The 72,089-nt window shown below is 34.5% G+C and overlaps 2 protein-coding genes, 1 long non-coding RNA gene and 2 other non-coding genes across 7 annotated transcripts; 4 read left to right on the forward strand and 1 right to left on the reverse strand.

Annotated features, from left to right (window-relative positions):
• The first annotated feature begins 15,883 nt into the window (after window positions 1-15,883).
• LOC107870911 (60S ribosomal protein L34) lies at window positions 15,884-20,607 on the forward strand. The gene is made up of 4 exons (XM_016717603.2): window positions 15,884-16,175; window positions 16,310-16,389; window positions 20,061-20,170; window positions 20,257-20,607. Exons 1-4 carry the CDS (start codon window positions 16,097-16,099, stop codon window positions 20,348-20,350), a joined length of 363 nt encoding a protein of 120 aa, XP_016573089.1. The 5' UTR covers window positions 15,884-16,096; the 3' UTR covers window positions 20,351-20,607.
• Window positions 19,388-19,485, forward strand: LOC124889173. Its single transcript, XR_007047785.1, has one exon. It is a non-coding gene; the product is annotated as a small nucleolar RNA snoR1 (small nucleolar RNA).
• Window positions 19,636-19,771, forward strand: LOC124889175. Its single transcript, XR_007047787.1, has one exon. It is a non-coding gene; the product is annotated as a small nucleolar RNA snoR77 (small nucleolar RNA).
• An 826-nt stretch (window positions 20,608-21,433) lies between the features above and the next one.
• On the reverse strand, window positions 21,434-25,534 carry LOC107870910. Of its 3 annotated transcripts, none has more exons than XR_001674521.2 (6): window positions 24,924-25,262; window positions 24,234-24,371; window positions 23,966-24,106; window positions 23,319-23,646; window positions 23,155-23,239; window positions 21,434-22,051 (listed from the first exon to the last, which is right to left on the reverse strand). It is a non-coding gene; the product is annotated as an uncharacterized LOC107870910 (long non-coding RNA). The 3 variants fall into 3 exon arrangements; XR_007047269.1 differs by having other exon boundaries at window positions 23,319-23,545; window positions 24,924-25,260; XR_007047267.1 differs by having other exon boundaries at window positions 23,319-24,371; window positions 24,924-25,534.
• A 14,775-nt stretch (window positions 25,535-40,309) lies between these two features.
• Window positions 40,310-45,024, forward strand: LOC107871930. Its single transcript, XM_047400094.1, has 2 exons — window positions 40,310-40,700; window positions 44,332-45,024. Exons 1-2 carry the CDS (start codon window positions 40,310-40,312, stop codon window positions 44,871-44,873), a joined length of 933 nt encoding a protein of 310 aa, XP_047256050.1. The 3' UTR covers window positions 44,874-45,024.
• The last annotated feature ends 27,065 nt before the right edge of the window (window positions 45,025-72,089 follow it).

Consider the following 72,089-nt stretch of genomic DNA (forward strand, 5'->3'; position numbering starts at 1 on the left):
TCTTTCAAATTCTCTAAATTTACTCAAGAACAAACCCAAGGGCTTTTAATTTCAAGAGCAAATCCTCAAGAACAAACCATCAGTCTTCACGAATTCAACCATCAATGTATGTGAAGTGTTCATCCAAAGGTTTCCTTCCACCCTTGGAGTTCAAGAAACCCTTTTAAACTACAAGTTAATTGATTTCATGAATTTCATGTGGGATTTGAGTGTACTCATGATTATGATGTTAATTGTGTTCTAATCCATGTTTTATTTCAAGTTTCATGTGAAATTATTTACCATGTGTGTAGTATCATATGAATTCATGTTAAAAGCCCTTCATTTTCGAATTAGGATTTGAAATTATAATGCCTACATGTTGTTAGTATCATGTGCATAGACTATGTTCCTCAAGTTCTTGATAAATTGCTCATGTGAATTAAATGTGAAAATCATGACATGCTAGCATATGTGCAAGCTTTTATCTTACAAGTGTTTGATAAAATGCCTCTATGAACGAGTTGTGAGCAAGTGAACATTGTTATACTTTTCAAGTTTATGCTATGCTTTGCTTTTCATGATATCGAGTCCTGGAGGTATTCAATACCCAAAAATCTAGTTGCTTACTTAGATTTACTAAAGTTACAGAATAGTCTCAGTAGCGCCACGAATAGTAGTACTCAATAATCAGTCATAGTCTCAGTTCAGTATTCAGTTCAGAACTTAGTAGTATTCCATTAGTTAGCGGGATACAATAAACTCAGTTTGGTTTAGATAGACGACACGATTAGTAATAGTTCAGTCTAGCCTAGTAAAGTTTAGAAATCAGTTCAGTGTCTATTCAGCTGAGAGTAGGATTCAGCACCGAGTGAACCCAAAAATGGGGACTCACCTTCTAGTAGAGGGTGTGATCCTTAGAAATAGTTTTTCTATTCCAAAACTATATAGCCAGCGTAGGTTGAGATTTCAACCTGCCAGTTAAAGGTTGATGAGGTGTTCTACCTGCCAGTTGAGGATACCACCATTCTCGTTTAGAGCACCTGCCAGATGAGGGTGACTCAGCACTTATCGTTACCCGTGGCATGGTACTAATACTGTTCCAGCTGGGGTTACAGGTTGGACCCCAAATTAGTTCAGAGAAGGGGCATGTCAGTTAGATGATTACCTCTCATAGATTCAATTTCAGTCTCAGTATAGAACTTAGTTCAGTTTTATAGAATCAGGACTGTCAGACACAGTAACCCAGGTCAGTATAGAACTCAGATCAGTTCTACAAAATTAGGACTATCAAAAATAGTTACCCAGTTATCAATAATACAGTTATCAATAAACTTAGATATCAGCCATTTAGTTATCAGAACTCAGTATCCAGTGTTACTATGATATCAGACACAATATATGTAGATATGTGCACAATATTGCATAATCAGTTTCATTATACATGTACTCTCGTTCACTTATATTCATGCTATTCAGTAAGTTATTATTCATGCCCACGAACCCATGCATATCAGCCTACCTCACTTAGCATACTAGTACATTTAAAGTACTGACGCATTCCTTTCTTTTGTGCTATGATATTTTATATCATAGGTTCAGACGTATGGGCTCCAGACCGTACCTAGAGCCCAGATTATTAGTAGCAGATTTAGTGGTGAGTCCTCATAGTTCGAGGACAGAGCTGTTAGTTTTAGTATTTTTAGTATATTATCAGTAGTCGAAGTTACTTGAGGACTTATCCCATTAACTCCATTTTTAGACAGTTCAGTTAGAGGCTTTTTAGACTAGACTACTTCAGACAGTTACTCAATTTTCAAATATGATTGTCTGATATTCAGTATTTAGTATTTAAGTATCAGTATATGATCAGTTTTGAACCTTATGGCAATTTCCACCTAATTTTTATAGTATATAGTATTATTATTCAGTCATTGCAACAGGTGCCAGTCATGGGTTGCTTGTGGTCCTTTAGGATCATGAGCATAGTTTAGCATTCGGAGTACAGACTCGAGGCATTACAAACTTGGTATCATAGCCTAAGGTTCAACCAAGTCTTAGAAAGTCTGAAAGTCGTGTCTAGTAGAGTCTTTTTCATGGGTATGTAGCGTGCCACACTTATGGACAAGAGGCTATGAGGCATTTTAAGAAAAGTTTCCCTGCTTTCAGTATTCATATCGTTGAGTGGGAATGAGCTCAAGTTATAGTCTTAGACAAATCTTTTTCTTACTTCCATTTACAGAATATGCCTCCCAAAAAGAACAACAAAAGAAGAATAGAAAATCAGCCAGCACCTCAGCCCGTTCAGAAAGATCCCCTAGGTGAGCATGTCTACTATGCTAAATTTAGAGCCACTTTTAATACCCTAGCCAATTTTGTTGTAGCTCAAAATGAATGGCAAACTATTTTTCAGGATAACCCAGTGGACAATACTACTACAGCTAGAATTTAGGACTTCACCCGAATGAACCCTTCAGCTTTTATCGGGTCTAAGTCAGATGAGGACCCACAGGAATTTCTCGACCAGGTACAGAAAGTCATAGATATTATTGGGGTGAAAGCAAGTGAGAGCATTGAGTTGGTCGTATATCAGTTGCAGGATATGGCACACTCATGGTTCAAGCAGTGGAAGGCAGAGAGGGTCAATGATGCAAGGCTCGTAGAATGGGAGGAGTTTGTCACTGCTATTTTGGATAGGTTCTTCCCACTGGATTTGAGGGAAGTTAAGGTGTTAGAGTTTATTAATCTTAAGCAGGGCAATATGACAGTAAAAAAGTATTCTCTCAAGTTTACTCAGCTAGCTAGATATGCTCCTTATGTGGTAGCAGATAATGGATCTAAGATGAGTAAGTTTCTATCTGGCGTGTCTAACAGTGTGGTCAAAGAGTGTAAGACCGCAATGCTGATTAAAGAGATGGACATATCCAGGCTCATGGTCCATGCTCAACAGATAGAGGAGGCTAAGAATAGGGAGAATGGGAGGGAGATTAAGAGAGCTAGAACAGGTAGCTTCAACTTCGCTGAGCCTAAGTCAAAAGATGGAAATCATTCTTAGTTACTCCCGAAATCTTTAGTTCCATCTCCATCCTTAGCCAGTGCTCCAGTGTTAAAATTTAGAGACGACAATAAAGATTGGGCATCAAGCCCTAAACCTTAGGGTAGTGTCAGTAGTGCCCAAACAAACCTTCTTTGCAAGAAATATAGCAGAAACCACCAGGGTGTCTGCAAGGCTGGCAGTGATGTATGTTTTGGATGTGGCAAGCTAGGTCATAGGATCAAAGATTGTCCTCAATCAGGTTCTCAGGGTTAGTATAATCGTTCTTCAGCTCAGTCCGTTGCCCAAATCAGCAGGGTATCGCTTCTAGTGCTCCCAGTGGGCAACACCCAAATAGACTCTATGCACTTCAGTCTTGACAGGATCAGGAAAGTTTTCTTAATGTAGTCACTAGTACATTACAAGTTTATCATTTACATGTTTATGCTTTGCTAGACCCAGGAATTTCTTTGTCCTTTGTAACTTCTTGTATAGCTGTTAACTTTAGAGTCAGTCCAAAAATCCTAGCAGAGCCTTTATCAGTATCTACCCCAGTGGGTAAATCTATCATAGCCCGATGGGTATAGAGGAACTGTCCAGTTATGGTATCTTAGAAAGTCACTTCAGCAAACTTAGTAGAATTAGAGATGACAGATTTTGATGTCATTCTCGACATGGATTGGCTTTATTCATGCTATTCTTCAGTTGACTGCAAAAAACAAATTGTCCAATTTCAGTTTCTGAATGAAATTGTCCTTGAATAGAGGGGTAGTACTTCAGCACTTAGGGGTCAGCTTATTTCTTACCTTAGGGTGATAAAAATGATATCTAAGGGATGTGTCTATCATCTCGTTCAAGTCCAAGACTCTAGTTCAGAAACCCTTAATCTTGAGTCAATATCAGTAGCGTGTGAATTCCTAGATGTATTTCCTGAAGATCTTCCTGGAGTCCCTCCCGAGCGGGAAATTAACTTCAGAATAGAGCTTCTTTTAGATACTCAGCCTATCTCTATTCTACCATATAGAATAGATCTAGCAGAACTCAAAGAGTTAAAAGAACAGTTAAAGGATCTCCTAGATAAGGGATTTATCAGACCCAACTATGTATCACACCAGTTCTATTCGTGCGTAAGAAAGATAGTTCTCTAAGAATGTGTATAGACTACAGTCAGTTAAATAAAGTCACGATCAAGAACAAGTATCCATTTTCCTGAATCGTTGACTTGTAACTTCAGGGTGCCGGCCACTTTTCTAAGATAGACCTTAGATCAGGCTATCATCAGCTCAGGGTCAGAGAATGTGATATTCCAAAAATATCATTCAGAACTCAGTATGGCCACTTTGAATTCTTAGTCATGTTATTTGGTTTTACGAATGCTCTAGCAGTGTTCATGGACTTGATGAATCGCGTGTTCATGCAGTACTTGGACATGTTTATCATAGTCTTTATTGACGACATTCTTGTCTACTCCAACAGTGAACATGATCATGCAAACCATCTTAGAATAGTGTTACAGAGCCTCAGAGCCCATCAGTTATTTGCCAAATTCAGTAAATACGAATTTTGGCTAAGGTCAGTAGCTTTCCTTAGCCATATAGTTTCCGGTAATGGCATTAAAGTGGATCCTTAGAAGACTGAAGTAGTAAGAAATTGGCCCAGACCTATCGCTCCATCAGATATTAGGAGTTTCTTGGGTTTGGCTGGCTCTTACCGGTAAATTATCGAGGGATTCTCGACTATTTCATCTATGTCCAGATTGACTCAGAAGAAAGTCAAATTCCAGTGGTCAAATTCTTGTAAGAAGATTTTTCAGAAGTTATAAACTCGACTCTCTACAGCCCCAGTTTTGACTCTACCAGGTGGTTCAGATGGGTTTGTGGTGTATTACGATGCTTCCAGAGTTGGTTTGGGGTGTGTTTTAATGCAGAGAGGTAAGGTCATAGCCTATGCCTCTAGACAACTTACGCCCCATGAAAAGAATTATATAACTCATGATCTTGAGTTAGCAGCTGTGGTATTTGCCTTACAGATTTAGAGGCATTATTTATATGGGATACATATAAATGTGTTCACAGACCATAAGAGTCTGCAGTATGCGTTTTCTCAGAAAAATCTAAACCTATGTCAGAGGAGGTGGTTAGAGTTGTTGAAAAACTATAACATAAGCGTCTTGTATCACCCGGTCAAAGCTAATGTAGTGGTTGATGCCCTCAGTATAATGTTTATGGGTAGCGTTGCTCACGTGAAGGATGGTAAGAAGAAGTTAGTTTAGGAAGTTCATCAGCTTACCCGACAAGGTGTCTGCTTAGTTGATTCAGCAAAGGGAAGTGTGTGGGTGCAAAATATTTTAGAATCATCTCTGGTTTCTAAATTAAAGGAAAAGCAAGACAGAGATCCCAGTTTAGTCAAGTTGAAAGCGTCAGTCAGAGATCAGAAAGTAGAGGTTTTCTCCCAAGGGGGAGATGGTATGTTGTGTTGCCAGGGTCGGTTATGCATGCCAGGTGTAGACGACTTGAGGCAATGAATTCTTACAGAAGTGCATGATGCGTGTTACTCTATTCATCCAGTGGCTACTAAGATGTACCGTGATTCGCGGGAGGTCTATTAGTAGAGTGGGATGAAGAGAGACATTGTAGAGTTTGTGGCTAAGTGCTCTACATGTCAGCCGATTAAGATTGAGCATCAGAAACTTCCCACGTAGAAGTGGGAAGAAGTGAATATAGACTTTGTGATGGGTTTACCCCGTACTCATCATCAGCACGATTCAATTTGGTTCATTGTAGATAGGATGTCTAAATCAGCTTATTTCCTAACAGTTCATACTCTTATTCAGTCGAGGATTATACCAAGATCTATGTTAGAGAGTTGGTCAGATTTTACGGAGTTCCATTATCCATCATCTCAGATAGAGGTACACAGTTCACCTCTCACTTTTGGAAAGCCTTCCAAAAAGGTCTTGGTACCCAATTTCACCTCAGTACAACCTTCCACCCTCAGATAGATAGTCAAGCAGAGAGGACCATTCAGACTTTTGAAGATATGTTAGGGGCATGTGCCATTGACTTTAAGGGTAGTTGGGATGACCACTTGTCTTTGATTGAATTTGCATATAATAACAACTATCATTCCAGTATTCAGATGGGTCTATTCAAGGTATTTTATGGGAAAAGATGTAGATCTCCCATTAGTTGGTTTGAAGTGGGTGAGGCTGCAGTGGTAGGACCTGACTTGGTATTTGATACCTTAGAAAAGGTTCAGTTAATCAGGGAAAGGCTTAAGACAACTTAAAGCCGACAAAAATTGTATGCAGATATGCAAAAAAAAGGATCTTGAGTTTGAGATTGGTGACTTTGTGTATTTGAAAATCTCTCCTATAAAAGGGGTGAAGAGGTTTAGCAAGAAGGGAAAGCTCATTCCCTGATATGTCGGTCTTTATCGAATTCTCAGCTGTTTCGAAAAGGTAGCTTACAAGCTTGAGTTTCTTTCAAACTTAAATTCAATACATCCAGTGTTTTATGTCTCCTTACTAAAGAAGTGTATAGGAGACCAGCAGTTATAGTCCCTTTAGAGGGTGTAGATGTTCAGAACAGTCTCTCTTATGAGAAGGTCCCAGTCGAAATTCTTAACCATCAGGTTCGCACACTAAGGAATAAAGAAGTTCTGTTAGTCAAAGTTCTTTGGTGGAATCAGTCTGTTATGGGAGCTACTTGGGAAGCAGAAGCAGATATGCGGACCAAGTATCCTCACCTCTTCTCCACAAACTCAGACTCAGCTCAAGGTAATAGTTTTCCTTGAATTTATTCAGTTACATACTCAGATTACCTTTACAACTCTGCATCAGTTCAGTGCATAGATTTTTTATATCATCCATACCTTCATGAAATAGCTCAGTCATGTGTCATGTTTTCAGAACTCAATCATGTTTCAGTTATGCATGTTCAGTATAAAATCTCAGTATATCAATACTTTCAGTCATGTAATCATGATTTAGTTGCACGTGTTCAGTATATAAATACAGTCTATCAGTACTCTCTGCTTAGTCAATCTTATTCGAGGACAAATGTTCCCAAGGGGGAGATATTATAAGTCCCCGAAAAATTCAAAGCTTAACTCGGTCCGTTAAAGCTTGAAAAGAAGTCCCCTACTTAGAAATTTAAGCTAAGTATTTATACTTAGAAGTATTTTACTTGGCGATCCTATTTCACAATCCTTATGACCTTAAAGTATCGATTTTTAGGTTTATTCATGATCATGAATGTCAGTAGGTCATTCGAGTGAATATTAGATTTTTTGGACCTCGTTTGAACCATGTTCATGTGATCAAAATAGTGGGTCAACGCCATCTCGATGCATCTTGTCACCCATCGCGTTGATAGATAACTTCCCCCAGCTTTCAGTGCAATTCCAGTGAACCAACGCGAACTCGATGTGGCACGTTGGTCATCGCGTTGATGTCATCGATGTGGTGCGTTAGTCTGCGCGCCAATGGACACGTTTTCAGTCATTAAAAGTTTGCATCCAGGGGGTATTTGGGTCATTATCCTACCCATTTCAGCACCAAAACATAAAATCAAATGACTCTAGAGGCTAAATTGCTCACTTTCTTTCAAATTCTCTCAAATTTACTCAAGAACAAACCCAAGGGCTTTTAATTTCAAGAGCAAATCTTCAAGAACAAACCATCAGTCTACATGAGTTCAAGCATCAAGATATATGAAGTGTTCATCCAAGGGTTTCCTTCCACCCTTGGAGTTCAAGAAACTCTTTTAAACTACAAGTTAATTGATTTCATGAATTCCATGTGGGATTTGAGTGTACTCATGATTATGATGTTAATTGTGTTCTAATCCATGGTTTATTTCAAGTTTTATGTGAAATTATTTATCATGTGTGTAGTATCATGTGAATTCATGTTAAAAGCCCTTGATTTTTGAATTGGAATTTGAAATTATGATGCCTACATGTTGTTTAGTATTATGTGCATAGATTATGTTCCCCAAGTGCTTGATAAATTGCTCATGTGAATTAAATATGAACATCATCACATGCTAGCATATGTGCAAGCTTTTATCTTACAAGTGTTTGATAAAATGCCTCTATGAACAAGTTGTGAGTAAGTGAACATTGTTATGCTTTTCAAGTTTATGCTATGGTTTACTTTTCGTGCTATCAGGTCCTGGGGGTATTCAATACCCAAAAATCTAGCTGTTTACCTAGATTTACAGTAGTTATAGAACAGTCTAAGTAGCATCACGAACAGTAGTACTCAGTAATCAGTCAGTCTCAGTTCAGTATTCAATTCAAAACTTAGCAGTATTTCATCAGTAAGCGGGACCTAGTAAACTTAGTTCAGTTTAGATAGACAACACGATCAGTAACAGTTTAGTTCAGCCTAATATAGTTTAAAAATTAGTTCAGTGTCTATTCAGTTGGGAGTAGGATTCAGCACCGAGTGAACCCAAGGACGGAGACTCACCTGCCAGTAGAGGGTGTGATCCTTATAAGCAGTCCTTGCATTCCAGAACTACGTAGCCAGCGTAGGTTGAGATTTCAACCTGCCAGTTGAGGGTTGATGAATTGTTCTACCTGCTAGTTGAGGGTACCACCGTTCTCATTCAGAGCACCTACCAAATGAGGGTGACTCAGCACTTATCTTTACTTATGGCATGATACTGACACCTTTTCTGCTAGGGTTACAGGTTGGACCCCAAATCAGTTCAGAGAAAGGGAATGTCGGTTAGATGATTACCTCCCATAGTTTCAGTTTCAGTCTCTGTATGGAAGTCAGTTCAGTTCTATAGAATCAGGATTGTCAGACACAGTCACCCAGCTTAGTATAGAACTCTGATCAGTTCTACAGAATCAAGACTGTCAGAACAGTCACCCAACTATCACTAATACAATTATCAGTAAACTTAGATATCAGTTATTCCCAGTGTTACTATGATCTCAGACATAGTATATGTAGATATATGCACAGTATTGCATAATCAGTGTTTCATCAGTTTCAGTTATACATGTACTCTCATTCAGTTGTATTCATGCTATTCAGTTAGTTATTGTTCATGCACACGAACCCGTGCATATCAGCCTACCTCACTTAGCATACCAGTACATTCAAAGTACTAACACATACCTTTCTTTTGTGCTATGATATTTTATATCATAGGTTCAGACGCATGGGCTCTTGACCGTACCTAGCAACCCAGATTATCAGCAGCAGATTTAGTGGTGAGTCCTCATAGTTTGAGGATAGAATTGTTATTTTCAGTATTTTTACTATATTGTCAGTAGTCCTAGTTAGTTGGGGACTTATCCCATCAACTCCATTTTTAGACAGTTTAGTTTGAGGTTTTTCAGACTAGACTATTTCAGACAGTTACTTAATTTTCAGATATGATTGTCAGATATTCAGTATTCAGTATTTACATATCAGTATAAGGTTCAGTTTTGAAATTTATAAAAATTTTCACCTAATTTTCGCATTATACAATATTATTATTTAGTAATTGCAGCAGGTACCAGTCATGGGTTAGCTTGTGGTCCTTCGAGATTATGAGCACCATGTAGCGTCCGGGGTACAGACTTGGGGTGTTGCACTTTCATTATATATATAAGAAGATTAACATTCAAAAATGGATACATAATACAAATGTAAGAATATTAACATTTATAAAACGGATATAAAGTAGTCAAGGATCAAAGAGAAGAATCTATTAACAACCTAACATCATCATCCATTGATATATTGAAAGGAAGATCCAAGTATAACAGTGATGACTTAGTTGTCATGAGTAGATTCTGTAGCAAGAGGCTGCAATCTCTCATGCATAACATAACTTTAAATTTGTCAACAACCGTTAGCATATCAAACACACCAGTAGGTGTTGTAGTTAATAAAACATTACTATATATAAAATTTAAGAGGTCCATGACCGCAACTTTTTCTACTCAATAAAGTTGAGAAAGGTTAAAGTTAACTTTCTGTCAATTAACAACAGAAGAATGTTGCACAAAAGAATGTTGCACCAGCATAATTACGAACAAAAAAATGGCAGAGAAAGTAATAATAGTGTAAAATCAAATCACTCTTACTTTTAACCTCAACTCTAGTGTTATAAAAGAGAAAACGTTTCTCTGTAAAAGCAAATCCAGGTGAATAAAAGATATGGTAAAATAAGTTTGAAATGCACCTGACAATGGATAAGCAACACCAGACGAGCAAAAATGAGGCTCCTCTCTCACACTTAAAAGTTTTGCAGTAAATTTCTCCATATCTATTGCAATATCCTCTTCATCAAAATCACCAGAAGCTAAAAAAAATTAAAATTATCAAACTACTAGAAAGTTCATAAGAAAAATGAGATAAGAATATTGATATGTTGCACCTTGATGCACATAAATTCAATCTCGAGGACACAATTTAGCCTCGACATCTTTTGGTAAAATGAAACTTTGGTATTTGACAATATTTCTCCCACCAATACTAAAAGTTGATTTGGATGCAACTATGCTGATAGGTATACTCAACAAATCACGAGCTAGAGTTTGGGATATTTAATTTTATTATCCTTCCAAAATGTAAGAACATCTAAATTTTCATTTCCTTTGTGAACTAGTACTAGCTCTTGCAAATACAAATGCAGTTGAGTCTTCTCTGAACCACAAGCAGATGCACTATCAAACATATCAGATTCTTTCATTTCCTTGACTACCTTATCATGACATCCATGACTACTACTTTGAATCACTTCAATATCAAATTTTATCATGTATTCTTTTAACAACCTATGCAAAAAAAAATTAACAATCTTTACCTTTTCATTGCAAGTCAAAGGATCAAGTTTTGTAAAGCAAAACTTCAATAACTTTAACTTACATAAGGGATCAAGAACAACGGTCATCGAAGCAATCAAATTATAGTCATTCTGTCAATATTTTGCAAACTTACTTTTCATTTCAATAGCCATTTTCTTAATATTTGGGTCTTCACTATCTCTTTCTTCCCATATTAATATATGAATTTTTTAAATTTTATGAAAATATAAATTAGCAGTAGGGTAACGTCTCTCCAAAAATAATGTAGTGATTTCATAGAAAGGCTTTAAAAACCTAGCAATTGTTTCAACTTTGACCCAATCTTCATTTGAAGGACAACATGAAAAATCTTTTTCAAGTATCTTGAAGTTTGAAAATGACCAACAGCAGGAAAAAGTACTATCAAGCATCAAATATGTAGAGTTCCATCTAATATACACATCTTGATTTTCTTTACATACAACTTTAAACTAAGATTCGTAACACACTCTACAAATTTTGCAATCCTTGACTCAGAACCTCTAATATATTTTATGCTTTCTCTGGCATTAAAAATAGCACTCTCAATTATTTTCAAACCTGCTTTGACAACCAAATTCAAAATATGACTTGCACACCTGATATGAATAAAGTTTTCATCACAAAGCAAATAATTCATAAACTTAAAATGTTCAATCAAGCGATACACAATACCATCATTATAATGCGCATTATCTAAAGTTATTGAAAATATTTTCTTTTCAATTCCCCATTCCTTGAATAGATGAATCACTTTGGACCCCAAACAATACCACTATGAGGAGGCAGCATATGACGAAAAATGATTTTTTTTTTTTATAAAATTCAATTCAAATCAACATAGTATGTAGTAAGAATAAAATATCCATTTGTTAAGATTGATGACCATAAATCACATGTCAAATTGATTTTATTTGAAATAGCTTGAAGCTTATTTTTTACTATCTCCTTTTGATTATCATATATTCTAAGCAAATCAACTTTTATGTTATTTCTTGAGATGATTTTGACGATAAAATCAAGAAAGCATCAATTTTTCTAACACCTTCAAATCCTACATAGCTAAATGAAAGGTTATGTATAACTATAGCCTTCGCGATAACTTTATGAAATTCTTTATGATCGACAAACATACCTTTATCTTGTGTTTTTCTAAGTGACACTTTAAATTTATAACTCCTGCTACTGAGTCGGTAAAAATACAGTCTTTCACTTCTTACATTCTGTCCGAAGTCTATTATCTGGATCATAATTCAATGATAGCTCGTTGTAGAAAGTCCTAAAATTTAGAAGTGATCCTACGTTGTTTTGATGAACTTGCAATAATTATTTCATTGGACTTGACTTCATCGAGCTCTATCGTCATCTTCACTTGTTGTAGTAGAATATTAAAAAAAAATTAATCTTTAATACTAAATCAATAAAAGAAAGGGGAGAAACAAAAATGTAAATAAATAGCTCTTAATCATAATTAGAGAACAAAATTTCTATTCACAACAAAAGGAACTCGTTTAGGCAATTGAGCAAACACCTTATGGCAACAAGTCTGCCTAATAATTTTAAAACTATTAGGATTTAAAATTTAAAATCTCAAGTTACAGTAAAATATAAGTCAAAATCTCGTATTGATTACCAAGTAAAACTACAAATAAAGTTGAAAAAAATAATTATCCTTTAAGTAAAAAAATCAAAATATGAGTAATATTAAGAACTCTTCACCATGATTTTTGACAAGAACAGAGAGGAAGAAAAGAAACGAAAATAACTGAAAGCTTACAAGAGAAACTTGTTGAAGAATTCAGGTACTTGCACTTAACAGAAAATGAAAAACAACGACTTGGAGGCTCACTTGTACTTCACAAAATATGTGAATTAGGGTAACTATTTTAGTTTGGAATAAGTCAATTTGGGTTGTCAAAACAAATGGATTAAATTGGGTTTGCCCAAATCGAACCCATCATAATAGTGGGTCATGTCCAATTCATTATAAGCTGAGTGGGTTGGACGGGTCATTTGGGCTTGGGCCAAATTTGTCATCCCTATTCTTCCATATATATTTTTTTATGCTTCTATTTGAACTATATTTAATGAAAGCATGATATTACTATAAAAGGTTGTTGCTACATGTGCATTGGGAGATGTAATATGTAATGGACATATTGAGTAAATATTGAATGGACTGAAAAAATAAACGAGCTAAAATTTCTATCTCTGAAAGATCGATATAAATTGTGCAAATAAGGTGATTGCATTTGCCTATTTTATAAACCACTTATTGACAAGAATACGTATGTCAATGTGCATGGGTAAGTTGAAGTAGATATCTTACAATATTGCGTGATGAAGATGTTGAACTCCATGATCTCCACCAGTTTATTTTTCTATGAATTCAACAATGTGTAAGAGCAATTTTTAAGCAATAATGTCAAAATAAATGGGAGTTAAATTGGATTTGCCTAAATCTAACCCATCTTTATAATGGGTCATGCCCAACCCATTATAAGTTGAGTGGGTTGGACTGATCATTTGGGCTTGGGCCAAATTTGTCACCTCTAGATCAAGCTAATTATTTCAATGTGCATAAAATTTAGGATTAATATGTACAAGAAAAAGAATAATTTGGTGTATAAAGTGTTTTGTATATATGAATGTTCGAAAAAGAATCATATCTCAAAAGATATAATATAGACAACTTAATTTAATACAAGTATTGGCAGTTACTTTTATAATTCTAGTTCATAGTCTGCTAGTTATACAAAAATTGTTTTACCATTTACTCTAATACTTCGTTTAAATTAATAAATAAAAGTATTAATTAAGTTTGGCTATGATTTAAATGGAGGCATCAAAATTGGCAATTTGTATACTCCCCCCTTAATTTTTTCATAGAGTGCATTGAAAAAAAGATAATGTATGCGTTAACTTTATTATTATTAGTATCTTATTTAGGGGTCGTTTGGTAGAGTGTGATAAAAAAAATTAATGCATGCATTAGCTTTATGTATTAGTAGTACTTTGTTTGGTATACCTTTTCAATCTATCTATAACTAATGCAAGCATTGGTTATACACTCTATTGTGTATTATACTATGCATAACTAATACCATTATTTTTCTATGTATTAATAATAAAAAGCTTACAAGACATGCAATAATTCATTAAATGTTAAATTTACTCCTCAATTTTTTTTCCAATTCCTTTCCGTTCTTATCCCAAAAATATACACATTTCATGATAATTGAATCTTGTAAATGATTCAATATAAATAATACTTGATCAAGAAAAAATCAATAAATGCAGTGATTATTTTTCTACTTCCTTACTACAATATCAAGATTGTGATGCTACTAGATCACTTTTCAAATTAGCAGCAAGTTAAAGACAGTTTTACCAAGGTGCAATCTATTTAATGATTTTAGTGATAGAGAGATTTTGAACATATGAAAAGTCAAAATGCACCGATGCAGAAAAGCTGGAAGAAACATAGAGCTGGATCTATTATTTTTTTTTTGAGAAATTGGTAATATTAGAGCGGATCCAAAATTTAATCCATAAAGACTAGCGGATTTTGAATCCATAAAGCAGATTCGAATATTGAATCTTTTATGTGAAAATTTTGCCTGTTTAAAATTTTCAGAGAAAACTTTGTCGACGAAAAATTCGCCGGTTTCTGATCTCCTTCTCTGCTTGTTATTTCCAGATAAGTGAAAGAGTTTTTGTTCTTAACACAATATTGAAAAAAAGAGTATAGAACTCTAAACAAATGGTATTTTAGTAAATAAATATTATTTGATAAAAAATATATTTTGTATTTTACTTTTAATACATCAAATCAAACAGTGTGTAAGAAATGGTGCATGCATAACTAATACAAGTATAACTAATACATGCATTACTAATACAAGTATTATCAATACACTCTATTCAACATTATTCTTATACACTCTACCAAACGACCCCTTAGTGTACTTTTTCAATCTATGAATAGCCAATACTTGCATTAGCTATATATTTTATTTGGTATTTAGGTGTGTATAGTTAATACATAAAATTCATGGTAATAGTAATGAAATGAGTTATATGCATGCACTAGCATTGTTGAAGATACAGTTGCCTCTCAAAACCTTCTCCACATTATTTCCACCATATTTATGGAGGGTATTTTGCAAATAAATATATTTTTCTAGAAATTGTGCGATGCATGTTATTTTTAAATCCAAATCGAAGACTAAATATGAAAAATCTCAACATAACTATTCACACATAGCTTATAGGAACATTAATGTTAAAGAAAGCATTAATCATACATCATATTCTAAGGCCTGTTTGTGAAAAAAATCATAATTTTTTTGAGTTGAAGTTGGAGTTATGTTTGACCATGAATATAAATTAAAGTTATTTTTTACTTTTTGTAAGAAAAGTGAAAGTTTTTCTTATTTTCACTTTTTCAAATACAATTTCAAATTCTATTTTGAATTTTAATGATGAAACTCTACTATTTTCACTAAGGTGAATAATTTTCCAAAAAAAAAAAATTAAAAATTGTCATGTCCCAATGGCTACTTATACACCCTACCAAACGACCCTTAAACATACACCTTAACTTAACATATTTACACAAATTTCCACTCTTATAAAGTAATTACAAAAATCCTAACTAATTCTGTATCTTCGTTAGATGTATAATTATGTATCTCGACATATTAAAAATTAGAAAATTATATCATGAGCTAATTATGTATCTTTATAAAGAAAAAAATATATCTTCGATGGATGTATTATGTATCTCGACAGACTCAAAATCAAAAAAATATATCGAGAGCTAATTATGTATCTTTACAAATGAAAAAACATATATCTTCGTTGAATTTATCGGGAGCTAATTATGTATCTCAATAAACCCAAAATTGAGATTTTAATAATTACGTAAAATATCAAATTTTTTATAATTAATTTTCAAACTGTCAAAATTTGTGTTGTTTAAGCATACAATCCCACAATAATATGTGTAGCCTGAATCAAAGCCCAATTCTCAAACCCATAATATATTATGGGCCTTCTTCTTATAATGGGTATTTCCTAGCCCAACACAAATAAATAACCAAATACCATCATCCAATATCAACCGTCGGATCTAGGGCTTCTCCCCCCTTATATACACACACTACATCTTTCTTCCCTTCATTTAGCCCTTCTACTTACCAGCAAAATAAGGTATAGAGAAAGTAACAGAGCCGCCGCAGGAAAATGGTGCAACGGCTAACATACCGTAAAAGGCATAGCTATGCCACCAAATCTAACCAACATCGGGTTGTCAAAACACCAGGTACCCCCTTTCTTGTTTTTGATATGTTAGAAAGTTTTGTTCCTTTTTTTGTGTGTTTGAAAATGATTTTAATAGTTGTGTTTGTGTGATTGTGGATAGTGAAGGGAGATTTGTGTTTTTTGTTTGATGAATAGGTGGGAAGCTGATTTACCAGACAACAAAGAAGAGGGCTAGTGGTCCTAAGTGCCCTGTTACTGGAAAGAGAATTCAAGGGGTATGCTTTATTTTTACTCTTTTGTTTGTCTTGACATTGTTTTTTGATGAATGTGATTGATTGATTGGGTTGGTTTTCATATAATTACTGTGTTTTATTTGCTAGTATGTTTGTTTCTGATGATAAAGTAGAACTGTTGTTGTGATTGTTAGATGTTCTGACAACTGTGAGTTTGAGTAGACCATTAAATTGTCTTACAAGGTCAAGGCAAAATAAGTAATATTGGAATACAATTGGACCTTATTGACCTTCGTACAGTGTATCTAATGTAGAGGACTGATTCAGCCTGTATGGACCTTAGTATAGTGTATCTAATGTGGAGGACTGATTCAACCCTAAGTTGCTCTGACTATTCAAAAATGTATACTTTTGGAGGATCCGACATGGGTGCGGCGACATTTTTAGAGACTCCGAGCAACTTAGATTCAACCTGTTAGGATAGTGTTTCTAATATAGAGGACTGATTCAACCTGTATGGACCTTAGGATAGTGTATCTAATATAGAGGATTGATTCAACCCTTTTGGATTAATGCATAGGTGGTTGCCTTTTTGGATTAATGCATAGGTGATTGGTCCGTGACCTGGTATTATTTGATTTCTTGTTTACTAGAGGAGTAAATTAAAACCATGTTTATGGGAGTGGTAATACTGAGGAGGGGCATGGATGCCCCTGTTCGGAGGTGTGAGAGGCTAGCTTTGGATGACTTCAAGAGGAGTAGAGGTAGGCCTAAGAAATATTAGAGGGAGGTGATTGGGCATGACATGGAACTGCTTCAGACTACTAGGACATGATCCTAGACAGGAAGGTGTGGAGGTCGCGGATTAGGGTAGATGGCTAGGGTGAGTGTGTAGGTAATCGCTAGGTGATAGGGGAGTTTGGGTGTGGTGGGTGTTTTAGGTCTGTGAGGGCATGTTACTACCACATGGGTATCTATGTTCTTATTTCATATTCTGTATTGTTCGTATTTCTCTTATTTCCCATTTCTCTGAGACTTAGTAGTGTTCTTATTTTTTGATAACGGTGAGATTGACGAGGATGTCTCGCACCGTATTGGGGCGGGATGGATGAAGTGGAAGCTCGCATCGGGGGTGCTGTGTGATAAGAAGGTGCTGCCTAAGCTTAAAGGCAAATTCTACAGGGCGGTAGTCCGTTCGGCCATGTTGTATGGAGCGGAGTGTTGGCCAGTTAAGAACTCCCACATCCAAAAAAATGAGGGTGGCAGAAATGCGGATGTTGCGCTGGATGTGTGGGCTGACTAGAGGGGATAGAGTTCGGAATGAGAACATCCGGGAGAAGGTTGGTGTGACACCAGTGGAGTGCAAGATGCGGGAAGCCCGATTGAGATGGTTCGGACACGTGAAGAGGAGGGGCATGGATGCCCCGGTCCGTAGGTGTGAGAGGCTAGTGTTGGATGGTTTTAAGCGGGGTAGGGGTAGGCCGAAGAAGTACTGGGGTGAGGTGATTAGGCAAGACATGGAGCAGTTACAGCTCACCGAGGACATGACCCTAGATAGGAAGGTCTGGAGGACGCGAATCAGGGCAGAGGACTAGGGCCAGTCTGAGTCGCTAGTGTAGGGAACTACTTGGTGGGGGTTTATTCCTGTTAGGAGTCCGTGTCCCATGTTTTATTATGAATTTGTGTGTTTTCCTCTGTTTTATATTACTTATGGGTGCCGTATTTATGTTATGTAATCTTGTAACCTTGTGCTGTGCTTTACTATGTGTTTGTGTGGTACCGCGTGTCTTGAGCCCGGGGGCTATCGGAAACAGCCTTTCTACTTCTTCAGAGGTAGAAAGGTAGAGGTATGGACTGCGTACATCCTATCCCCCCCAAACCCCACCAGGTGGGAATACACTGGGTTTGTTGTTGTTGTTGTTGTTGTTGTTATTTCTGTTATGCTATACAGCCTGTTTCATGTCTCATTACGACCATGGTATACTATTCTCTATCTTGAGCCGAGGGTCTATCGGAAACAACCTCTCTATTTCCTTGGAGGTAGTGGTATGGACTGCGTACATTTTACCCTCCCCAGACCTCACTTTGTGGGAATATATTGGGTCTGTTGTTGTTGTTGTTGTTATGGAAGTGGTAATACTCTGGTAAAGACATTCCTATGATGCATAATAGAAAACTTGCATGTTTAAAATATCAAAACAAAGGAAAAAATCAATGCTATTTTCAGTATCTTTCTGTAAGAAAACCAATCATAGTTGATCTGGTGAGAAGTCGAATGCATAATAGAAAACTTGCATGTTTAAAATATCAAAACAAAGGAAAAAATCACTGCTATTTTCAGTATCTTTCTGTAAGAAAACCAATCATAGTTGATCTGGTGAGAAGTCGAACCCTTGGTAGTGTGCAAGGCGTTTTCCATTTGTAAAATGTCTAACAGTTTGAGCCTTATTTGACTTGTTTATTAACCTTTCCTTCCTCTGCCTTTCCTTTCCTTTGTGTGTGTATTATATTATCTAAGTTCCTTGCTTTTGTGTGAAACATTTCTTTTTCTTCCAAAATAGTAACATGTAATTTGCATTAAGGTTGTCTTTAGGCCTCTTGATATGTTAATTTTTGAGCAAAATATGTAGCCAAGTTGAAAACAGTTCTTTTGGAATTTTTCAATCAACTGTTGAGAATACGAAAAACAGCCCAAGTTAATTTAGCTCACATTATGATATCTTGTTGACCTTATTTCCAATTAGTGCTCGCACATTTTCAAGTCATTGTGTACATGATTATAACATTTTGGGGGTAAATTTATATTATAATTCTTAATGGGGCTAATAGATATCTGTTCATTTTCTTGGTATACTTGCTATTTGAGGGTAAAGCTTTGAAGAAAAGTGTGTTGTAATATATTTATGTTCTAACCATGAAAACTTTTTTAATTGCTAAATGATGTTTTATTTTTATCTAATTTGCATTACTTTGTACAGCTAGGACAATTTAGTTGTACTATGTATGTCGGTCATTAAATTTTGACTTATTTATTGTTGGGGGCAAAGATGATGGTGCTTCTTTAATTTCTGACACCTCTTGTATGAGAAGAACCTTCAAAAAGTTCTTCGTTGAGCACATTAAGCAACCCTCTGAGCCCCTCACAAAGTAGATCTCTATTTTTTTCGATTTCTCAATTTCCAATCACCAAAACATATTGTTTTCCTATTAAATTTACAAGAATTCTTGCCCCCTAAGGTATTTATTTATTTTATTGCTTTGTGTTTTTCATGTAATGAGTAGAAATTCAGGCAGCCCCCTTTTTTCTACTTCATGAGATGGGAGGTGTTAATCTGCTCGTAAATTAAATTCGCTTATGCTCTTCAGATTTGCTGAGATATATTATTAATATCTTTGAAGCTGGTCTAGTAAGAATAAGCACAATTTGTATAATTGCTTTTATTATCAAATTGAATTCTAGTTTAATAATACGTTGTCTTAACATAATTTGTTAGTTTATTGCATTATTATTCCTGTTAGATGTTTAATTTTTTAGAAGTATTGCTCCTGTTTCAATATATGTGAGGCTGATTACTTTTTCATCTATGAAACACATGTTTTCTTGTAGCTTTCAGCAATTGCATGTTAACAAGAATTCAGATGCAGCAGCTGCTTTTACTATATAGTTGTTTTAGGTGTCTGTCATTTAAATGGTATGAACTTTCTTTTTGCAGATTCCTCACTTGAGACCTGCTGAATACAAGAGGTCTAGATTACCTAGAAACAGGAGGACAGTAAACCGTGCTTATGGTGGTGTGTTGTCAGGCAGTGCTGTACGTGAAAGGTATATTTGTGGTGCACTAGAGTGTTCTCTTAATTGTCAAAACAAAATTAGTGTTCTTCCAAGTCACGAGATGTTGCCTTGTACAGGATCATAAGAGCTTTTTTGGTTGAAGAACAAAAGATTGTGAAGAAGGTTTTGAAGATCCAGAAAGCCAAGGAAAAGCTTGCAGCCAAGAGCTAAGCCTTTAATCCTTGATTAATGGTTTGAGAAGAATTTCTGATACCGCAGGCTACTAGAATCATGAATGTATTTGAATTTTGGTCTTAAGATTTGTATGTTGGTTTTCGTTAAAATACCTTGTTGAAGGTCTTTCTTCAGTTTGTCGAAATATCTGTTCTGCTAGGTTTCTGTTTTCTTCATTGTTCTGGATACTTAAACTTGGTATGAATATTTGCACTTCAATTCAATGAGGCTATTAGTTCCAGTTTTGAATTCAACATTCTTGCTGGATACCTGAGTTTTGTTTTGTTGCATTTTCAATCTCTTTGAATCAGTGCTTCATATCTTTAGTACTCTGGTGTTCTCTAATTGGTAACAGCGTAAAGCCCTTTGGTTTCTAATGAAACTTATGAAAACCACCAACTGCAGAGGCAAATGTCTGGTTTTGTGTACTTTTTGTCATGCAATGTGCATTGCTGCTGTTTGTCATAATATGATTCCTGGTAAGTTAGCCCCAAATAGTCATCTTAATCGAAAGGATAACTAGCTTTACCAAACTCTCTTGAATATTGTCCTAGCTGGTCCAATTGTCTGGAAAAGTTTCCTATGTTTATTGTATGTTTAGCTTAAAATTTTGTTCTTTCAAGGCCAATTTATGTGTTCAATGAGTCCTCATACGCTAGACATTTGTTGCTGGTCCTAAACTCGTGCATAAGCAATACAATCTAGTTTAAGATGTTTAGTATGTAGCTTTTGTTCTTTGCAACACAACTCTTATTTAAGCGGATAAGAACATAATACACCATTATTCTGTGTACTAGATGTTAGAGGCCCGTGCTAATATTTTGAGTTAATGTTGTATTCTATACTATATTTGGTGTTTGTTTTAGAAATCTGAATTTGAGTTAATGTTGTATTCTATATTATATTTGGTGTTTGTTTTAGAAATCTGAATTTGTAAAGAAATTTAAAGTTATAAAGTTACTAAGTAGATTTTGATTCATGTATAACATAAGATTGCAATAAAGGATTATATAACATTCTATAAGATTGGAACTGCAACATACAACTTTTAGACCAACTTCATAACAATTACAAAATAGATTGAAGCATTTGAAAGCCTGATGTCTATGGTACCTTGTTCATATATAATACATGTTTGCAAATAACAACTCTATCGATGACACAAGGGCTTACATATAGTTGAACAGAATTGTGTTGTCGTGACTCATGGGGTAACCAAAATTGGTAGTATATACCTATACAGGAATTACATTGGCGTTCTGAAGATCGTCACAAGATGACGCCTTCTACACAGATCGGATACTTCTACGAATACTATACAACTAGAAAGATTTTAGTTACGATTTTGTCAATTTTTTGGGTTTCAAATTGGCAGACTTGTTGTCAATCTCAAAAAGAACAGGAAAAAGCATTTTATCGGAAAGAACTTGAAAAATCAACTTTTAAATCCTTAACGCAAACAATAAAACTTTTTCAACTATCAAGAAACACAAGTTTGAAGAGATCAACTAATCATCAATTTAGTCAGATGTTTCTTTCTCTTTTTCCCGAGTTCCCTTCCCACTTGACCAAGACCAATTTTGTTCCTGTTCTGGCTCCTTGGGTGGTGGAACTTTAGGACAGATAATCCATCTTTATGCCCATGGCGACTTAGAGCTTCAAAGTCCACACCTTTGCTCTTCCTCTTTGCAAAGTCAGCTGAACATAGGCAATATTAACCATTATGCATCAAGTATTGATACTTCTTTTCTAGCACATAGGACGAAAAACTATTTTGAAAACTGCGGGAAGAAGGTTCGACAACAAAGTTACTCTTCTATGTCATTTACCGTGGTAGCTATAGCCTTCAGCAGTATGTGGGAGCACATCAATTGCCTTTGGCTTGAACTGTGTATGCATATTGGAATTACTTTTGAAAATATATCAAGTTCATACCAACTCGACACTCCTCGTTATTCATCACAAATTACCAATAGACACAACAGTTAAGCTATATTGAGGCTAGAATTAGTTGTTCTCAATCCTAGGTATTTGAGCCTTCATAAATTCACATATATCATGGAGTCTCTAGTGATTTATTCTGTGCATCTATGTGGTTCTCCATCGCTAGAATAAATTAGTGCTATAAAAATAAACAAGATAATTCCCTACAATTCCCAAAGAATGATGCACTTGAGAACTTTAAGAACATGAAGAAGCTGTAGTATCATCTTAGAGTTTCAATTCTATCAAAAGCAAAAGACTCCAAATGAACATATTTTATACTAACTTTTCACCCAATGTCAGAAATAAGTAGTAAGTGCAGTAGAATCCCATACACACCGACTTAGAACAATATTGATGCTAGAATACATAATGGATTGAATTAAGATCCTTGGTAGAATTTGAGACTCAGTAAATTCATGGATTTGGTGATTCATTTCACGCATCTATATTGATCTCCATCCCCAGATTAAACTATGCTAGAAAACTTTAAAAATATATAATGCTTCAGAATTCCCAATGAAGGAATAGGGAGCAATTCTAATTGGAGCCAAGAACATTAATAAGCAAGTAGTAGTATCGTAGTGGGGTATCAGTATTTTATCCACATCAACATCAACGACACAAGTAGTAGTATCGTAGTGGGGTATCAGTATTTTATCCACATCAACATCAACGACAACATACCAAGTGAAATGCCACAAATCGCATCTGGGGAGGGTTGAGTTTAAGCAGACCTTACACATCAAAGGACACAGATGATCATATTTTTCAGATTACTTGCGCTCTTTCACATATCTAACTACGCAAGCTGTTACCTGTAGTTTGCTTTCAAAGTAATACTCCTTTTCTTTGGTAGCAAAAACATATGGCATTGCCCTCTTCATCCTCAGCCTCAACTAACTGCAAACTCACAAAACGCAAATTGATTAACAAAACAACCCTAATTCAAGCTAATGGGTATTTAAAGAAAAAAAATTACCTTGTAGTGTTGTCAATCGAGAGGTGAGTCGAGTTGAATCGAGTTGAATTCCGTAGGTTTTAGATTTCTCAAACATAGCTTTTTTTATCCAAATTATGTACATCAATTTATGTACATCACAAGATTGTGAAAAATCAAGCAAAAACAACCACTACCACTATCTGAAAAATATAATTCATGAACTTGAGCCTTCTCTGCCTACTCCACCTTTGCTGCATCCAAGACATCTTCATTCAAAGAAACATCATCGTCTCGACAACATAGTAGGACAGAAGGTTCTTTAAATCTGAGTAAGCTTTGTAGCACAAAAAGTTGCGCTAATCAACGGCTACAGTAATTCGAACACAATAGCAGGACAACACAAACAAATATCACTTAGAAGAACGAATGTAGAAACATCTCATCTCAAGTAACTACTGGCTATGATGCCAAGTCAAACAATAACTATGTTCCGATCAAAGTAAAGAATATTTGATATTCTCAGAAAGAAGCTACATCAGAACAGTCAGGTTGCAACTAAGTTCCAAAAACTCTTTCTACAAATTTGGAAAAGTTCCATAAGTAATAGCTTGTATATATATATTAGTAAACACATTTCGTATGGTACGATTTTTCACCATCAAGTCAACCAGTTTAAACAGCTTTACCTGCCAATAAGGAATATTCCGTGTAGCAACCCCAGTTGGATTACCCTTTTGCTGCAAATCTCTCATGTGCACTTATCCTCAAATATTTTAAGTGCATTTTTGATGGAAATTAAATTATTTTCATCTGCAGCACTCAGGTAACTGAAATATAAGACATATTAATGCAATCATATTGACACACAGATCAGCGAGCTATAGGCATTTAACGTCTATAAACACAAATGCTTTCTTGTTGATTTAGAGCAGATAAAGATGTTAGAGCGGTAACCTGTTCACTTTTGCTAAGAGATACTTGGGAGGAAAAGTTTTGAACATGTTAACTGCACATATTTCACAGACTGCAACAATCCCCGATTTCATGAATCTTCCAGATGCTGAAGCAACGAAATATTACCATTCGTAAAACCTAAAAAAAAAAAAAACACATGCATGGTGTCCTGTGACTTTATGGAAATAATGAGTTCTGTACTGGAATGTGCTTCTTAAGTGTAAGAAAGAGTTATGCAAGAGAATTGAGCTTCCAATTTGAGCAATTCTATTTACCATCGTCCAAATATTTTTTTAATAATAATTTTTGTGTTTTTCATTTCACTTCCCTAAAGAGTTTCCGGTGTCTCAAACATAGCCTTTTTTATCCAACAAATAACTAATCAATTGAAATTTTTGTGATTCCTCGACTATGTTTATTTTCTCTTTGATAAAATTAAATTTTGCAAGCCCATTCAACGAAACTTGAAAAGTAAAAGAAAAATTCTAGACGAAGAGGAGAAAAGAAGTGAACAATCAGGCAAATCAACTTTTCAAATCAAAATTATCAAGGAAATTTGATCTTTTTGCAATTTCAACAATGCTCCAGTATGGTCAAATGAAATTACAACAATTAAAAATTGAATCTTTTTGAAATTGAAAGAAGAAAATGAAATTTGAAGAAGAAAGAACACGAATGAAGAAAACTTACACAATACAGGAAGATTATCAGAGGATAGTAACAACAAAAAGATTATGAGAATTCTTCAATGGAAAGGAAGAAGCTTTCATCAAGAAGGAACAATGGAAATGCCAGCGGTTGTTTTTATCATTCCCAAAGTTATACGTGTAGCAATTGAAATTTAAAATGACCAATTTATCCTTATTAAAATGATGAAAATAACCTTTGAAAAACTGGCAGACCAACCTCCATCTGCCAGCTTTCACCTGCCTTACTTTATGACACTTTTATACAATATTACGAGCAGGCTAACCTCCATCAACCAGCTTCCACTAACCTCCACCTACCAGCTTCCACTGCCTACTTTATGACATTTCTATATATTTGTAATATAGTACATACCCTTTGCAACTTAAAAACCGGGAAAGAGAAATTAAAACCAAAGATGCAAGTAACTGTATAATCATCTAAGCTTTGGGGTTTAAGTTAATTTTTTTTTTCTATTTCTACTATACTAGAAGAGTGAGTGATAATGTGGTGTCAACATGTGTACTTAGTATGAATTTATTTAAAATAAGGGGCATTTTAGTCATCTCATAGTAGCTGATGTAGCATATCTCCTTATTCCTTTATACAACGTGGCTTCCTATTCAATAGCCAGCACATAGTTTAATTCAATAGCATCTCCTCTTGAATTGCTTAGAGATCATCAAATTTAAAATTTCGATCGGCTAAATAGGAACACTAATCAGGTATAACCCCTTGAATTGTTAATTTAAGGGTTTATGATTTTTTTGTTCCTTTTTTTTATATTGGGTTGAAGATCGGTTTTCTGCTAATTTAGAGATGTGATCCCTTTGAATTTTTTATTTTTGTTTTGAGGTAAATATGACACAGATGAAAATTTAATAAGTAATTGGTTAATGGGGAATTATATCTTATTTTGGACCATCTTTGTAGACCTTCCCAATTAGCGAGAGTCTGGGCTGCAGACTTTCTAGTTGTTCCCAGACCCCTAATACACTGGGTATGTTTTTGCTAATCGAAGAAATTTGATGTATAATCCTATTGGAAATTTTGCTTACATTGCTCTACTGTTAACATATTAAATTGGTACATTCCTTACTATGCTCTTATAGTCCTCCTTTCGCTCACAGTGAGAATCAGAACATCCTCTTGAATGAGGTTTGGAACTGTCCATGCCTATAATTCAATTGCCTAAAGTAGTTTGATGTGGGAAGGTAACAATGGTTCTATTTCTTGTAATCAGCAATCGGCATTGTTGACTTAGAATGGTGCTATTTTTTTTGCTATAAATCACAGTTTTCTGTGTTTGAGAATCCTCTTTTCACTCCGTCCTGAAGAGTAATTAGGATCAATTTAGTCACGTTTTCATATTCCAATCGGAGCACTTAGATTGTTGCTATTTGACGCAAGCTTAACCTCAATTTTTAATGGGCCCTTTTCACTTTTGGTCAATTTTTGCATATATGATAGATCCTTATAATCAAGCCCATCCTATAGCAGAAGTTTTAGTGAACTGGTTGTCGTTTCGAAGCTAAAATAAACGAAATTGTGTAGTTTAAAAGACTAACACATCAAGAACTGACTATCAATATCTTGGCCATCATAAACGCCATGGTGAAAAGTACCAAAGGTGCCATGAGCAAGGACAGTTTTGATAATAAGCTTTGCAAGGTCAATTTCCCACTCATATCTTTGCCTAGTGTTGGTGAAATTACAATAAAAAATACAACTAAAAATTACAAGTGAAGAAAACAAAAAAGATTTTCTTCTTCTTCGACTAAGGCGCGGTTATCTCACTCTCTTTAAGGAGATTCAAGCCTATTGCAGCAAATGTTTCACTAGTCCAGCAGTAATCTTCTTGACTTGTCCCCTCCAGGATACGACAACCTTTCTCACAAAGATAAACTCAACAACTCTGGACAAGAATTGAGTTCAAAGCTTCACAAAAAAGAACATCTCCCCTCAACTAATAAACTCTCCTTTTTTACTAACTTTTGTGAACTCTCTATATTACCTTGTGTGTATCAAAACCATGCAAGACCAACTCTATTTATAGGAGAGGAAGTCTTCCATGCAATGAATACAAGAATGAATGATGGTAGTAAAGAGGAAAGATCAATGGCTTAGAGGTTTCATGAGTTTCAAGAGTTACATGAGTTACACCACATAAAAAATAGGGTAATGGAGGAATAAAGAGTGGAATTTACAAGAGTTACATGAAACTTATGCCCACATTCTATCACCACTAACTATGTATTAAAGACACAAATGAATGAAAAAAGAAAGCTGAAAAAAAACAGCCATGAACGTGTGAATTATGCCAAATAGTGGCATTAGAAGCGAAGGTTACAACCATCACCATTTAATTTGTAAGAAATCAAACTCCCACATCTGCCTATTGAACAATTGCCATTAAGATCACTTAAGGACAAAAGTCAAAAAAAATAAAGGCAAAATATTTAGACACAATAATATTTAAAAATATTAAAATGCAACATCAATCCCCTACTCATTTTAATATTAACAAGAGAGTTCACTAGTTGAAGGAAGACTATCATGAATAATGAAGGTGTGCTCTGCATTGAACCTTCTCTTAGTAAAATAGTAATTTTTACTCCAAAGTCGTAGTGGTCTCATACTTGAACTATGACTGCTTAGGGAAAAAAAAAGTTACTGCTTATACATAATAGTCAAGGTGTTGACATGAGCTTTATAACCAACACATTACGGCCTTGTGCTATCCCAATATTTTTGAGTGTCTTTTGAGAATGAGTCTAATTCTCATAGGAATCGGCCTACCTCCTCACTCACATAGGTGAAATCCATCGAGAGTGCTTCTGTAATTTAGCACCCCACTCATACGAGCTGTAGATTTTCATTAAGAATTTTTTAAACTCAACCTCACAATCATTACAGGTAAGTGCACTCATACCATAGGGAGGGATAAAAAAATTGTGCATTTTTCACAACAAGTCATCATGTGATTCATTTTTCCCATTGAACCTGGTTATAGGATCTCTGGTCCCCAGGTTGGATTTTCTCATATACGACTCAAGATTCAATAGGCTTCAATCCCATACCTCTCTATGTGCTCCAGACCTTTTCTCTTGCTAAGGCCTTAGTCAATGAATCTGCAAGATTATCACAAGATTTGACATGATCAATATTAATGGTATCATTTGTCAAATATGATCTCACATTACTATGTTTACTCCATATAGGTCTGGACTTACCGTTGCAATAACGGTTTTGAACTCTACCAATTGCAGCAGTGCTATCACAATGAATTAAAATAAGAGGAATTGATTTTTCAAAATAAGGTATTTGAAATAATAAATCTCTCAACCAATTCGCTTTCTCACTAGCTGAAGCTAAAGCAATTAGTTCAGCTTCCATGGTAGAGTTAGAAATTATAGTTTGCTTTTTAGACTTCCAACAAATAGCACCACCATCCAAAGTAAAATATAACCAGTAGTAGATAAGGAATCACCTGATAAACTGTTCCAATCCGCATCACAAAAGCCTTCAAGTACAACAAGATATTTTTTATAGAACAAACCACAATTTTTTGTTCTAATTAAATATCTCATTACTCTCATTATAACATGTCAATATTTATTACATGGCTTGCTAGTAAACCTGCTAAGTACTCCTACTGCATATGCAATATCAGGCCTAGTGCAATCAGTCACATATCTCAAACTTTCAATTATGCTAGCATATTCCTTTTAATTTATTACATCATTTTAACTTTCAACAGGAAACAAGTAAACACTAGAATCAAATGGTGTTACAACATACTTTCAATCAAGAAAATTTTATTTTTTCAATATTTTCTCAACATAATGTGACTGGTCAAGAAAAATTCCATCACATGTTTTAGTAATTTTTATTCCTAGAATAAAATTTATCTCACCAAGATCTTTCATACCAAAATGGCTTCTAAGAATATTTTTAGTCTCTCCAATAATATTCATATTAGAGCCAAAGATCAATAAATCATCAATATATAGGCAAATAATAACATGTGAATTATTTCAAGACTTATGATATATGCACTTATCCCACTCATTTGTTTTAAACCTATTATCAATCATGCAGGAATCAAACTTTTTATGCTATTGCTTTGGTGCTTGTTTTAAACCCTATAGGAATTTATTAAGTTTACACACTTTGCTTTCTTGGCCAGCCTCAACAAAACACTCAGGTTGTTCCATATAAATCTCCTCATTTAGGTCTCCGTTTAAAAAATTAATTTTTACATCTATTTGATGAATTTGTAAATCAAAAATAGCCACAATAGAAACTAAAAGTCTAATGGATGTAATTCTAGTTTCCGAAGAAAAAGTATCAAAAAATTCTAGGCCTTCTAGTTGTTTAAAACCTTTAGTCACTAGCCTAGCTTTGTATTTATCAACAGATCGATCCAGTTTTAATTTTTTACGTAAGACCCATTTACATTCAATTGTTTTACAACCCGGTGGTAAATTAACTAGCTTCCAAGTTTTATTGGAAATTAGTGATTCCATTTCATCATTTACAGTCCCTTTTCAGAAAATAGCATCCTGTGAAGACAAATCTTCTTTTAAAGTGCGTGGGTCATCTCCAACGTTAAAAACATAATAATTAGGACCGAAATCTTTTTCTACTCTAGCTCGTTTACTTCTTCTTAACTCAAAATCATTATTTTCTTTATTTTTTAAAGTAGAAGTAGAAGAATTAGGTAGTGACAAAATATTTTCTTTAGTCCTTAGACCCCCACTATTTTTAGAATAATAAAGGAATTTATTTTCATGAAAAATAGCATCATCAGATTCTTTATCACACTATCTTCAAGATTAAAAAATATATAGGCTGTATTGTTTGAAGCATAACCAAGAAAAACACAAGTAGTAACTTTTTTACCCAACTTAATGATTTTAGGATCCATTAACCTTACATAGGCTAAGCAACCTCAAATTCTTATATATCCCAAATTTGACTTATGACCATTCCACAACTCAAAAAGTGTTAATTTGATCTTTTCATGAGGCACATGATTCAACACATAATAAGCAGTCAAAAGAGCTTTACCCTAAAAACTTAAAGGTGCACAAGACTCAATTAACATTGCATTAGTTAACTCAACCAAAATTCTATTCTTCCTTTTCACTACACCGTTAGATGCAGGAGAATAAGGAGGAGCAGTTTCATGAATTATACTCAATGATCTAACAAAAGAATTGAATTCATGTGACCCATATTCACGGCCTCTTATCACTTCTTATTCTTTTTATTTTTCTATTAAACTGATTTTCAACTTCCTGGAGAAAAATTTTAAAGTTCTCAAAAGCATCACTTTTATTTTTCGTTAAGTAAACATATGTAAACTTAGAAAAATTATCAATGAAAGGGATAAAATATCTATTTTATCCACGAGCTAAAATTCCTCCAAATTCACAAATATCAGTATGAACTAAGTATAACAAATCAATTTTTGTTTCAACATGAAAATGAGACCTTTTTGTGATTTTGACTTCACTACAAGCCTCACATTTTTCAAAGTTCTTTTTGATCACTGAAATTAATTCTAAACTACTCATGATTCCACATAACGATCATTTATATGACATAAACGAGCATGCCAAAAATTAGTAGAAGAAAACATATAAATAGAAGCAGATGTTTTATTCATCTCAACATTCAACTTGAACATACCATCATATTCATACCCCTTTCCCACAAAAATATTATTTTTAACAATTACATACTGATCAGATTCAATAATCTGTTTGAAGACTGCTTTATTAAGAAGAAAACTAAACATCAAATTTTTTCTCATAGAAGGAATATAAAGTACATCTTTTAAGATTAATACCCTTTCAGAAGTAAATCTCAACTCGACATCTCCCATTCCTAATACTTGAGTTGTGTGTGAATCTCCAAGCATGATGGTTTTGGGCTCCTCAAATTTGTATATTTTTTAAATCAGTCTTTCATAACAGACATGACGGTTTACACCAGAGTCAACCCACTATCCATCAAAATTCTCCACCATGTTAATGTCTATTATCACTGCCACAAATGGTTCTTCGATAACGTTTGCCTGAGGTTTAGTCTCACGTTTTCGAAATTTGCAAAATCGAGCAATATTCCCACTATTTTCATAGACAAAGCACGATCCTCTTTGTTGTACATGTTGATATTTTGCTTGGTTGTTTTCACCATTACTATCCTTGGGATGTCTACCATCATTTTTCTTGAATTTTTTCTTCTTAAGTTTCAAAGTAGTAGTTTTGTTAGTTTCAGGGGTATCATTATTTGAATAAGTTAAATTTACCTTTGGTGTGCATCTTGGCCTCTTGCTTCTTCTTCCATGCGTTTGCTCATTATCAAATTCTCAAAAGAAGTTTCTTTTCGCTTGTGGCACACAGTTTTTTGAAATTCCTTCCACGAACGTGGAAGTTTATCAATTATGCCACAAACAATAAGGTTATCTTCAATTTTGACTACTTCAAACCTGAGCTCACTAGCAATCATTATGAAATCTTGAGCTTGATCTACCACTGATTTTCTGTCCACCATTTGAAAATGAAAAAATCTGCTAGCCGCATATTTTTTTTGCTCCCGCCTCCTCAGTGTCATACTTACTCCGCAAGGCTTTCTAAATTTTCTTTACATTAGAATAAGTTCTATTATAATAATCATAAAAATTATCAGATAGAAAATTATGAAGAAAATACCGACACTTATAGGAGTCACCCTCGTATTTTTCAACTTTCTCTTGAAGAGAAATGAGTTCATCATTGATCATGGAAGAGTTATCTACTTTGTTTGGGTTCTTCTCAGTTAACACATAAGAAATGTTTAGAAGACTTGAGTAGAAAAACACTTTACCCTTCCATCTCTTGAAGTAAGTACCGTTGAGCCGAAATGGCTTGTTCAGATCTCCCATCTTGACATCTGCAGATTTTTCAGTTGTTGCCATTGAATCTCCTTAAAATTTTTGGTGAAATTACAATAAAAAATACAACTAAAAATTACAAGCGAAGAAAATAACAAAGACTATTTTCTTCTTTTTCGTCTGAGGCGCGGATATCTCACTCTCTTTAAGGAGATTCAAGCCCACTGCAGCAAATGTTTCACCAGTCCAGCAGTAATTTTCTTGACTTGTACCCTCCAGAATAAAACAACCTTTCTCACAAAGAACAACTCAACAACTCTGGACAAGAGTTGAGTTCAAAGCTCCACAAAAAAGAACATCTCCCTTCAACTAATAAACTCTCCTTTTTTTAATAACTTTTATGAACTCTCTATATTATCTTGTGTGTATCAAAACCATGCAAGACCACCTCTCTTTATAGGAGAGGAAGTTTTTCATGCAATGAATATAAGAGTGAATGATGATAGTAAAGAGGAAAGATCAGTGGCTTAGAGGTTTCATGAGTTTCAAGAGTTACATGAGTTACACCACATAAAAAGTAGGGTAATGGAGGAATAAAGAGTGGACGTTACAAGAGTTACATGAAATTTATATCCACATTCTATCACCACTAACTATGTGTCTAAGACACAAATGAATGGAAAAAGAAAGCTGAAAAAATAGCCATGAACGTGTGAATTATGCCAAATAACAACATTAGAAGTGAAGGTTACAACCATCACCGTTTAATTTGTAAGAAATCAAACTCCCACATATGCCTATTGAACAATTGCCATTAAGATCACTTAAGGACAAAAGTTAAAAAAAATAAAGGCAAAATATTTAGACACAATAATATTTAAAAATAGAGAAAATAGCCTATTACCCCCCCCCCTCCAAACTACCCCCAATAGAGCTGTGACATACCTCAACTTCAGGGGGTCCTATTATCCCCTGAATTAAATAAAAGTGTATTATTTGTACCCTTGACTGCCTACGTGTCACAAGGCGTGTATGAAAACGCTGATGGCGCGTGAAGTTCATTTTTATGTCTCCTTGTCCAATAAACACTCGCCACTTGTCCAAAACAAATTGAAAAATAAATTCTTTATTTAAACCCTTCATCCTCCATTGTTCATCCTTTATTGAAGAAGAAACTCAACGCCTCTTTCTTCCTCTATAAATTCTTCTTTGAATTTCTCTTTGATTTGGAAAGACAAAGGTAATTTTTGTGTAAATTTCTTATGTTTAACTCATGTAATGTCGTTATTAAAGTTCTGATTTTTGGTATGTTAATGTAAATTTGATTTCCCCATTTATGAATAATCCAAAATTTAAAGTTTTTCGGCTCCATTAATGAAGTTTTTCATCTCTATTAATGAAGTTTTCATGTTTTCTCTTTCTAAAATTTTATGATTAGAAATGAGAAAATATGAGTTGATTAAGTTGTGTATGGATGAGATTGATCTAATGATCAATGTTGAAGTGCAATGTAAATATGATATTTTATTACAAATGCAGACGTCTTGGTCAGATCGCAATTTCTGTAGAAGATTTTTGGCGTGTCCTCATTATGGGGTTTATGTTGATTCTTGGTTAATTTTTTAATGTTGATCTTGGTGTAAAGATTTATTTTTATGTTCTTAATTTTTAGGTTACAAATTGCAATTATTTTAGATGAAGAGACTTGGAACGAGTTAACGAAAGATTGAAATTTATTCTTCCAAGATTGGTGAACAAGATTAATGAGCTAGAAAAGAATTATGAGACTGTTAAGATGCAATTGAATAAGCTTGAAATATTGAAGACTCGGCGTCATAATTCCATCAACATAAATTTAGACGATTTGAAGTCAAAACAGGAAAATGACTTTGAAAATATGCAGACTAAATTTCAAAGTCTCAACATCAAGACAAGCCGTTCAAATATGAAGAATGAAGTAGATGATAATGTGATTGGTAACTTGAAAGGGAAATGCAAGTGCGATTTGAAAGACAAGAGAATGATGATGGAAAAAAAAAGAAAAGAGCATGTAACATTACTGAAAAATTCCTTTGTTGTATGATTATATGTGTAAGTGTTGTTGTTGTTAGTTTCGTATGAAATTTGGCAACATGAAGAATAGTCTAATTAAGTTGCCGTAGTATGTAGTAGGGACTCATTTTGTGTATAAATGGAATTACAATTTGCTATGCGAAGCTACCGAAGTATATAATAGCTCATCATTTTATGGTAATGTGACTTTACTTTGATCTTATTTTGGTATTTTTACACTCTTTTCTTTATGATAAAGAGGGTGGTGAATTATTGTGTAAATAACCAAAAAGAAGCAACAAAACAGAACTTGCAATTTGAAAGAAGAGAAGAAAAATTAACATTGCATTCAAGCAAGATACTGAATATCAGTACATTTACATAAGACATTCACGAGTGACAAAAATAATAACTTAAAAGATTCAAAATATTATCTTTGTGGGATCAAAATAGTAGATTCATTATTTCATACAAGAAAAGTAGCTAAGTGACACCAAATTAGTAATCAATAGATGACTATAGTTTCCAGGGGTCTCGGAGTTGTGAAAAGGATGAGATATGCATGGTTGCATTATTTGAAGGCCTTTATTGATCTCTTATTTGTTGGAGCCTTCTTGTTATGATTGTTTGCTTGCCTTTCCACTTCAGTCCAGTTAAAGGTTTGAACCCAATGTCTCCAGAAACAACTGCTGATTTTATTACTTGCTTAGGTTCAGTGGACACTATTCTCCTACTTGTCAGCCCAGGCTATAAAAAAGGTTGTTTAAGTTCAAGATATTATAAGAAAAAAACACAAGCACTGTGAATGTTTTCACTTACATTAATGGTTGTGAAGCCATTTTCAGCTTGAAACACACCCATTCCAGTTATTCTTGGTCTTTTATATTGACTTGTATTTCCAACCACTTTTCTCCTTCCTTTAACAGCAACAACAGTCTCTCTTAGTATAAAATTTAAAACATCATATGTTGTACTACCTTGAGAACAGGTAAACCAATTTTCAAGTGGATAACCACTTCCTCTACCCCTTCCTCTACCACTTTTAGTTCTTGATGACACTCTAGCACTGTGTGGAGGGACTTCTGGTGTTGTAGATGGTTTAGCATGTGTTGCTCTTCTTCTATAGTTTGGTGGTGTTGCAAAATTAGTACCAACAGATGGAATTGGTTCAACATGTGTTGCTCTTCCTCTATAGTTTGGTGGTGTTGCAAAATCAGTACCAACAGATAGAACTGGTTCAGCATGTGTTGCTCTTTCTCTATAGTTTGTTAGTATTGCAAAATCAATACCAACAGATAGAACTGGTGCTTTTCTAGGTATCCCTTTCCCTCTCTTTGGTCTACCCCTTCCTTTTTTTGAGCATGATGATTCTGCAGCACTTACTGTCTTTAGAGTAGCAACATCACCACCACTTCTCTTCATAGGACAACCTCTTTTGTTATGACCCTTAGTATGGCATTCACTACATGTCATAGTAACTCTAGTTCTAGCTAATTTTCCAGAATTCTTGCTTTCACCAGATTCCTCTGTTCTCTTACTTTTTGGACTGTCTGGCAACTTCTCTATCTTTAATGGAGCAACAAATGGATTTCTAGATACAGGCCACAGTGGCATGTTACTCATTGGTTGCATGAAATGCGAGTAAGTGTACTTGTATCTCTCTTTAGAGTAGCATGGATTAATAAAATCTAGTGGGTCATATTTCTTATGCAACATTGCAGCTAAGACATGTTCGGGCCAACATCTACAACTATACTCCCTTTTTGACAAACACACAGTGTGTTGTTTATGTCCCCCTATAACTTCATAACCTATTACTCTATTGAAGTCTATGGTATAATTCATAGACTTATCAATATTTTCCCCTAACACTTTAATTAATATTGGAGAGAAATTGCTGACCCAAGTTCTTGGAAATTCACTTAACTTGGCTAGCCTAGTCATGACCTTGACTCTTAGCTCTTCAAGAATACTAATAATACTCTTACGCCTTGCTGCTAAAATCCATGAATTAAAACTCTCATAGAGGTTGTTATCTATTGAATTACACTTGACTTAAAAATTAAAATAAACCTTACACTAATACTCTTTATCATGGTAAAATAGACCAGTAACAATGTTCTTACCAAGTTTAGACAATTCTGCCAGATTTTCCTTGAATTCAGCTTCAATAGTGCTTCTAGCACACTTTCAAAATGCCATCTTCCTTTGAAGACCCCTCCAATCCTTTGACCAATTTGCTAGGATATGCCTAGCACACCTTCTTTTCTCACAGCTTGGTAACAAATCCTTAACAGCCAAATCAAGTTCCTAAAAGTATGAATGTTATTAGTAAAAGCAAAAGCATACATAAATAGATTTTTTCCCAGAATGAAATATAAATGCAATAAAAAAAAAGAGTTAACAAAAGAATACCTTTTGCATGTTTAACATAATAGTGAAACCACTTCCATCTCCTAATCCTAGGTTATCTTACAAGAGAGAAAAAAACCAGCTCCATGAATTTTTATTCTCTTTTGGCACTACAGCCCAAGCAAGTGGAAGCATTTGGTTGTTTCCATCCTTAGCCACAGTAACCAGCAACTGGCCCCTACATACTCCCTTTAAGAAACAGCCATCCACACCTATGAATTTATATATGACCTGAATGCTATCTTGATTGCTTCAAAGCAGAAGAATGCCTCAAACAGTGGACTACCAAGATCATTAGCTTCACCAAGTTTAACCACACAAGTACTCCCCGGATTGGACTTTAACAATTCATCCTTGTAGTCAAGAATTCTGCCATACTCTAGAATATGATCACCTATAATCTCATTCAAAATCCTAGATCTTGCTCTCCTAGTTGTTTTCTTACCTACATGCAGCTTAAACTTCTTTCTAATTAACTGTTGCAATTTGAAAATTTTGATGTTAGGTTGCTCAATTACATCCTCTCTTATAGCCTTGGCCAAAAATCTAGTGTTGTATAAGTAATTTCTGGTGTCCCTCTCACAATTATGTACTAGAATATAAGTCCTAATAACAAAGCTATTGGACTTAGAATCAAAACTTGCATACAATAACCACCTGCAGTTTTCCTTGTTGCATCTCACCCTAACTCTATTTGGCTTATTTACATATATTTTAATTTGAATCCTTTTTTGAATTGCATACTTAGTCACTGCCTCTCTAAACTCTTTCACATTTGCAAAAGACATACCTAGCTGCCACACAATAATATCACTATCAGGATCATACTTTACACTATCAGTCACAACTTTTTTTTTCTTCTTCTTCTAGACAGGTTCAATCTCACGTTATCTTCTTCTTCAAGACAACTAGAATTTGTACAGTTTCATAGCTGCCAGGATCAAAACTATCATAATATGGTTCATCACCACCCTAAACTTCCTTCTAAATTATTTCTCACTGGGGCAGTCTCATCAAATCCCAAATCTGGTCCAGCTTGACCACAAAGGACTTCATGATTGTCTATTGGAATTTTCTCCCTTCTTTTCTTCCTCAAGAAAGCCCTTTACTCAGCCCTCAGTTGTTTTACCTCCTCATGGACATCACTTCCATAGTCATCATCTCCAAGTAAATTTATTGCTTTATTATTTTCAGATTCTATACTATCATCACTAGATTCATCAGATCCTTTTATAGAATAGTCACTATCTTCAGAATCTGATGAATCAATGTGATGATCTACTAAATCTGAAGGATCAACAGTATTTGGAGCAATTGGATTTGATGTGGAAGTAATGTTTGAGGCAGTATTTAAAGCTTCACCAACCACTTTTTTTAAATAAGGCTTACCTACTTTCTTACCCCCTATTTCTATACCAACACTATTTTCAGTGGGCCTCACATCTTTATAAAAAACATCACAAGATTCCTCCTAAGCCATGTACACATATACATCCAAAACAACACCATTTTGCAAAGTCTTACATATTGTTAATAGAATAGCATCATTGTCTATGTCACCTAAAATGCAACTATTGGGTGGCCTTATACTAAATTTGCAATTAAGCCTATACCGAAGTTCTCTAATGTAATCCTTCATCTCAAAATAAGAAACATTATCCATATCAACATTAAAATATTCATTCATTAAACCACCCACATATCTTGCATCTTTCCATCATACAATAAGGTCCCACCATGATAGAATCTTAAAGTTATATATGTAAACCCTCTCATACCTATATGTAAAGAATAGTATTATTAAAATCAGAACAGTTTATTATTATTATTATTAGAACCAAAACAGTACAAACAAGTAAATTATTAATGTTCATTTTCATTCATTCAACAAAAGACATTGACAAGTTCAACAAAAAGTAATAGTTTTTTGGTTATGTAAAATTGAGAGAAGTTTTCAGTTTGTCTAATAAAGTGACAAAGACACACCATCCAATAACTGTGTCATATTCTGTCCATATTCTTATTCGTTTCTCTTTATTTTATGGACAATTTAAAAAGAAACAAAACAAGAATAAAAGGTCCATCTTTTATCACTATAAAGGTACATCCTATGTTACTTTACAAAAAGCACAAAAGGTCCAACTTTATGAATATATGTAGGCCATGCATCAAGAATTAACATCAGTAATGCATAAATCCACACTGTAACAAACCAAAAATCACAAAAACTATCTAGGTCATGCATGTACCAAAATCAACATATCTAGGTCATGCATGTACCAAAATTGAACCGACAATAAACACTAGTAACAAAAAGTAACAAAAACTCGACCTTAAATCTACATAGAGGCAAAATCAGATAAAAAATAAATAAATCTCACAAAACTCGACCATAAATCTAAATTGTAAGACAAAAACTAATTAAATATTCTTCACAACAAACTTAGAACACAAATATTACCACAATCAGAACACATATTAACAAAAGAGCATCACACGTTACATTTTTTTTTTGGAAAAATCTAAGGTCAAACTTTAATCCTACCAAAATATACCACAATATAACTAAAACACAAACTCAAAATGGATTATAAGTCACAAATAACTAACCTTTATGTTTAGAAATTGAAGATTAAAGATGAAAAATTCTTTTTTGAAGAAATTGCAGCTGGTCCAACATATGAGATTTTTTGTCCAACTTGTGAGTACTAAATGTAAATTGTGATTTAGGATGAGCTTGAGAGAAAATTATCAACGTCAATTAACTAACATTTGGCCAAACGATCACTTAGAATCAACATTTGTTAAGGTTTTTGAACTTGGAAGTGAAAAGTTTCTCAGTAGTTGTTAAATTTTTTTGATAAAGTAATGTTATTCTTTCTGATATTTTTGAGGAAATGGGAAAGTGAAAAGTCAAGTGAAGAGCTCAAGTTAGTGGATTGTGGGCCCCACCGGTAATAATTATGCGTGTATTACACGCCCATGCATTTGGCTAAATATATCTACCACGTAGATAGTCAAGGGTGTAAATGATACACTTTTATTTAGTTCAGGGGGTAATAGGACCCCTCTATAGTTGAGGTGTGTCATAACTCTTTTGGGGTAGTTCGGGGAGAGGGGGTAACAAGCTATTTTCTCTTAAAAATATTAAAATGCAACATCACCTAGGAACAGAAGAACTAAACAAAGAAAGGTTGGGGTTGGGGTTGATGGTGGGGGTAGTGGGGTGGTTGGAAATATACTAGAAGTGTTGTAGTAAATGCAAGAATCATCTTGTGGTTTTTTCTTGTTTTTCTCCAAAGTTCTTGTTCTAATAAGGTGCCGTTCAAGGCGTTTATCTAAGTTCTTTAAATCAATTTGATCTGCTCTTACAAATCCATCACTACCTTTCTCCATTTTGTGGCAAATTTTTGATTTTGCAGAGTTGTAATGATTAAATTGTTACACAAAATAGTAGATGAATTGGAATAAAAAGAAAGTTTTATTGTGGTGTAAGGAAAGTTGAGTTTGTTAGTGGTGTAATATGTATATGGAAGAAGGTGGGAAGAGAAAAGAAGAGAAGAGAAGAGAGTATTATGACTAGAGCAATGCCACATGGGCACATGGAATTGCCTCAACACAATGTGTGCTCTTTGACCCATCAGTCTCTACTTCCTCTTGAATTAGAAGTCTTGAATTTTGAGTTTTGCATACGAAATTTTTTTTAGCAAAAAACATCATATTTAAATGAGCCTTATGTTATGTGAATATGATAAACATTCTTGACAAAAAGCATTATCTTCATATGAGTCATTGCTTTGCAATAAAAGGTCATCTTTTGCATCTTAAGACATGAGAATAATCAAGGATGGTCATTATGTTTTTGTTTTTGGTATTAACGATTACATCTATTTCCTTACCGTGTGCTTCAGATATCGATCTATTTTCATGTATGCTTATCTAATAATAATATTAACAACCATTTAACTTTGATTGTTTATCGTAATGAAAAAAAAGAAACCTCATAGTCAGCGGCGGTGCATAACCACACCACCACCCTAAGATGGAAGAAGAAAAATCCACAACATACTACAATGAGTTGACACGTAAAGGAGAAGGAGCGACAAGATTCAAGAAAGGTCTAGGCTTTTCTTCAATTTTTCGAAACTCAAATGACACCGTTCCCGCCCGTGGCTCTGCTCTTGTTTCTTCCTCTTCATTTCTGAATAGCTTCGTTAGAGCATCAAGCCCTTCGAAAATCACCGAGTTCATAAAACAAGGTCAGATCCAAACCATAAAAAACAAGATCAAGAATAAACCTAAATATTACGACAATAGCCTTTCTTCTAGGGTTTCAAATGGAAAAAACAGTAGAAGCCCAAGTCCAAGTCGTGAAAAACATTTGAGCAGGAAAAGGGAAAGCCTAAGTCAGAATTTAAATAGTCGGAGTCGAAGTTAGAGCAGAGATAAAGAGATGCAGAGTCACAACCAGGATGCTTATCGATCGAAATGTCCACGTAGGTCTAGAAGTAGAAGTGGATGTAGAGATAGAGATAGAGATAAACATAGGGAAAGGGTAAGGCAAAAAGAGAAGCAGAGTAGAAGGAGGTTTGATATAAGAATAATCATGATTATGAACTTAAGAGAGTGCGTGTTGGACTCGAGACTTGGTGGATGCAAATGAAATGCAAAGAATCACCTAAATGGACAGCAAAATCGTCCATACAGAGCACTCTAAGGGCGCCTACTTAAAGCCATTCGTTAAAGGGCCTTTTTGGTCACTTCACCTTACTTTTGTAATAAGTCTATAAATAGACTAGTTTAGGTCTTTAGTTATTTAGTTGATGATTATTGTAAGTCTTAAACTTTTTAAACACCAAGTCCTCTCTCCTTTAGGCACAAAACCAAAAATTGTAACTAGGATAGCATTCAAGGGTGGAATCTCTTATGATTGCTTATTTGTTAGAAACGTTGGTTCTTGAGTGATGGACTCCGCTCTTGTATTGTCGTAAGAACTTGGTGATTGTTAACGTGTTTTGTAGGGGTTTTAGAGTTTAATAAACTCTTTAGTTTCTAATTTACATGTTTTCCTTGTGTCAAGTTATCTATCTTCTTTATCATTAAGTTTGTGTTTGCTTCCTTTTATCGTTTTGTGTATTGCTTGTTACGGGTATTTGCGGGTCACTTGTGGACTATTTTGTTCTTGTGAATACCGTGTTTTATCATTTGTTATCAAAGCCATCATTTATTTCATTCCCACGAGATCAATCTTTGGTTTGTTCACTCAAAAATAAAAAAAAAGTGTTGAAAAAAATCTGAAAAACTCAAAATAGTAATCTGTCCACGTTTTTGTGTTTAGGCTAAAATTTGAAGCCTAGTTTTCTTGTGATTTTTGTGTGTTTTGTGTATTCTAGTTTTAGATCTTTGTTTCCTAACACTAGAAGAGGTGTCTAAGGTCAAAAATCTCACAAAAAGAGTTGTGTTCTTGAGTTTGGTGTTCTTGGCCAAGAAAGTTGTTGTTCTTGTTGTTGTCTTGGCCGAGATTTGTTCTTTGAGTCTAGATCTAGGTATATTTCATGAGTCTTGAGTGTTATTAGTGTTGGTTTATTCTTCCCTAACACTAATAAAGTCAATATATAAGTTGAACTCCTACTTGTATTATTGTTGTACGGATTCAAAAGTTGGGATGAATTGTTGTTGGTGTTATTGTGGTGGATTCAAAATTTGAACGTTTAAAGGTGTGTTGTTGGTATTGTGGTTGTGGATCTGTGTTGAAAGAGGTGTTGTTGTTGTTGGGAGGTTCAAATTGAACCTTGGTCTTCAAATCTTGTTGAATGTTCTTGGTGTTCTTGGCCAATCTTCATGTCTTGAGACAAGAAGAACCTTCGTGTTTGATCTTAAGATCAAGTGGAAGAGTGTAGTCTTCTTGTTTTTCTTGAAACAAGTTCCAAGACTATCTCAAAGTAGTAACGGACAAAGAGGGCTTTCAAAATACTAGTTATCAAAAGGGAGTAAGGGGACTTTTCAAGACTAACCAAAAGAGGAAAGAGCCAACCACCCTTCAAAAAGGTGTTTTTCCCAAAAGGTGCAAAGAAAGTCAACCTATTTTGAATGTGGAAAAGTCTCTAAAACTTGTGTATTTCCCCTCCAAAACCGAATTCACTCTTCCACAAGTTGGAAAAACACTAAAATTTTCAAATTCCACAACTATTCCAAGGCTTCCACATCACTATCTGCAACCAATCAAAGGCTTCTATGTCACCCCTTTGTACAACTAACTTATTTGTGTTTTGTACGTAACTTTTGGCTACAATGGATAACAATGCTCTTAGTGCTATATTGGCTGGGATTGAAACTCTTTCCAGTAAAGTGGCTAGAATGAATACGAGTCTTGATAGTTTAGGCTCGAATATGACATTGTTTGGTGAGAAGTTGGATCGTTTGGAGAGTTGAAGAAACTATCGTGCTACTACTCCCAAAGCTTTACATCCAACGATCAATCCTCTAAGACCACCACAAAATGCCATAAGCCAAGTTTCCAATTATCCTCAAAACCGAGGCCTAAGTAGGCCACCTCCCCTGCAAATTGATCAAGTCCAACAAGAAGGACTTAGAAGCCAAATTCCTCCACCAAAACCAAATTCTCCTATCCAAGCTCCAAAACCGAACTCTCCTATCCAAGCTTCAAAACTGAACTCTCTCGTCCAAGCTTTACAACCGAAGCTCCTTTTCACCAAATCAATCCTCTCAATCATAGATCTACTTTTCCAAAGCTGAGACATCCATGTAGAGGTATATGGTAGAGAGGAACATGAAGGATATGGAGTCTATGATGAGCCTTATATGATGGAAGAAGAGTTTAAAGAAAGATATATGGATCAAAGGGGATACCGAGGGAATGGAGAAAGAGTTAGTCAATGGGACCAACAAGGAACCCGCCACCAAGTGGAGATATGGGAATTGAAACGGATGAGATTAAAGGAAAATCTCAAGATGGAGAGGAAGCCGAGGTTCAAAATGAAGAAGTTATCTGAGACTTGTGTTGATGAGATCCCATGTTTCTCATGTTCTTTGAGGACTGTTTTGGTGCCATGTCATGTTTTGCGGGCTATTTTGAGTGGTTTCTTTTGAAGTGTCCAATTAAGCGAGGTGAAGCTGTGAATTTGTGGGCAAATTCCTCTCAAGATGGAGAGGATGATACAAGAATAATTACGGATATGAACTTAAGAGAGTGCGTATTGGACCCGAGACTTGGTGGATGCAAATGAAATGCAAAGAAGCACCTAAATGGACACCAAAACCGTCCATACATAGCACTCTAAGGGCGCCTACTTGAAGCTATTCATTAACGGGCCTTTTTGGTCATTTCACCTTACTTTTGTAATAAGTCTATAAATAGACTAGTTTAGGTCTTTAGTTCTTTAGTTGATGATTATTGTAAGTATTGAACTTTTGAAACACCAAGTCCTCTTTCCTTGAGGCACAAAACCAAAACTTGTAACTAGGATAGCATTCAAGGGTGGAATCTCTTGTGATTGCTTGTTTCTTAGAAACATTGGTGCTTGAGTGGTGGACTCCGCTCTTATATCGTCGTAAGAACTTGGTTCTTGTTAACGTGTTTTGTAGGGGTTTTAGAGTTTAATAAACTCTTTAGTTACTACTTTACATGTTTTCCTTGTGTCAAGTTATCTATCTTCTTTATCATTAAGTTTGTGTTTGCTTCCTTGTGTCATTTTGTGTCTTGCTTGTTACGGGTATTTGCCGGTCACTTGTGGACTGTTTTGTGCTTGTGGATACTGTGTGTTATCAAGGTTGTTAAGATTAGTGCCTCAAAAGCTGCAGATTAGTTGTACCAGCTGCTATAAATACAACTTTAAAGTAGGATTTAAATTTATTAAATGAGGCTGCAATCATGCAAAATCAACTTTATTACTTTTACTTATCTTTAGGTCATAATTATTAGAAATAATGGTAGCTTATTTTACTCCTTTTATTGAGCTTTTTCAGTTAGATTCTTATGTATAAATGTGTCAGTGATCAATGAAACTTTACAATGCTTTCTGCTCTTTCTTTTCTTTGTTAAAGATCTGTTTTTCTCTCCAACAGAGGTCAAGGAGTATATCACCGCCAGATCGAATACTGGGAAAGATAGAACTGCTATGGTAGATTACAGGAGATTGATTGAAGGTTATGAAAAGATGACTCCAGCTGAAAGAGTCAAAGCCAAAATGAAACTTCAACTTTCAGAAAGTGCTCGAAAAGAGGAGACAAATAGCATGGGCTCTGGATGGGAGCGTTTTGACTTCGACAAGGATGCCCCTTTGGATGACGAGGAGATTGAAGCTGTAGAAGATGATGGTGCTTTAGTCAACCACACTGGCAAAAGCTTTCGATTTTCTGCAGTGGCGACTAGGAGAGGGGAAAAAATCAAGGCTGCTCACGATGAGGCTATTTTTGGAGCTCCCTCACTTCTGCTACTTCCACCTTCCACTGAAACAGATGATGAAGCAGAAGAGGATAATTGCAAAGAGGACATCTCAAAAGTTGCCCCTGCCATAAGTCTCATCAGTGGGCAGGCACTGGCAATGCAACAAGGTTCTTGGCGTGATCGTGCGCGTAGATCATGACTTCTGTGAATGCTTGGAAGAGACTTCATCATGCCTAATACTTGGTTTATGCCAATGGAGGGTTTTTGTTTTTGTGATCCTCTTATGTGGGTTGTTGCCGGCTGCTGTTGGGAGTGGTGTAAGTTCCTCATTTTGTACTGTACAAATTGTTGAGAAGGGTACTTATGGAGATGGGCTTTCGGTGTTGAAATATCCATTGTAGGTAATGATCTGTGTGTCATGTTCTAATTTTGTTATAGAGAAAGTAGCTTGACACGGTGTGTTTAGTATGAAGCAAAATGTTTTCATGGAAAACAAAGTTGGTTTCTTATTTTTTTCATATTTAGTAGGTGAGTGGAAAACATTTTCTGAAAATATTTTCTAATGTTTGGTTGATGGATGGAGAAAAAAAAAATCTAATAATAATAACTGATAGAAGAGTGAGATTCAAATTGCTTGGGATTGTTTATAATGTTGGAAATGCTAAAATGTAAGTCCTGATTCTGTCATGGTCTTCTTTTCAACTTTTCATAGATTCATACAATTACCCCTGCTCTTCATACACTAGGGGTCTTGGCAAAGTGTATTTGAGGAAATAATACATGCATTAGGATTGAGCTCCTCTTCATTTTCATTCTCTTCAATTTTTACTAAGTTTCTACTTGGATGAAAGATACATGACATGAGTTAAAATAAATGGTTAAGATTTGACTAATAAATATTTTATATATTTTCTTTCAAATTTTTTAATAATTCCACAGTTATAACTATATAATTATTTTATCCATAAATATATATTTTAAAAATTCTTTCTCTTCTTACTTTTTTTTTTTCTAACCATGATTTAACTAGAAAAGAAATTACTCCATGATAACAAAAAATATTCTAGGGTAAAAAAAACTAATAGAAACACCCTTATCATTTTAAAAACTTTATTATTTCTCCCTTTTCCAAATTTCTTAACTCTTATTATTTTTCCTCTTCGTCCAAAAAAAAAAACTATAAGAAAAACTGGCAAAGCCAAAATCATGACGACAGTAACAAAAAATTCTCATAAATATGAATCTTTGAGTAGTAAATTATTATAATAATATGAGAATTATCGATATTATAATAAAAATAATCAATTAGCATAGTTAAAAAGAAACTTGATTATTAAAAATATTGAAGTGTCACCATTTATACTCATAGCTAATTTTAAAGAAAAAGTATTTAATGATTAAAATGAAATAAAAAAAATAACTTAAAACAGTTGGAAGCTATAGACGATGAGTATGGAAATAGAACACAATGTAGAAAAAAAACCTAGAAATAGAGAGAATTTTTTTTAGAAAAAAGTATATTTGTGGTATAATAATTTTGTAACTATAATAATTGTTGAATTACTAATATTTTGGAAGCAAATAGGTAAAATATTTATTATTCATATCATGGTTAGAATCTTAGTTTAGTATTAACTCTTAACCATTCATTTTAACTCATGTCATGTGTCTCACATCCAAGTAGGAACTTGAAAAAAATGGAGACAATAGAAATGGAGAGGAGCCGAATCCCATGCATTAAATAATGTGTATTATTAATTCTTTGTTTGATACGTTTTTAGGCATATGTATAAATAATGCTTGCATTAATTAAACATTCTATTGTGTATTGACATATGTATTACTAATACATATCAATCTCTATGTATTAATACAAAGGATGTCATCACATTCATTAACTTGATTAATGACTAACTTATCCCTCAAATTCCTCAAACATTTTCCAAGTCTTTTTCCAGTAGTTTGCCTCTCTCATTTGTAAGCTAAAAGTAAATTAATTAGACAGAAAAATTAATACGTAGGTTCATAATAAATAAATTATTGTAGGTTTGCAATAGAATAAATTAATATGAAAAATAAATGGACAAAAAACGAATACTGAATTTTTATATATTATAAATGAAATCATCAAATTTAAAGTTTGAGATCTGTGTTTTAGCATAAAATAGAAAAGGTCATTTTTACTTAAGAAGAAGAAGATCGGTTTTGAATTAAAAACAAAAAGCATTTATATTAAAAACACACACACACACAATATTTTTAACATTAATTAAAAACGAAAAAAAAGTTACAGCCTTTAAAAAAACTGTGCATTTTGCAACTTAAAAGGGAAAAAGATTTTACTTTTTTTTCTTTGCCAAAAATTGTGAAGTTTACAGAGATAACAAAAACAGAGAAGCCATAGAAGCACATTTGCTCATTATTCAACTATCAAAGAAATTGTTTACATTGCTTGGAACTAACTGCTGCAGGTCTTATTTATAGACTAGAGTATAGAGTATCCCTTCTAGAATTATCTAGAAGATTCTTAGGTCTTAGCTCAACTACATCACACTTATGGCACATGATTTCTAGCTCACCACTCAGCTCCACATCATCAATTATCTAACTAACTCTCAACTATATTGTACAGTAGGTTAATGTAACAGTAACTGACTACCATTAACTAACTAATGGATAACTAACTGACTGAAATAACTTTCAATACTCCCCTTCAAGCTGAAGGGTGCAAAATGTTGAGCACACCAAGCTTGCTCAATAAGTGACAGTGTTGATCATGGCCCAAACTCTTGATTAGGATATCTGCTACCTGATGTTGTGTGGAAACATGTAAGGTCTGAACAAGTCCATCTTTGATTTTGTCTCTAATAAAATGATAGTCGATCTCGATGTGTTTGGTTTTTTCATGAAAGATAGGATTTGCTGCAAGCTGTATAGCTGAGTTACTATCACTGAAAAAAATGATAGGTTTGTGAATCTGGACATTCAACTCTACAAATAGACCTTCTATCCAAGTAAGTTCTGCCACAGCAGTAGCCATACTCCTGTATTCAGCTTCAGCTGAACTCCTTGAGACTGTGTTGTTTTTTAGACTTCTAGGACATGAGTGAGCCACCAAAATGTACCACATAACCAGTAACTGATCTTATTGTGTTGGGGCATGCAGCCCAATCTGAGTCACACCAACAAACCAAGTCTGCAGCAGCCTGAGCTTTCAACCAGACACCTTGTCTACAGAACCCTTTAGGTACTTTATCACTCTATAGGCATCCTCCAAATGAGATCTCTTTGGTCTTTGCATGAACTGACTTAATGTTTGAACAGCAAAATTGATATCTGGTCTACTTATGGTAGCATACATAAGCTTACCAACTAACCTTTGATAAGCAGTTGCATCTTTCAAGATAACATCACCAGTAACTCTTGCTATGTTATCATAGTCAACTGATGTAAGTTTAGTATTGGACTCTATAGGAGTAGAAGCTGGTTTTGCACCAGCCAGATCAGCTTCTGATATTAACTCAAGAAAATACTTCCTTTGATTCAATATCACACCCCATTTTGACCTTAAGACTTTAATTCCCAGGAAGTATTTGAGCTTCCCTAGATCCTTGAGTTTGAATTGCCTGTGCAAGATGTCCTTGGCTTCAATGATCATGTCTTCACTATCACCTGTGATCAACAGATCATCTACATAAACTAGTACCACTACCATTCCCTTTGCTCCTTTTAATGTGAACAAGAAGTAGTCATGAGCACTTTGAATGAAACCTGCACCTATCAATGCTGAGGTAAGTTTGATATTCCATTGTCTGAAAGCTTGCTTAAGTCCATACAATGACTTAAGCAATCTACAAACTTTATGATTACCCTTTTGATGAAAACCTTCAAGCATTTTCATATATACTTCCTCATCTAAATCCCCATGTAAGAATGCATTATAAACATCTATTTAATACAATGTCCACCCTTTTGATAGAACCAAAGTAATCACACATCTGACAGTCACCATCTTTGTCATAGGAGAGAATATGTCATGATAATCCAATCCTTCTTGTTGACTGTAACCCTTAGCTACCAGTCTTGCCTTGAACCTTTCAACATTACCATTTGCGTTGTATTTTATTTTGTATATTCATTTTGAGCCAATAGCATGCTTTCTAGGAGGTAAGTCAACTATTTACCAAGTATTATTATCTTCAAGTGCCTGGATTTCCTGCTTCATAGCTTGGACCCATCTTTCATCTGTTGCAGCCCGACTAAAAAACTGAGGCTCTATTAAGTTTGAAAAACTGTTCACATAGCATTGATAATTTTGAGTAGTATTCTTGTATGACAGATAATTGGATATAGCATATCTGGTGCCTTTTCTCTTGCCTGGAATTGCATAATCTTTTATCCAAATAGTCTCCTTAGACACTCTAGGTGTTCTTCTAGGTAGATATATATCAGAATCTCTATTGTCTGTGTGTGAATAAACCAAATCTAGTTGTGTGTCATCTGACATGTCTATTGATGGACCAGTTGTGGGTGCATCATGATCTAATACTTCTTCATTCAAGATGTGATCACCACCAGGCTCAGATGAACTGGCTGAGATTTGATAATCGTTGATCTCTGTACATGGTGATAATAGCTCCCTGTGTATGTGTTGACTTCCCCTTTTAACAAATGGAAAGATATCTTCTTGTAATGTGACATCTCTACTAACAAACAATTTATCTGATAATAAGTTCAATAATAAGTACCCCTTTTGAGTAATAGAATAACCCATCACTACTATTGGTTGTGCTCTTTCAGTAAACTTGTCTCCTCTAGGCAATATTGAAGCATAACACAAATATCCTATTACTCTTAGATGCTCTAAGGAGGGTGGTTTAGAGAACAGTACCTCATATGGACTTTTACCATTAATAGAAGATGATGGTAATTTGTTCATTAGGTAGACAACTGCCTTAAAAGCCAAGCCCCAATACTTGGTAGGCATGTGTGACTGAAATCTGATAACTCTAGCTATGTTTAGGATTTTTCCATGCTTCCTTTCTACCATACCATTTTGTTGTGGTGTATAAGGACAACTGCTTTGATGTATTATTCCTAAAGACTGGAATAAATCATTACACTAAGTATTGAAAAACTCATTATCATTATCAGTTGTGATGACTTTACTACCTGTTCCAAACTGAGTCTTAATCATTACCAAAAAACTTTTAAGAGCCACAATAGTTTCTGATTTAAGTTATTGTAAATGAATCTAAGTATACCTACTACAATCATCCACAACAGTCTAGAAATAGAACTTTTTATCAAAATTTAAGGTTTTATAAGGTCCCCACAAATCCATATACACAACATCAAAATATGCATTTGACTTAGTCTCACTAATAGGGAATGACAACCTGGTCTGCTTAGCTAATGGACAGATATTGCATTTATTCAACAATTCAGCATCTTTATTATAGCTTAAAAGATCTAGTGACCTCAACACTTAAATAGATGGATGTCCAAGCCTTTTGTGCCATAAATTGCTGTTGTGTGTAGTGATACCTGCTACCAGCTTGTTTGGACTCGCATTGTTAGTCTTCTTCTCAAGCATACCTTTAAGACCTTTGAGGATGTATAAACCTCCCTTTTATCTACCAATCCCTTTCACCCTGTCATTGTAGAGATCCTAAAACACACAGAAGTCAGGATAAAAGGACACAAAATATGATATCTGTCTAGTGACCTTGGAAACTGACAACAGGTTCAATCTGAAATCAGGCACAAACAACACATCTTTTACTGAATCATCTTGGAAAATTAGTGCCTCTCCTGTATAAGCTACATCCACTTTTGATCCATTTGGAAGATTCACTTTATCCACTCCTATTTGAGTTGTCTTATTTCTAATGTGAACTACTTCATTATCAGCTGCAATATAATGAGTTGCACCAGAATCTACTATCCATTCCTGTTGCTTAGCATGAGAAAATAGACATGTAGCTATACCTGACATGTTAGTTTGATTCATGTCTTGATGATCCTTGTTCAGAAGCTCCAATATCTGTTTATATTCTTCTTCTGTGAAACATTATCCGTTAGCTACTGTATTATTGACTTTCTTATGATCTCCATGACTGGTGGAAGCTATATAACCTGCATCACCACTTGAGAATTGATCCTTTAGACTACTTAATGAATATTGAGCAGTAACTTGACTCACATGCTGGTTTCCATGACTATTGCTTAGACTCCTGTGCTTCTCATACTCTTGATTACCATGTCCACCACCATAACCCCGGTACATGAAACCTCTTGAACCTCCAGTATTGTTAATTGTTTTCCTTTTCAAATTTCAGTAGGATACCTAATTAGCTTATAACAGTTCTCTCTTGTGTGACCATTTAAGTGACAATAGTCACACTTCTTGCCTCTAAAGTTTTGATTTCTATAAGTGACTTCTGAGTTTTTATTAACCTGCATTGCAAGTGGATCAGACTTATCACTTAAAGTAGAATGGCAAGCTAGCTGTTGAATTTCATCCTCTACTATCATATCATAAGCCTGGTTTAGAATAGGTGTAACTCCTTTCAATATAATCTGTCTCCTAGCTTGATCATAGGGATCATTTAGACCTCCCAGAAACTATATTAACCTTAGCTCAGACAGGTGGTCTGCATAATCCTTGGACCTTGGACATTGCATCATACTCATTCCATAGATTCTTCAGCTTGGTAAAATAAGTAGCAACTGAATCAGTACCTTGTGACAAGGTATTAATCTCGCTGAGTAATTGATACATTCTCACACGATTCACCTTGTTGAACCTCTTCTTCAGATCTTTCCAAACTTCATATGCACTTGTTGCATACACAATTTCACTTAATAAATATTCACCAACTGAACTCATCATCCAGGACAACACTATAGCATTGCAGGTCTCCCATTGTTCATGTAATTCCTCTCTATACAAGCCCTTGCTGCACGCCAGATACAAAACCAAACTTCCTCTTCCCTAGCAATGCGATCATCATAGATCAACTCCATATTCCATAGTTTTCTGATCCAATCAGTTTGATTGGAATCAATGTAGCTCCAGATACATCTAAAAGCTCCAATGAACAAGGGATCACTCTGATCGATCTTTGGCGCCATTGTAAATTCAATGAATGTACTCTAAGAGAGTTAGCTAAACTGAAAGATCTAATCTCTATCTTTCAGTATCTACAACCTAAGGCTCTGATACCATGTGAAGTTTACAGAGATAACGAAAATAGAGAAGCCATAGAAGCACATTTGCTTATTATTTAACTATCAGAGAAACTGTTTATATTGCCTGCAACTAACTACTGCAGGTCTTATTTATAGACTAGAGTATAGAGTATACCTTCTAGAATTGTCTAGAAGATTCTTAGATCTTAGTTCAACTACATCACACTTTTGGCACATGATTGCTAGCTCACCACTCGGCTCCACATCATCAATTATCTAACTAACTCTCAACTATATTGTACAGCAGCTCAATGTAACAGTAACTGACTACCATTAACTAACTAATGGATAACTATCTGACTAAAATAACTTTCAATAAAAATAAATTATTTTCAACGTAAATACTGTGCATTTTGCAACTTAAAAGGGAATTAAAAATGCTGAAAGGATTTTACTTTCATTTCGTTTTACAACTTAAAAATGAAACTGTTCGTTTATTTTTTATTTTTTAATCTTATATGGTAAAGAAATTCTTTTGCTAATTTTCTTTATGAATATTATGTAGCAATGTTAACAATTATTTTTGTTCAGTTTGGGAAGGGAAAATGAATCATTGAAGTTTAATGAAAATACACAGGAAGATGGTATTTTGTAAAAGAACTCTATTGCAAAGAACGTATACAAAACTGAAGAGTGTGAAGGGTATTTTTATAAATAAATAATTTTTAATAAAAATTATACAAGACATATTATTTCTAATATATCAAACCAAACAGTGTGTAAGAAATAATGCCAACATAACTAATGCAAGCATAACTAATACTAACATTACTAATACACTATATTCAACGTTATTCTTATACACTCTACCAAACTACCCCTTATTAAAGTATAGTACGTTCTTGGAGTTTAACACCAGGTTTAAAGATTAGAGATGAAGTCAATAAAATCTTGCAATCTACTTATCAAAAAATAAATAAACAAATAAAATCTGTGATAACTTATTTTACAGGGTGTATATCTGCAGCATCGTTAGTGACATGGTATTTCTGTGAATAGACAAAATTAGTAGATCTCCACATCTACATCTTTGTGTCAATGCTGCCTGTGACTTAAAAAGTGTTAATCATGAAGTACTACTTTCATTTAAACCATGCGTTGCAGTTGTACCAAGTCTACGAATAAAGGTATAAAGTATTCCAGTCAGTTCTTAGTTGCACCAACCTGCAAGACAAAGCTACTTAATAGCATAACAGTACAAGCTTTGCTACAACGAGTAGGATAAAGATGAAGTAACTGAGGGTCTGGATCAGTTGTAGAGAGGCATCATTTGTATCTCTTTTTTGTGGCAGATATTTGAATAAAAGAGCTAGATTATGCGCATGTTGTATGGAAACATGTTCCGATGACTGATGTTAATCTTTTTAATTCAATACAAAGCATGGCATACATCAAAACAAAATTTGTTACACTACGAAGTATTGGGCCCGTGCTTGCACGGGCTAATCCTATCTAGTCTTCCTTATTGTAGCAACAATGTCTTGATGGGGTTGTAGAAATTGCTGTTATCTTCAATGTTTTTGGGTACACAAATCTGTATTTAAGTACACAACAACTTCAACACAAGTTCAAGTTCAAAACAAGAACACCTATGAATTTACACAACACCTTCAACACAAGATTAAATATAATTTATCCGAGAAGTGTGTTGTTATTTCAGAAATAAGATGAAACAGAAATTTAAAGACAAGTCCACCGACTTCACAGAGTGTCCTTAAGGAATAATTTCCCTCACTGTACCTGAGGTTATGGAATTTTTCTCCCAAGATAAAATGAGTTTCAATCCAATAATAGCGGTACCTTAAGTCGAACTCACTCAAGGACTAATGATCACGCTGAGTTTTGTAGAAAATAAGAGTGTTTATGCTGTCAAAAATCATTTCTATACCTGAGTAATATGTCAGGTATTTATATCCTTAATGTGCCCCTTTGAAAAAGAAGCATTAGTTCAGCAAAAAGGCACCTATTTAGTACAGTCACGTCACCTACGCCCAGTCTGTGCTGGACCTATGCCTGATCTGCGGCCGCAGGTGACACTGTCAAATTTCAGTAGCTATCTGTGGTACACCTGCATTGGACCTGTCCCCGCAGGTTGCCAGGTGCGTGCGCAAATGCCACTTTACACGAAATAGTATGTCTCTTCCCTCAAATGGTCGCATCCGTTCGAGGTGCGTTGTGCATTCATTTGCATGGAGTTCGAAATGCGCCCGCACATGGAGAAAAATATTTCTATCAGATTCTTTCGATTAAAATTTCACTTGTTCATTAAGTTTCAAATAAATTTTGTCTAAAAAATAGATCTCATTGATCGATCGTTTGACAAATCCAAATTCAAATCCAAATTCAAATATGAAACTAAAATCGAAGCCGAAGGTACGTGCGCAGATGTCACTTAACGCGAAACAGTGTGCCTCTTCCCTCAAATGGTTGCATCCGTTCGAGGTGTGTTGTGCATGCGTTTGCATGGCGTCCAAAATAAGCCTGAACATGGAGAAAAACATTTTTATTAGATTCTTTGGATTAAAATTCACTTGTTCATCAAGTTTCAAATAAATTTTATCTAAAAAATAGATCTCATCGATCGATCATTTGACAAATCTAAATCCGAATCCGAATCCAAATCTGAAGCCAAGCTAGCGACGACGACGACGACGACGACGCGAGGCACCTTGTGGTTCTTGCCTCACTTACCATATGGAGTAAGTATTCCTTATTTTAAACACTTGAAAGTTCCCTTCTCCCACCAACGTGGGAGAATTAGTGAACCTTCCATTTTTGAGTACACTTGCCATTTTAGTGTGGACTCATTTTTCTCCACTATTTTCCCTCCATTTTCCATTCACACATATACCATGAACCCAACGATTCCCCATATAAATGAGGAATGACTATATTTTGAAAAATTTACGGACAAGTATGTGATCATTGAGCAAAAACTGATTGCATCTGGATAAGTGAGTTTCTCTTTGAACTTTTTGTAGTGAACATACATAGGATGGACTCGGTCAATTGGTAGATTTGATATCTTTGAATCGTTGATCTTTAATGTACACCTAGACAACACATGTCACACAACTAATTTTTTACCATTTATGGTTCTAACGGTTTTGTTCCTTTCAGCCATGAACACAGTCCGATTTCATGAGAGCTTAGAGAATAGGCTTTTACTAACATTCTCCTTGAAGTGGCTTCCACTTCTTCCTCACATAGGTGATTTCTAAATATTCAATCCTGTAGATTAAACTATTTGGTCAAATCTGCCAAATTTAGATAATCATTAAAAGACTTCACACCATAAGTCTTATCCTCGTTTACTAAACATTGTCTATATCATGAGAATGGGCTGGGTATAATGACAATGTTGAACCTATTAGACACAACTTTTTTGATCTCCTTGAACCTATCTCTTGGGATCTCCAGTCTGCTAGGTAGAGTTATCACCATGCTGACTTGTCCAAGGCCTTAAACCCATTCCCTTGGATGTCCTCTCAACTCCTTCTCTAGATAGACCTTTTGTAAGTGGATCCGACATATTATCTTTTGACTTTACATAGTAAATAGTGATAATTTTACTAGAGAGAAGTTCTCTAATGATATTATGTCTTCGTCTTATGTGATGAAATTTACCATTGTATATTTGCTCCCTTCCCTACCTATTATCACTTGGCTATCACAGTGTATACATACTGGTGCCACTGGTTTGGGCCAATAAGCAATATCTTCTAAGAAATTCCAGAGCCATTCTACTTCTTCATCGATTTTATCCAATGCGATAAATTTAGATTCCATTATGGAGCAAGCAATACATATCTGTTTGGATTATTTCCAAAAGACCGCTCCTCCACCAATAGTAAATATATATTCACTCGTGGATTTTTGTTTGATCCGATGATCCAATTTGCATCACTATATCCTTCAAGTACCGCAAGATATTTATTATAATGCAACACATAGTCTCAAGTGTATTTAAGATACTCCAAACTCTTTTTATTGCTAACCAATGAGTTTTGTTGGAATTACTCGTATATCGACTCAACTTACTATTAGCGCATTCTATGTATGGTCGTATACAATTCATTATATACATTAAACATTTCAATTCTCTAGCGTACTTCAATTTTGAGTCACTTTCACCTTCATTCTTTTGAAGTGCGAAGCTCACATCCAATGGAGTCTTGGTAATACCAAATTTCATATACTTGAATTTATCATGTACCTTTTTGATATAATGAGACTGTGACAATGACAACCCTTGTGGAGTTCTATGGATTCTTATTCCTAAGATCACATCAGCAACTCCAAGGTCTTTCATATCAAACTTGATCTCGATCATTTGTTTTATTGCATTTATGTCAAAAATGTCTTACTAATTATTAACATATCATCCACATATAAACAAACAATGACTTAGTGATTTGGAGTGTCTTTAATATAAACACATTTATCACATTCGTTAATTTTGAACTCGTTTGCCAACATGGTTTGGTCAAACTTCGCATACCATTGTTTAGATGCTTGTTTTAGTCCATAAAGTGACTTGACAAATTTACACACCTTATTTTCTTTTCCTGGAACCACAAAACCCTCAGGTTATTTCATGTAAATTTCTTCCTCCAATTCTCCATTTAGGAATACTGTTTTCACATCCATTTGATGGATTTCTAGATCATATACTGCCGCTAAGGCAATTAACATATGGATTGACGTTATCCTCGTTACTGGTGAGTATGTATCAAAGTAATCAAGGCCTTCCTTTTGCTTAAAGTCTTTTACAATAAGTCTTGCCTTGTATTTGTCAATAGTACCATCAGTTTTCGTTTTCCTTTTGAAGATCCATTTAGAACGTAAAGGTTTATTTTCTAGAGGAAGATCAACCAACTTCCACGTATGGTTTCTTAAGATTGAATGAATCTCACTATCGACTGCCCCTTTCTAAAAGGATGAGTCCAAAGACGCCATCAATTCTTTAAATATTTGAGGCTCATTTTCTAAGAAAAATGTTACAAAATCCAATCTAAATGAAGTTGACGTTCTTTGACGTGTACTACATCTTGGATTCTCATCATTATGTACATCCTCACTTAGTTCATTTCGAAGTCGTTTAGGTACCTTACTAGACTGTTCATGTCTAGTTTTATACGGATAAATGTGTTCAAATAATTCAACATTATCTAATTCAATTACCGTATTTTTATTGATACCTGGATGTTCGGATTTATGAACCAAAAACTGACATGCTTTACTACTTTTATCATATCCTATGAACATGCAATCTACCGTCTTAGGTCCTATCCTTAAAGCAATCTACCGTCTTAGATCCTATCCTTACTCTTTTAGGCATAGAAACTTGGACCTTCGCTAGACACCCCCACACTTTAAAATATTTTAAGTTGGATTTCCTTCTTTTCCATTTTATATGGAATTGATTGTATCTTACTATAGGGCACTCTATTGATTATTCGGTTAGCTTTAAGGATAGCTTCCCCCCAGAAGTTTTGCGGTAAACCTAAACTTATTAGTAAGACATTCATCATTTCCTTCAAGGTTTGATTTTTTCTTTCCGCAATTTCATTAGATTGAGGTGAATATGGGATTATAGTTTGATGGACAAGTCCATTCTTTACACATATTTGCGCAAAGGGAGATTCATATTCTCCACCCCTATCACTTCTTATCGTTTTGATCCTTTTGTCTAACTGATTTTCAAATTCAGTTTTATATTGCCTAAACACATCTATTTCTTCATCCCCACTATTTAGCAAATAGACATAACAGTATCTAGTGCAATCGTCAATAAAAGTTATAAAATACTTTTTTCCACCACAAGATGGTGTTGACTTCATATCACAAATGTCAGTGTGGATTAAGTCTAAGGGATTGGAATTCCTTTCAACGGACTTATACAGATGCTTAACATACTTTGATTCCACACATGTTTTACATTTTGATTTATTGCACTCAAATTTTGACAAAACTTCTAAGTTAATGAGTTTAAGCAACGTTTTGTAATTGACATGTCCTAATCATTCATGCCATAAATTATAAGGCTCAAGCAAGTAAAAAGAAACTGAACTTTTATTGATTTCAACATTCATTACATTCATTTTGAATAGGCCCTCATTGAGGTAGCCTTTTCCTACATACGCTTCTCCTTTACTAAGTACAATTTTTCAGGAAATAAATACACATTTGAATTCATTCTTGTAAAGAAGTGATATAGAAATCAAGTTCTTTCTTAACTCCAACACATACAGGATATTGTTGAGTGTATGCACTTTACCTGAAGTCATTTTCAAGCATACTTTTTTTGTTCCTTCTACTTTTGCAGTAGCGGAGTTAGCGATGAAGACTTTCCTTCCCCTTGAGCCAGAGCAAAATCAACAAATAACTCCTTATTAGCACAAATGTGGTGGGTGGAACCGGAATCTATGCACCATTCGCGAGAATTTCCCACTAAGTTGCATTCGGCCAACATAGCACACAGACCGTCCACTTCTTTTTTTGGAGTCAGCCACATTTGCTTGGTCCTTTTTCTTGCCTTTCTTTGGGGCATGACAATTCGTAGATTTATGGCCAATCTTACCACAGTTAAAGCTTTTTTTCTTGAACTTCTTCTTGGGTTGGTTTCTTTCATGTCCAACTTTCTTACGCTTTTTGAAGTTGTGGTCGTCTTCTATAATATTTTCTCCATTTATTGTAGAATTTTCTATCGACCTTCTTTCCGCAGCCTTATTGTCTTCTTCAATGCACAATCTTATGATTAAATTTTCAACAGACATCTACTTATGTTTGTGTTTCAAATAGTTCTTGAAGTCCTTCCACATGGGTAGTAGTTTCTCTATTATTGTTGCTACTTGAAATGCTTTATTCACGATCAAACCTACAATAAAGTTTATGTAATACTAAGAATGTTTTTAAACTATTCAACAAAGGTATTTGTCAAAATCATAACTTCCGTAGGGAGATCTTGGATGATCACTTGCAGTTTCTGCACTTGGGAGACAACAAACTTGCTGTCTATTATTTTATATTCTAGGAATCTTGCAACAAAAATCTTTTTAGTTCCTGCATCCTCTGTCTTGTACTTCCGTTCCAGTGCTCCCTACAACTCTTTTGCTGTCTTTGTTCCACTCTACATATTGTAGAGATCATCTTGGAGATCACTTAAGATGTAGTTGCTGCAAAGGAAATCGGAGTGTTTCCAAGTCTCCACAATCACAAATCGCTCCTTTTCATAGGTTCCTTCAGTCACCTCTAGAGCTTCCTCAAATGTGATCCTTTGAAGACAAAGAGTTGTTAGATAGAAAAACACTTTCTACTGCCACCTTTTGAAGTTAATACTCGAAACTTTTCGGATTCCTTCGCTGGTGCCATTCCTGGCGGAGCATTTGTATGACTTGTTGTGGAAATACTAGTTTTTGCCACAGTCGTTGTAACATCATGCACCTGACTATCCGTAGTCATTTTTTTGTCACAATAAGACAGTAACTTTAGTATATCAAAATACTATTAATAAAGTTTCAGCAACTTTAAACACCTCTTGTTTCTAGTTTGACGATGAAGTTTTTATAACTTTCAATCGTCAACCAAGTAATTTTTAACTTGTGATGAAGATTTTATGTCTTCAAATCACTAGTTAAGTTCAAACAGAGTAGAAAACCTAAAGCTTTAATCTCCAGAAACCAAGCTATACAGATTCCAAGTTATTCCTTAAGATTGTTATTTTTAATGTTTTGGGGTACACAAATCTATATTTAGGCACACAACAACTTCAACACAAGTTCAAGTCCAAAACAAGAACACCTATGAAGTTACACAACAGCTTTAACACAGGATTAAAGATAATCTATCCAAGAAGTGTGTTGTTATTTCAGAAATAAGATGAAACAAAAATTTAAAGCCAAGTCCCCCGATTTCACGGAGTGTCCTTAAGGAATAATTTCCCTCACTGTACCCGAGGTTATGGAATTTTTCTCCCAGGATAAAATGACTTTCAATCCAACAATAGTGGTACCTCAAATTATTGGATTCGTCGAACTCACTCAACAGCTAATGATACACTGAGTATTTATAGAAAAGAAGAGTTTTTATGCTGTCAAAAATTATGTCTATACATGAGAAATATGTCAGGTATTTATAGACTTAATGTGCCCCTTCGGAAAGGAAGCATTGGTTCAGCAAAAAGACACCTATTCAGTACTATACTTGTGCTCAGTCTGTGTTGGACCTGCACCTGATCTGCGGCCGCAGGTGACACTGTCAAATTCCAATAGCAATCTGCAGTACACCTACGCTAGACCTGTGGCCGCAAGTCACCAGGTGCATGCACAGTTGCCACTTTACGCGAAACAGTGGGCCTCTTTCCTCGAATGGTCGCATCCGTTCGAGGTGCGTTGTGCATGGCATTCGAAATGTGCCCGCACATCGAAAAAACATTTCTATCAGATTCTTTCGATTAAAATTTCACTTGTTCATCAAGTTTTAAATAACTTTTGTCTATCCGAAGCCAAGCGAGTGATAAGGACGGCACGCGAGGCCCCTCTTCGTTCTTGCCTTACTTACCATGTGGAGTAAGTGTTCCTTATTTTAAACACTTGAAAGTTCCCTTCTCCCACCAATGTGGGAGAATTAGTGGACTTTCTATTTTTGAGTACACTTGCTATTTTAGTGTGGACTCATTTTTATTCCACTATTTTTTCTCCATTTTTCATTCACACACATACCTTGAACCTAACAATTGCTTCATCATAGGCAAGTGTTTCAGACCAGGAACCAGTTTATGAAGGCATTGGTATTTTCTAGGCTTGCAACCTTTGTTCCAATAGCTTTATTGAAGGCTTCAACATTGCATGCATTTGAACCCATTACAATATCAAGAATCCTGGATTTTCACCATTCACAAGACTAAGGCCAACCAAGTAATTGCTCTGGGATTGGACGTCTATCTATGTTACCACGCTCCCCTAAATGGCTATCTTTATGGAAAATCCATTGCAATCCCCTCTTAGATTCTTCTTTAGCCTTGTCTTTTTCTTCCCTTTTAGACATACGGACAGTTGTTTTATGCTTGGTCCAGCCTATATTGCAAGTTCCGGAAAAGGTCAAAACTGACATAAATTCTATATTTGGTATGGCGGAAAATATTTTTTAAAATTTATATATGTTAAAGATTAATAACAATATCAACAAGTTCAAGAGTTTTGATGAAATATAGCAATAGTGATTAGTAATAATATCAACATGCTTTTTTTCTTTTGTGATGAAGAATATCAAGCTGGCGGCTAACTTTATATTAATTACTACGTTCTCCAATTAACAATATAAAACATGTAAGCTGGAGCGCGAGTAGTATAAATTTAGCAGATAATTGTAAGAGAAATGATATTTTTTTAGGAAGTCATGTGGACCCCTCTTTTTTTCTGCTTTCTGATAATCGAACATTAAAATGACTTCCATCCTACGGAACACACAAGATGGGCACTAATTATGAAAAAAATAAGGAGGAAAATGACTTCTGTCAACAAGTGATGGTGGAAGTCATTTGTCCCTTTTTGATGCTTTCTGATAGCTAAACACTAGAAAATAATTTTATCATACTCGACGACACACAAGACAGACAATGAATATAGTTTAGTAGTTATGTTACCTTCTTGTCATAATAGTTATCGACGACGCACAAGGCAGACAATGAATATAGTTTAGTAGGTATTTTACCTTCTTGTCATAATAGTTTATCCACAATCTAACTTTGGCTCTTGTAAGGGTCCTCTGGGAACAACTTGGTTCCATTTTTCCAACAATCATCTTAGTATTCAAGTATAACAAGTGATTCAACAATTGGTTTCCCATTGTGCTCAGGAATAGGCACTTTCTTGTGTACTGCATTGTATTTGACAAGTTGTTTGACTTTTGTTTTTTAGATCTTGCTCTAAGTACTAAGGATTTTATGGTATACATGGATATGAATCATTTTTAAGTGTCCTGTCCATTTCATCTTAAGGCTTAAACTCATGACACGTTTCAAAGTGATATGCCATGTCTACTCAAATTAAGGCCAATAAAATGATGTTGTTAAGTGTTCAAATGATGCGGCAATTCTCGATCAAGTAATGGCAGATCAAAGTTTGGCCCAACGTTATATTTGATGGGCTTAGTCCTTAAACGTAACGTACTAAGGCCCACTGCTAGAAACTCTAATAGCTCATGGTTCAATTCGTTGATCAAAGTAGATAATCTCTGTTCAACTCTTTGACATGAGGATGAATGACATTTAAAAGCCCAAATGGTTGGTTCTCAAGTCAATCTCCAAGTGTAAGGGGTGTATATTGATCGGTTTGATTCGATTATTAAATTTAGAGTAAAGCATCTAGTACTCTGAACTGTTACCAAATTTGCTACAATACACTCCAACTTTACATGGGGTATTACTCCCATAAACTAAATTTTAGCGTATTATTGTCATCCTTTTTAGTTGACGTGACATCATTTGTCAACCTTTTTAGTTGACGTGACACCTTTGATGCGGGTTCCATTTTATATAATAAATCTGCCAAATCAGCACAAAAGGATGACAAAACTACGCTAAAATTGAGTTCAGGATGGTAATAGGACCCCTGTAAAGTTGGAGTATGTCATAGCAACTTTGACTATAATTGGGGGTACTGAATGCTTATCTCTTAAATTTATTAAATCAAATTAATTATGTAAATATTTTAAATCTATAAATCAAATTAATAGGAGTCGGGTTTTTCTGTTTGTTTTAATTTTTCAATCCTTTTGATAAAGTTTCCGCAACACAAAACATGTAACTATTGCTTCCAATACTTATTTTGTTGAAATAGGATATAATAATTATATGGTACTTCCAAAAAAATAAAGAAATAAATCATGACATTATACTAAATATAATATCCAAAATAATATCATATTAGGCAATATTTTACCTAAATGCACTATAATTTTTTGATAAAAGATATTCACGTTACTATCCTTCATCCGAGGTAGCTCCGCCACTACATATGCTTCGTTTGCATTTCTTTTGAACCGAAGATATGTTGAGAATAGTCTCTCTACCTTCCCCACAAAGGAAAGTTTAACGTTTACGTCTATCTTATCCTCTCCAAACTCCACTTGTTGAATAATACCAAATATGTTATTGTTGCTCCTCTGAATTGTATTTAGGATGCAATCTTTGAAAGATGTTTATGCCAAGTAGGTCCTTTTAAGCTATAAAATTTATAAAAAAGAAGTTATAAAATCTTGGTTTTGGAATAATAAAAGTTTAAGGATAGTATATGTATGTTGTCAGAGAAGTGTGGAATTGGATGGATGCAACAAAGTACTTGTACAATAATAAAGTTTTTTGTATCCAAGTTTAATGCACTTCCTCCTAACTATGCATAATCAAGAAGAATTTTCTTTTAAAATTATCCTTATTTTAATATATAAAATTTACATCATTAAGAAAATACTCTTATTTCAAGACTTTTAATTGACTGCAAGAGAGTAAAACATCTTATATCATAATCATAGAAAGGAATAATTTTTAAGGAGTTTAAGTTTGATGCACTGTTGGTGTATTTTTTTTTTACATCATTACGTGACTTTTACCTGTTGTAGCAGGTTATTCATTTTTACAATTTTACCTGAGAAATGGATGACCTGCTACAGCAGGTAAAAGTTACGTGATGGTGTAAAAAAAATACATTGACGGTATACCAAACTTAAATTCTATTTTATAATCGGATAATTTTTCAAGGATAAATACACGAGAAGATTTAGTTGGTGGTCCACTTTGAAAAATTATTTTGATAAATAGACACCATTTTATTTTTTATTTAAATTTTTAATAAAGTGGTGGGGTATGGATTAAAGTGTTAAAAAATATTTTGGCACCCTTATGTATTTTTAAATACTTTTTTAACCTCACTTTTTCATTAAATACCAAAGTTTTTTCTCTCTCTCCTCACTCTTTCTCGTCTCTCCCACTTCTTCTCACCCATCCATCATTTTTCATTTTATAACTTGTGTAAATCTTGAAGAATTTCGATCTTCAACTTCAGGTAAGTTATATTCATCTCCCGAGTAATTTGTGCTCCATATTGATGAGACTTTTTTCATTTTTTTGCTATTTTTATTTTTGTTGATTCAACTAGTTCGGGTGAAAAAAATTTAATTTTTTTATAAAAATGGGGCTTGATTTTATTGAAATTGATTGTTTTTAGTTGGTATTTATTTGATTATTGGTGGATAATTGGTGTATATCGATTATCCTTGGCGATTGCATGTTGAATTTTTTTCGTTAATTTTATCGAAATGTGTCAAGAAATGTGATTTTTGTTCAAACTTTTGTTCAATGTGATGTTGTTGTAGAAGCATGTTCATGTTGGGGATTCCTTGGTTTGAATCATACTTGAAATAGGTATTTGGACCAAAAAATTGATTTTTTTTTTGGAAAAATGGGGCTTGATTTTACTTAAAACTTATGTTTTTAAGTCGGTATTGATTTGATTGTGCATTGTTTTTGTTGGATTTTTATTTTCCTCGACGATTGCATTGAGGTTTTTTTCAATCTTTCTTGGTTATCATGCTAAAAATCTGGGTTCCTTCCTGTTTTTGTTCAATATAATGATGATTTACATACATGTTCTTGTGAGTCATGGAACTGTTTTAGATGGATTTTGTTGTTCTGCTAATAGGCATTTATGTGCTGCAGCTGTTGTAAAGTTAATAGACTGTTAAGTCGATTAGGTATTGTATCTGCTTTTATAGTTGAGAAATGTTATTATTTGTCCATAGATCATCAAAAATGGCTAGAGATAATAAACGCAAGACTATAGAAGTTGAGAGGTCCGAGAAAAGAAAAAAAATAAGTAGTTGATGAATCGGAGAATAGAAATTGCAGCGAGGAATCTGTTGAAGCTTCGATTTGAGATGAGCCGGAGGAAATAGAAATTGAGCCTAGGATAGATGAGGAAGCATTGATTTTGCCCGACTGTGCAAGGTTTATTTCGGCTGAGAGGTACGACCTCGCCATGGTCATGGATAATGTTGGATCATTTCCGACTAAGATATCCATTAGGTCTCGTTTGAAAATATTTTATGAATTCAAACAAGTCGTGGTTGATCAACGTCTGAAGTATTTTGGTGGTTTATGGGACTTGCCAAAACATATCAAGTTCGATGGATAGCTTGTACACTATACACTTCTTCATCGAGTTGAACAGGACAACAACCTGTATGAAATATGGTTCTGTATCAATGATAGGCCTGCATGTTTTGGCCTAAAGGAGTTTGCGCTAATCATGAATTTAAACTATGGAAGTTATCCCCATGATTCAAAATATGTCAAAGCGAAGGAGGAAGGTGAACCTTTTTTCAAAAAAATTGCAAAAAAAAGCAGTGTAAATGCGAAGAGATTGTTGAATCTTATTAGAGGTGGGAGGATGGACAAGGAGGACAAGTTCAAATGCTGCTTGATTTAGTTCGTGCACTGTATATTGCTTGCACGCGACTTATCAAAAATCATGGACATAGACACCATCAAGATGGTGGATAACTTAAGCTTTTTTAAGAGATACCCTTGGGGTAAAAAGTCATTTGCCTTGATTCTAGACTATCTAAGGAAGCAGATATACTTCAGCAAGCAGAAGAATACATTTGTGACAAAGGGAGTTTCATCGTACGCGCTCTACGAATTTTTCTGGTCATTTATGGTATTGATTATAAACCATTGAAGTAGTTTATTATATACTGTAATTTATCTATGGTGTCTATACTATACTGACTGAGTTATATGATTTTGTTTTCTTTTGATCACAAATTTGAATATACGAAGCCTTTTTCAAACTCGGTAGGGGAAACTGTAAATCAACTGAAGACCCGCTTCCCATTTTCTGATTGCTCAGATGACACATCTCAAAAGAAGACAAACTAATCGAAGGTGATTCATATTTAAACGGATGGAGCACAAAGGTATGAAAATATTTTTTCGAAGAATACTTTTATCAATATTTTATTGCTCAATAATCACATTTGCCTATTTATATATAGAGAGTGCACCCTTACTTTATCTCCACAATCTGTGAAATGAAGTAACACTACACGAAAAAGTTTAAAGCATTTACGGATGAACCAAAGGACACATTCATCGATGGCTTGAAGGACTATCTGGAGAGTGTTACTGTCATCACCTTATTGGAGGATAGTAAGGAAGAAGATGATGACCGGGATTTGGGTGAAAATGCTATTTAAAGGCATGTCACTCGAGATACGGAGACAAGTAGGCTGAGAGCATCGAGAAAGACACTCATGATTGAAAATTTGGAAGAGCACGTGTTTAGGTTGGAGGAGTCGATCAAAGACATCGTTGATTTTTTGAAAGAGGAGAGGGTGAGGAGAGCAGAAACGGAGAAGCAGAAGAAAAAAGATGAAGATGAAGGTTATATCTATTGTGTATATTATAGAAGTTGCATATTTTATATAATCCGTTTTACCTGTAATAGAATCTATACAATTTTTCATCAATTGATAGCTTAGTTTATATAAAGGACAGATACTTGAAAATGAAGGTGTGCAGGTCCAAAGTCATCATTCATCGGCGAGGGCTGTTCGCGATGACAACGACATTAAAAAAACGCTCTTTGAGGCAACAGTTTTAAAACAGGCCTCGATCAATATCGATAAGGTGATAATCTCTAATGTTGTAGCTGTTGTAGAGAAGGAAAATTTTGATGAAGGAGATGAAGAGAAAGAAGAAAAACATAAAGAAGTTGTTTGTAAAAAAGAAAACAAAGCTGAAAAATCAGCTGGTGTGGAGAAGGTGAATCATGACGAAGGTAGGCAGGATTAAGAAGATAAAAATAAAAAAAGTATTTGTGAAGAAGAAAACAATGAAGGAGACGAAGAGAAAGCAGAAGAGGAAGAAGGAGAAAAGAAGAATGCAACAGAAGAAGTAGAGAAAGAACAGGAAGAAGAACATAAAAAAGAAGGAAAAAAATGATGCACTATTAAAAAAAGGTATTGCAGAGGAAGGAAATGAAAATGCATTTTTGAACATAGATGATTTTCTTAAGGAAGTTACTCATGACATCAACAAGATGCAAGTGGAAGACGAAAAATTTGAGGAATGTTTAAACAATGTTTAATTTTTATTTATGGCTGATGTTTATTTGTGTTAGATAAGACAATCTTAACTTTTTATTTTTCAACTCAGTGTGTGTAGAACTGAATAATTTTATTTTCAAAATTGCTTTTATAGTTTATGATAAATATTTTACATTTTATATAATAAATGTATCATTGATTTTACATGAATGTTATTGTTGATTATAGACTCTGACTAAAAGGTAAAGCATATATAGTACAGTGTTGTGTAGTTGATGAATCAAAACGATAAACCATATATAATATAAGTGAAAAGTAGTCGATTAATAAAAGAGACACCCCCATTACATTCAATCACAATTCAATCTCATTATACCCCCATTACACCTTTCCAAAAAGACAAAACTAATAGTAAATCATACACCATAATTTTTAGGCCTTTCTGTTTTTCTTCAGCCATAGCCAACCTATGCTTAAGTTGATCCCTCTCAATTTCGACGTCTTTCAACAATCCTTTCAAGTGATCAATATTGTGTTTCGATTCTACATATAAGGTCATAAGAAGATCCTTACCTTCTTCAGATTCTCAAAGCCTTTCCAACATTTCAAACTTTGCCACGCCTTGAAATTTTGATTCCTCAAAATCAGAGGAAATTCACTTGAAATAAGAGCACCCATCATTATCTTAAAATAATGACGATAAATTACTAATTTGTATTATGTGATGAACATAAATTAATTTTTATTTAAATAAAAATAAACTTTTTCAACTGCACAGTTGCAGAATTTTTGACTTGAATTTTTATCGGTTCGTGATGTTTTCAACACCGCGGGATTACCGCAACGATAAATATAAGTACTTTTAAATGTTTGAGATGACTGCGACATTGTTATTGTTGAAGAAAAATTAGAAAGTGATGAATAAATGAACATGGAGGAGTTCAAAAGGGTCCCGTTCATTTATTTAGTAGGGCTTTCAAAATCTGAAAACATTTGAAAAATACACGGGAATAGTCTGATAACTTTCAAAATATCTTTTTGAAATCATGACTCAACCACTTTATTTCTCTTTTGTGCTAGATGGTACACCTTGCAAGTCTGCAATTCCACAGGTTATATGGGATTTTTCCTTGACTCGGTGGCCAAGCCCCAATTCAAGTTTGCCGCAAGGATTGAAGTTTTAGTAAAGGGAACACACAAGATCACAAAGCAGGGTGCCATAATTTCCAATCAAATCAACATGTCATGGTAGTGCACAAGACCATAAAGCATGACTCCTAACCATAGTCCCAAATTGGGATGACATGAATCAAGGTACACAAGACCACAAAGCATGGTACCATAGTTCTGAGTAGGCAAACCATGGTTTCCAGCATGGAGTCTTTCAACTCATGTTTTATTTGGGTACCGTTTAGCTCTCTTTAAGCCCAATTTTTAACCTCTTAAAAACATAAATCATGCTTAATAAAAAATCTTTCTCATTCTGTTAAAGGCGCATCACAACAGGGTATTGTCATACCCAAACTTGCAAGTCATTCATATCATATCAATTTCATAGCTCTTCTTGTTCAAACATGTATAGTTACCACCGAAAGGTTTATCTAGTCACACTAGAGTTCTCATTATCAAAATCACATGACATTCATTCAAACACACTCTTTTTATGAATCTTGAAAACATTGTGGTCATTCTATTTATTCTACTCATGCATAACGACTAAGGAGACATTTAAAACTCAAGAGTTTATCATCATTCATAAATCAACCCCCAACATTGGTTATACATAAATTTAATGATTAAAAAAGGGGCTCTTAATTCATGCTATCAAAAATAAATCACATTTTATATCATGCAAGGTTCATAAATTTCGTCATGGGGAGTGGAATTTCACAAGTTACATTCATAAGTCATCTTTCGAAATCAGATCACAAAAGCATGAGATTTATAAATCTAACTTATATAAAACCCCATAACAATATCATAATTCCATTCAATTAATTTCATAGTGCATGATCTTAAAAACAATTTACCAAAACTCATAGTATATACGTGCATATACATCTGTAAGGCTTGTAGAAATCGTAAAACATTACCCATGAAGTTTAGGATAGCCCCACATACTTTAGATTACTTAATTTGAAGTAGGGGTGTACATAGGTCGGGTTGGTTTGGTTTTTATTAAAAATAAATAAATCAATCATGTCGGTTTATTAAAACTCTAAACCAAATCAAATCAACATAAAATTGATTTTTTCAGTTTAGGTTTTAGTCGATTTTTTATTTTTTTTATAATATTTAATTTTTAAAATTATATTATGATCGAAGACTAGATCAAATATGTTTTCACTCATGTGCCAATGAAAAACCATAATTATGAAAAAATGAGGAGCAGAAAACTCTCTTGAAACTAAAAAGTGAGATGAAGAGTGAAAAGTTTAGGTTTTAAGTTTATATTGGATTTTCGATCATTTAATTAGCAATTAATGAACAAATATTACAACTTAAAAGTCCAAATCTAAATATATATATATATATATATATATATATATATATATATATATACATATATACATCTACGTTCAAATTATTGAAAATTACTAAACTAGTTGAGAAAGTATTTAAAAAGTAGATTATAATTAATATTTTATGTATAAAAAGTTTGAATATTATATATATATATATATATACATATATATATATATATATATATATTATGTCGGTTTGATTCGAGTTCGATTTGACTTATTTTTGGTTAAGACCAAACCAAACCAAGAATGATTGTTTTTTTTTTTATAATACCAAACCAATCAAACCAAATCGTAAGTCGATTTTTTTTCTCGTCTTTGTTTGGTTCGTCGGTTCAGTTTTACTTGACGGTTTGGTCTGTACACCCCTAATTTGAAGAATGGAACCCTAATCTTGAAACTTTTCTTGAAAATTTTGAATTGAAAGACTTGAATTCTTGATCTTTGGAATGATCTTGTAAGGAAATCCAATCTTATTGTTGAGAGTGTATGAGAGGATTTTGAGATGTTTAATTGATGAAATAGGAGGAAAGCATTGCCCCTTGAGGGTTATAAGTCGTGGACTGGGAGTTATAAGAGAAAAAAAAGACTAAAAAGACCTTAAAAATATGAAACCAACAGTTTTAAAATAGGGGCGGGCGTTGGAGCGCACGACGCGGGCTAATCGCGCGACCTCACTGCTCTCTCACGAAAATGGCAATAATTTTTTGCTCGGGTATCTGATTAAGGCGAAATTGGTATTGTTGGAAATATGACTAAATTATCTACAATTTGGTGGGTCTTGAACTATAAAATTCTACTTGTATCAAAAGTTATACACATTCAAATTAGACCCTTGTAAAATTGAATACAAAGATTTAGCCGAATCAAAGGTTCTTAGCTCAACTTTGCTCTAATTGATTCCTATGAAGATTTTTCACCTCGAAAGCACATCAAACACGAGGATAAAGATCATGAAACTTATTCATACTTGGAAATAATTTCTATAAGAGCTTCCACACGTAGGAACAATAGTTCGATTTCCTGTTCGAAAGTGCAGGTTGTTACAGTTTATTATACACTACATATTGAATATTTACTCTGTTGACCAAACACTGATTTATAATATATTATGAGGCTAGTCAATTATTTTAGTGTATAATCTATTTTGTACGTAGTATATAATATATGAACTGAAATCAATAATGCACAAAAAAAAATTTGATTTTGACTACAGTTCATTGGCCGGTGCATTTGACAAAATAAAAAACATAAAATACAATGCCAATCCTATTATGCTACGTTAAGGCTACATGTTGTTCTCTTATGTCCTGACTTTTTGCACTTGGAGCACTTGTTCCTTTTCTTGGGCCTTGAAGGCTCCAACACACACTTAACACGTCTCACCTTTCTCCTCATGAGTTTGGGATCATAATCGGGTGGAAGAACTTGCATTTCTAGATACTCCCGCGCCACACTCCACTCCAACTCCAGAGTTGCTGCACAAATAAGTTTCAAGTAAGCAAAGAGGTATGATTTTTTCGAATATATTGGCGAAGAGTAGTTGTAAATACTAGTGTCATATTCGTCCTCGTGCTTCAAATACAATGCTGCCATTTCATGAGCGCATGGAAATTTCACCAAGTTGAACTTTCTGCAAGAAAATTACCGTCTTGATTGATTAACTTTGGTGAAAGGACCAAAACCAAGCACGGTAAATTCTTCGGTGCTTCCATTTATGTTGTTCACATATAATTTATTGCCCTCGGTCATATTTTCCCTCAAGATCTTATCGGATACAGGAACAACTGGTATCCTTGAATTTTTCACTTTCGTATACCTCAACCTGAATATTTCTCCAAACCTATATGCAATTGAATTGAAGATGGCCATCACTGGATACTTTCTTTAATCGAGAAACATTGAGTTGAGCGACTCAATGATGTTTGTGGTCATGACGCAGAATCTATTCTTGGAAAGTGAGCCCGACTCCACTTTTCAAATCCAATGTCATGCTCGAGGAAAGATGCTGCCCTGGGGAATTTTTATTTAAGGGAATTGAAGCAGTCATTAAATTCTTCTAACGTTACGCCTTGGCCGCATGGTAGTACAAATAGAGAGAATCTGTACAATGGTAATTTGTTCAAAGATTTTCACCGAGATGCCTCATACATACACCATGATGCGCAAGCGGATAATGCCTTGTGAGGCCGTTGGCTATGCTTATGTGTCTGTCGGAGATAACGCATAACTTTGGTTCATCGACGACAAAGACCTTAAGCTTCTCAAAGAAGAAGCCTTACGATGCATCATTCTCCCTATCTACCACATAATACACTAAGGGATAGATATGATTCTGCGTAACTTAAGTAACAACGGACAACCGCACACCCTCGAAATTGCCGAACAAATGCGTGCCATCAACGAAAATGACCTTTCTCTTGTGTGCATATCCATGGATGGAATCCCCAAACGCCATAATATAGTAAATAAACCTGCCCGACTCCTCATTAACCATGAGGAAATTTATAGACTCGGGATTGAGTCCATTG

The sequence above is a fragment of the Capsicum annuum genome, chromosome 11 (genome assembly GCF_002878395.1).
Source record: "Capsicum annuum cultivar UCD-10X-F1 chromosome 11, UCD10Xv1.1, whole genome shotgun sequence".
Classification (NCBI taxonomy): Eukaryota; Viridiplantae; Streptophyta; class Magnoliopsida; order Solanales; family Solanaceae; genus Capsicum; species Capsicum annuum.

Coding starts and splice junctions, on each gene's coding strand:
- LOC107870911 (XM_016717603.2), top strand. CDS start 16,097: ATGGTGCAACGGCTAACATACCGTAAAAGGCATAGCTATGCCACCAAA. Junction 16,390..20,060: donor CTGGAAAGAGAATTCAAGGG/GTATGCTTTATT, acceptor TTCTTTTTGCAG/ATTCCTCACTTGAGACCTGC. Junction 20,171..20,256: donor GGCAGTGCTGTACGTGAAAG/GTATATTTGTGG, acceptor TGCCTTGTACAG/GATCATAAGAGCTTTTTTGG.
- LOC107871930 (XM_047400094.1), top strand. CDS start 40,310: ATGGAAGAAGAAAAATCCACAACATACTACAATGAGTTGACACGTAAA. Junction 40,701..44,331: donor TTTAAATAGTCGGAGTCGAA/GTTAGAGCAGAG, acceptor TCTTTGTTAAAG/ATCTGTTTTTCTCTCCAACA.